Genomic DNA, 72,089 nt, shown 5'->3' with positions numbered 1-72,089 from the left:
TGCTTCTGGATGAGTGGCTGTGGTGAGCCAGGGTGGGATGGGGAGGGTTTCCCACACCAGGGTAGAGGGCTACTCACTAGCCACTGAGAGGTTCCAGACCCTCTTTCCCAGAGTGACTTGTTCACCCCCAGAGCCCTTCTATAGAAAGTTTGGAGTCATCACTGAATCGGCGGTAGTCCTTATGTGGTTAGTTAATAATCAGACATGGATATTGAGAGTTTAGAGAAAACGGCAACATTTTAGAAGAACTGTAAAGTATATTTCCCTCCCCACCACCCTAGCACGTGCTCATTTTGCAGGTGAGCTCCTTTTCTTATAAGCAGTGTGGTCAAGGGGAGGAAGAATGTCCCTCAGATTTCAGCCTTGAGGAGGAAGAGTCCAGACTGCTGGGACTGGAAGAGCACTTTTGAATTTCCCAGGATGCCAGACTTGGTGGCTTCCTTGGGAAGCTCTGAACGCACTCCACCCTGACCCCTCTCTTAACCACCCCACCACCACCCCTGGGCTGCCAGAATCCAGGGCCACCCAGAAGTGCAGCCCAAATCCTGTCTCTCTGAGTGGGAAGGGGGTTCTGGCGGGAGGTATTTGTAGCTTTGCAAGGGGAGGGGAGGCTTGGACCCCCATGATCCTGGGAAAGGGCTTGCCCAGGTGGTGCAGAGCCTATCTCAGCACTAGCCTAACAAAGGTGGTGCAAATAAACGTGTTATAAATAAAGGGTGGGGTGTAGGCGGGGAAGGGGTACGCAGCTGCTAAGGATGCATGAGTGTCAGGGAGCTGTTATAATGGTTCTGCTCTGGCTCAGGGTGCTGCACTGGTGCCCTACTGGCCTGGGCCACTGCACCCCGGAGCCTTTGCGTGCCCTGTCCTTGCTGCGCTTCTGGGCCCCATGGCTTCTCCTTATGTGGCAACCATTGTGGCTGCTGGCCCAGGCAGCTTAGCCTCTGGAGTGGGCCCTGGACCCTGTGCAGCTGCCTTCTGACACCCCAGGACCAACTGAGTCCTGGTCTTTGCATTCCTCTAATCTCCCTCCTGAACCACCCCATGCGCTTACTCCCCCAGCATTGCCTGGGGCCCTCTGCTTCAGCCCAGATGCTGGGGCCACATCAAGAACTGACCTGCACTCTGGTTCCTTTCCCGGACTCGGATTCAGCTGCAGAGCTGCGCCCAGGGCCAGATCAGTTCGCTGTTCCACACTGGGATCTGAAGGACGAGCTAACCCAGCATCAGGGTCTCCCAGAGGTGGTCCGGTCATTTGAAATACTTGTTTCACCTCTAGGGAGTCATAGTTCAAAACCAGCAAGGTTTACTTTTTCACTTCCAAACCTGAAGAAAGATCCAGCTCAGCATTGGCGGCTTACCAAAGTTCTTATTGAAACCCCAAGCCAATTTGCAAGAAAATGCCTAGAACAACAGTTGCAGGATGAGTATTTAGATCCCAATACGGGTATCTTCTATCCTGAGGAGAAGCTACCTATACAATTTCTGGGGGGCCCACATCAACCTCCAGAGGCCCCTGAGGAGGTTGAACATTTCTCCAAGAAAAGTGTCCCCACTCGTCATGGACAGAAAATCGAGGAGGCTGAACCTTCACCCAGGTGGATTCCCAGGATCAGCATCCAGAGCCCCTGAAGAGACAGACCCCCTCCCACGTCAGCAGGAGGCTTCATCTCACCTGCCCAAGCCCCCGAAGGAAGATGGCAATTCTGCAAACCCACAGGAGGCCCTGGCTGAGCCTTCAAAGACTCCTGAGGAGGCTGAGCCTCCAGACCAGGAGGAGGCCCCAGCTCAGCCTGCAGAGTCACCTAAGGGGGCTGCAGTGCCACCGTTAGCACAACATGAGGTACACATTCCATCTCCAAGTCAAAATGAAGCTCGGCTGTCAAACTTGCACCCTGTCACTGTGCAACCTGTGGAGCTGGCAGTTACCCTATCTCCAGAGGTCACTGATGAAGTTGGACCTTCTCCAGCCCAGCAAGAGGCCCTGGCTCAGCCTCTAAAGAGCCCTGGAGAGACCGAGCCTCCTCCAACCCAGCAGGAGGCCCCCGCTCAGCCTGCACAGCCCCCTGAGGAAGTCGAACCTTTCCCAGTTCAGCTTGCAGCCCCAACTCAAACTCCAGAGTTCCCTGCTGGGGACATAACTCCAATTCCAGCGAGCGATGAGCCGGGAGCTGGACTGGTGGATTGGTGTCGAGCTCATTCAGACCAGCCCAGTGTTACATTTCACCCTGTGGATGCAGAGCGTCCCGTAACTCCAGAGACTGCCGTTGAATCTCCAACATCCCGCAGGAGGCCCCACCTCCTGAGGAGGCAGAACAGCCTCTGACTCAGCAAGAGACCTCAGCCTAGCCTCCAGAGCCTCTTGCAGAGGCTGAGCCTTCTCCAAGTGAACAGGAACCACCAGTTCAGCCTTCTGGGCCTAACGGGAAAGCTGAACCTCCAGCCCAGGAGGCAGCCTCAGCTCAGCCTCCAGGGCCCCTTAATGAGACAGAATCTTCATCCCAGCAGGAGACCCCAGCTTATTCTCCAGGGGAGGTAGGACCACCTGCGATCCTGCAGGAGCAACCAGTTGAGCCTCCAGGGCTTTTCTCTGGGGAGACGGAACCTTTTCCAACACAGCAGGAACACCCAGCTCAACTCCAGGTTCACCTCCGGATGCCCGTCCTGCTCAGCATGTAGAGACCTCTCCATGCCACTTGCAAGAAAGACATGGCAGAGGAGCTACACAAGGATTCTTCTGATGAGGATGAGATTTTCAACAAGAATGGAGGGTAAAAGATTAGGAACAATTTAAAATTTTTATCTAATTATTTTCTAATATTGGCTTCTCAGCATTGCTTGTAAAATACTTTTCTCTTATTACAATGAATAAATTCATAACCAATTCTAGCCATCTGGTAAGGAGAGTATAATCATTAAAATATTTATATACAAATAACAAGTGCCATAGGCACGGAAAGCAAGGCTGAGGCCAGAAACCCTCACGGCAGCCTCTCCTGCCCCAGAGGTAAAGTAGGCAAAGAAGGACGAATGAGGTTTCCCTCCCTCATTTTCCCAGTATCACCAGTCCCTGGAAACTGGAAACCATACCATCCTCAAGGAGTATTATTAAATCAAATAACAGTTTATTCTAGGGCTCTCCCCCCCCCTGGTTCATCGCGTACCAGTTATTTACGACCTGCTGACGTCCTGTCCGCAGAGGATCACCCGCTTCTGGCCCCTCTCACGGGGTCTTTGTTGTTGCCAGGATATTGGGATCTTTGAGCCTGACTCTGCTGGGGGCCAAGGCCTGTTTTCCCAGGCTTTCAAACCCGCAGTGCATGTGCGCTAGCTTGGTAGTAGGAGGTTCTTCACCCTCATGAGCTAGTGGAAGATTCACATTGGTCTTTTCTTTCTTTCTTTTAAAAAATCCCAGCTCTTGAATAGCTAGCTTGCAGGGAGGTGTTGGAGGAATAGGGTAAAGGCAGTAATTGCCTAAGACTGCCCCCTGCAGGCCTTCTTTCAGAAACCGTATTGGCGGAGCCACTTCCCCATTCACCTGTACTGCCCTGGACTCTCCTGACCCCACCGAGGGTCAGGTGCCTGCTGCTCTGCCCCCTCCAGTTCAGCCCAGCTCCAAACCTACCCACTTCCTTCCTTGTCCAGCACAGATCCCTGGCTGCATGATTCCAAGCGGTAACACAGTGCAATCTGTAAAAGATACAAAGGTTCCTCCATTCTTTCTGGAAAGAAAGTCATTAATAAATTACTTTTAGTTAAGTCGTTAAGTTAGATATGTTACTGAGTGAAAGAAACTGAGTGAACAAGCTTTGATAATCTACCTAAATGGCCACAAATAAATGCTGGTGGTTTAGTGATACGAGATGGAAAGTGGTGCCAACCATGGACCCACAGCTCAGAGCTCCCCAGCGTAGCTGTGTGAGGGGGAAACAGCCCAGCACGTTCTGCTGGTGAGGTGGCATTCCAAGCAGAGCAAACAGCCTGCCGTTCCTCATCTGGTCTGCGTGCTGGTGCTGGGTGAGAGACCCCTGTGCCCTTGGTGCCTGCCCAAGTTACCTCCCAAGCTTCTTACTAAGAATGACAAGTATTTTTCTCTGTGTGGTGACTTCAGTGTGCCAACAAATATTTACTGTACTTAAAGCACAAGACTAAATATTAGTAATAATAGGCAGCAGCAGCTAACATTTACTGTTTGCTTACTTGGTGCCAAGCCCCAGGTTAGGCATTTTACAGTTTCCTTTAACCCAACAATCCATGGAAGCATATTTTGTTATCCCCACTTGAAAATAGGGCTTACAGAAGGTAGGTGACCTGCTCAGGGGCTCAAGGCCACACATCCAAAACTCTGAGTTAAGCCTTAAACTCAGGACTATTAGACTCCAAAGCCTGCGAACCATTACACTGCCCTGTTGGACGGTAGAGGGATACAGAGAAGCGTAAGCCATGGTCATCATCAAAGCATCGAAACAATAGTAATAATCTGGGTGATGAGGATGAATGGCAGCTATGCCGACTGAGCCCCTTCTGTGGGCCAGGTATCGTCCCAGGCACTTCAGTTACACTGTTAGGTCACAAGGGCAGAAAGGCCCCAGACTAGCTCAGACTCTGTAATGGGTATGGGGTTGATTCTAATAAGAGAGGTGGATACAAAGAAATGGAGCTGAAAAAAAAAACAAGATTAGAGAGTCTTGTACCACTGGGCTTCCCAGTGTGTGGGCCGGGACTGCTGGGTCAGGAGAGTCCAGGGCAGTACAGGTTCCAGTTCTGGGAGATTTCCCTTATTTCAAAGTCGGTATATAAAGTGAGGCTTAGATACTATTTTTTTTATATAACACTGCCTCAAATTCACACAGTACTTAGCCTCAAATGCTACCATACTATATTTCTAAATTTAAATTCCCAAGCATAAGACTCTGCTTTGCCCAGGTTGACCTAGTGGTTTTGCCAGAGCCTAGAGCTTCACCTGGCCAGCCTGTGGATGAACCGTCTGTTCCCAGGTTGGGAACATAGCCCTGGCTGTGGCCTGGAAGGAGGGAGAGGTGCCCAGGGTCAGCTGGTATGCACATGGCTGCACAGGGCTGCTCCTTCTCCTTATTGATGGGCACATTAGCTCAGCCCAGCTCCTCATGGAGATCTGAGTGATGGGAGACAGGGGCATAGAGCACCACCAACTACTAAATGAATGAAAAGTCTCCTGAAACCTGTCAGAGAATTAGCCATTTTTTAAAAGATAATGAAATGAGACTGTATGATTAGGGCAAAAGTGATACAGAAAAGAAATGTTATAGGGATTCAGAAGAGTTATGGTTAGGCAAACTAGGGAGAGTCCGTGGAACTTGAGCTGGCCTGGATTATGTGGCAGACACTGTAGCTGGTGCTGGGGACAGACTGACTAGGACAAAGTCCCCACCCGCTCAAGGTGCCCCTAAGACTGGGAGGAGGGACAGACCCCTGCAGATATATGTAGAAGACAGGTGTTGGGCATGACAAGGGCAGGGTGTCAAGGAGTGTTCCAGCTCTCGGTTGGCTGGGAAGGAGCAGGTGAGAGGGGTGGCTCGGGGTGGGGGACGTGGAAGAAAGCCAAACACATTCAGGCTGACAAGGGGAAGGTAAGGCATCCTAGTCAGAGGACAGCACAGAGGCAGAGACGCAGGAAACCTCGCGTGTCCTTGAACCGCGTGCAGTCTGGTGTTCGGAGCACAGAAAAGGCAGCCTATGAGGCTGCGCAGGCGAGCAGGGAGCTGGTCCCAGAGGGCCTGGTGAAGGTGCACGGACCCGACCAAACAAAGCATGAACTACTGATGTTCTGGGAAGAGAAGAGGCATGAGCAAGCTGGAGTTGTAGGAGGAGTAATTTGATGGTGGCCTAGAAGCAGAGAGGCCACTTGGGGGTTTAGACTAAGTAGAAACTGGGGGAAAATGGGGCACCAGATAGGAGGTTCCGAGGCAGGTAAAGAACTTGGACAGTGGATCCACGTGAGTGAGAACTGGAAGGATGAGCTTCTGTGCAGAGAGTGAAAGATCGGACTTTGGTTATCTTTCTGGCAATTTGCAGATGATGATAAGGTTCAGGCATCACCAAGGAATGGGGATCAGTGAAGTGTCAGGGATCTAGGAGGTGAAGCCAGTTCCACAGTCTGGGAGATTCATTTCCTTTCCCCTTTCAGCAGCTACCAACAAGCTCACTGGAAAAAGAGACTCCACCTGTCTAATGAGGTCATTTCTTCATCAAGCAGTTTCCACTGTTAGGGGTATAGATGTTCCCTACCTTGCCATCCCATAAACTTGATACATTCCAGGCAGGAGCCCTCCCTACAGGACCCCTAGCCAATGGACACATGGTCCAGCTAAGTCTGGCCTAGTCCCCTTCTCTGAAAGCTTAGGGAGTTGAGTGCCCTCTGTTACTGTTCTGCTTGTAAGTTTCCCCAAGAAACAATAAAACCCTACTTTATATTTGCACATTTGGTACTACTGTCCTCTTTACACAACAGGGGGTCAAGGAATTTAGTGCCCACGAAAGTCTGTGGGTTGTTGGCATGGCAAATATTATGGTAGAGAAGAGCTAGAGCTTTGAGCCAAAGTCCCAACCATTCGAGGGCGTCATTTATTAACACACCAGCTCAGAGAGTCTCAAGTCTTATCTGGCTCAACCCCTGTATCAGACAGTGTATTGATTATCTGGTGCTATGTAAGAGATTACACCAAAATAGTGGCTTAAAACAACAATAAACATTTATTCCTCACAACTTCTGTGAGTGAAGAACTCAGGAGTATGGGCAGCTCTGGCTCTGGGTCTTCCCTGAGTCTCCTGAACATTTGAGTGAGCCTAGAGCCTCTACCTGTCCCCTGGAGAGAAAACGGGTAAGAAGGTCACCACAGCTAAGGTGGTCATGAGGTGGGGCCTGCTGACGTCAAAGGCAAATTTCAGAGAGATGGTAATAGCATTATCAACTTAGTGAACACCTACTATGTGCTGGGCACTGAGCTAAGCACTTCACATCACATTTTCTCATAGCAGCCTGGGAGATGAGGTATTATCCCCATTTAAGAATTTAAAAATATCACAAAGTGTGGGGACAATGGAAGTTCCTATGGCCAAGATCTTCACCTGACCCTAAACTGCTTGATGATGTAATTGACCTATTGCTAGCCCCTGCTTCCACACCTGTTAGCAATGAGCTATTATTGACAGAGTCACTATATAAAGAGCTCTGCCCCATGCTCTGGGCAGAGGCAGAGACTGATTGTGGGCCTGTAGACTGCTGGACGTGGACGTGATCCTAGTGCTCCACCGCTGCCATGAGACAAGCCAGGTATAAACCCTTTAACCCCAGGAACATTCGTTGTACTTTCTTGGTCTCATCAAATCCATAGTGAACCAGCCTGGGGCCGAAACCCTCAGGCAAGACACACAGGAAGAATAACAACAAACGAGGCTCTTACTTCTTTAAGTTTTCCCCCTCCAGTTAAAGGCTGAGGCAGGACATACTATTTATTAATAGTTCTAAAATGCCATTTAAAAAAAATTGTTTCCCCAACTAGGACTTATAAAACCTCCTAAGGCCTGCTGGTCATTCCCAAGTCCTACTGTCAGTTTCTAAGGCCTGCCTTTATGTGACGCTACTCTCCCAGGAAGGCCACTTGCTGCAGCCAGCTGACCTCTTTCCCTCTCTTAGCTCCTCTACTCTGCCTCCTCCTCTACCTTCTCACCCCCACAACCTCAACCCATCTCGTTCCTCCCTTCTGCTGGGCACTCCTTCTCCTGCCCATTCAAATGATTCCTAACCCTCCGAGACCCAAGTCGGGCTCACTGCTTCCCTACAGCTGTCTGGCAGTCAGAGGTCTCTGCGCTGATTAGCTGATTAGCGATGGCCACAATTTAGTCTCCTTAATGCAGTTGTTGAAGATACCAGCGCTAGAGAAGACCCTGTAACTTGTAGTAGAGTGTAATCACCTGAGAGCATTCAGTGTTTGGCATCCTCTAAAAGCTCTCCTTGGCTACTAGGGCTTTTAAGGTAGAATGTGCGTAGGTTGAATCCTGATGGTGCAACTTCTGACTTGTACCACTAGGTGGCACAATTACAGAGGGATGCTTCCAACGGGATGCTAACGTGTGATCATCACACAGCGTGACCCAGAGAATTAGAAGCAAACTGATTGCCAGCCTGGGCTGGAAGGAACCTTCAGAAGTCACTTAGACCATCTCTGTGCCTTCAGGCAAACAGAGATTTTATTCACCTTCAAAGTCTCAAAACTGTTAGCTTGCTTCGGTACCTCCACGTAGGTTTTGCAATGTGGGGTCCAAAAGAGGACAGTGTTCTGGACATGTGGAGACCTGGCATCTTAGTCTAATTCTGCTCCTGAGTCACATGTGCGCTCAGCTTCAGTTCCACAGGCTGCAAAATGAGGGAGTTGATTAGATCATCTTTAAGCCCTTCCAGGTCTCTGATACGGATCATTTGGAACGGGACTAAATTCTTACTATATTCAGCTTTAGTCCATTTGTTTTGTTTTCACCCTTACTGTGTGTATGTGTTTATAACCTTAAATGGTAGAAAGGATCCATTCAAAATAACTATGGAGTGCACAGTAGTACACGTTAGGACACAAAAAACAAAGTCACCCATGGTTTTTCACTCTGTGAGTTTAAACTCTACTGGAGGAAAAGTGATCTATCTACATGTGAAAAGCTAAACCATGACAAAGAAAAAGGTCGGAAGAAAGCTCAAGTTCGAACCCTCCTGTAATGGCCCTGTAAAATGACTGCCCAGTGCACACTTGGGGCTCTCTACCTTCCGAGGCAGCCGTTCCATCTGGGGAAAACTCTAATGGATATTCTTCCGGGTGGTAATCTGACACCTACATCCCTGAGATTTCCATTCCCTGGGTTTGCCTTCTGAAGCTCCAGGAAGGATGTAAGTCTATCTCACATGAAAGATGGTGTTTCTCTTTCCTCAGCTAAGTACCTCCCCCAAGTGCTTGTTCTAGACCAAGATTCTGGAATCCATTTAAGGTGGCCGGTTGCTATCTAACTTGTTCTATCCTAGGACTCAGTTTCTTCTTGGCAGGGTAGCTTCACACTTCAGAGTCTGGAAATTAATCTTGAGAGAAGAGATGGAACTGAGGTCAACATGGAGTTTGGGGAATGATGCTGACGTCACACGGCCAGCACAAAGGACCGTGCCCTTCCTGTTCTTGCTCTGATTGTAAGTGCAGCATATTTTTGTTAATTTTAGTATTTAAAAAATTTCACCTCATTTGGAGCTTCTGCCTTCTTGGCCTTGTTCTCACTGTCATGTGCCACAACTTTATGTTCCTAATTAGCTCTTGGCTGCCCCTCCTTCCATCTATCATGGATGAGAACCCTACAGGCAGTCTTTTTTTTTTTCCTCAGTTCCTTCAGCCTCTTCAGAGCTCCTTCCCCATCTGTTTCCTTATTTAGTTTGCAATACACTTTTTTTTTGGTTTAATTAATCTACAACTACATGAGGAACATTGTTTACTAGGCTCCTCCCTTCACCAAGTCCCCCACACAAACCCCATTACAGTCACTGTCCATCAGCGCAGTGAGATGCTGTAGAATCACTACTTGTCTTCTCTGTGTTGCACAGCCCTCCCCGTGCCCCCCCACCACACTATACATACTAATCATAATGCCCCCTTTCTTTTTCCCCACCCTTATCCCTCCCTTCCCACCTGTCCTCCCCAGTCCCTTTCCCTTTGGTAACTGTTAGTCCATTCTTGGGTTCTGTGCAATACACTTTTGAGTACCATCCATTCCTCTGGGGATAGGAACAGAGATTCTCAACCGTAAAAGCCTGTTGTGGGCACATGTATGCTCTCTTTTCCAAGAAGAGAATTTGTACTTTTCATCATATTTTCAAAGGGGTCAGAGACCCAAAAATGTTAAGAACCACTGTTTGAAAGCCTTTGTGGGATTCTGTTTATCTTTCCCCTGAATGTTTTGACACTGCATGCGGTGGGCCAGCCTTCCTTCCGGGCTACCATGCGCTCCGAGACAGCAGTCTCCCTGTCCCGGTACTGTCTTTACTCCAACCCTTCTCCTAGCCATACCTTGGGTCACACTTAGGTGTAGAGATGCAATCCCCCTTTTACTTTTACTTCCTCTGTGGCCCTGCTTTTAGCTGAATGAGCATTCCTACCAAGTTCCAGAGCAAGACTTACTCTGGACTGTGCTGGTTATGCGTGAGTGGACACACAGCCCAGGGCCCACAGGCTTATCACGCCCCTGCAGTCACTTCTGCTCCTCTCTTCCTTTCCCAGGTGCCAACAGCCTCCACTCACTGGGCTTCCTTTCTAAGATGGAGGCGGGGGGGTTCCCTGCAGATCTGAATCTTCCTGATGGGCCGTACTCACATGCTCACATGTCCACTTGCCTACCAGTTTTATTTTTCATAGAACAGAGTCTATTGTCAATGGAGATGGTTTCCATCTCAGAAATTCTTGGTCATACCCAAGAGCATGTGCACTTTAAAAAAAAAATGTTAAGTCATTTTGCATTTGTGTGAATCTTACATGATGTTAGTTGTTAAGGACAGACATGTCACTTAACAACTGGTGTAGGGATGGGGAGCTGAGGGTATCTGTGTATCAGTTTTCTCTGTGGTGTGTCAGACTTTGGTTTCAGCACCTGAGGACTTGAAACAGCACATCTGACATTGGTGTCCCAGGGCTTCCTCAACTTCCTGGCCCTTGGGCATCAAAGGAGATTCAAAGACATGGTCACCCTGGCCCCACCCCTTCTCCTATTCTGTTCCCACCCATGCTGCAGCTCTCAACTCAGTCCTCTGTGCCCTACATGTTAAGAAGCTGGAGGTCAATGATCTAGTGTTAAAAAGCTTGGTTACCAGTTGGAATGTGGAGGGTTTCACAATCATTTACTTAATGTGTTTTATTGCTGGTACTGCAAATTTTCGTTCTGATGTAGAATTTAGTTTTTGCAATATTTGTCTAGTATTTAGTTTCTTATAATGGCAGCCAGCATTTTGCTGGCCTTTGGGGTTTATAAAACTGAATAGGATCTGGTCCTTTTCCTCAAGGCATATCAGAACTGATAGGTAAACTAAGACATGTATTGGGCACAAACTATCAAGTAGAAGACAAAGGCTGTAGGTAGATACTAACAAAGAAGTGGGAGGATTTTAAAGGGAAAAGCAGGATTATTTCTGGATAGGAGATAGAACAGGCTCTTTGGAGGAGAAGGAGCTGGCATTGGAAGCATAGAGGATGGGGTGATTCTGACACACACAGCTGCAGTAGAAAGCAGTGGTTGAGAGTGTAGTCTCAGGATCAGTCTCACAGGCTGTGTGACCTTGGGCAAGTTGCTCAACCTCTCCAGGTCTCAATTTCCTAATCTGTAAAGTGGGGATAATAGTAGTACTGACTTTATTTGGTTACTACAAGAATCAGATTAATACATGCAAAGCACTTGAAACAGTATCGGTAACAGTGTAAGGACTCAGGGGAGAAGGGTATTCTTTTTTAAAAAATTGATATATAGTTTATATACACCATTACATTGGTTTCAGATGAACAACTTAGTGATTCATCAGTACATACATTTCTAAACACTCACCATAAGGGCAGTTAGCATCTGTCACCATGCAATGATAGTAATATATTACGAGCTATACGCCCTACGCTACATGGAGAATGGTATTCTAGGCAGAAGGAACAGCTCTGGCAAGAGCAGGAAAATGAAAGGACTATTATTCTTTTGGGAAGCCCACAGGAATGAATAGACATCCTGGGAAACGAATGGAGAAAGAATGCTCATCGCGAAGTGCCTCCACGTCATACACGCCCTGAATGCTAGACCTCTGCCCGCACTGCTCTTCCATTTTTTTTTTTATTATTAAAGTGTCATTGACATAGTCTTATGTTGGTTTAAAATTCACAACACAGTGGTTCAACATTTACCCATATTATCAAGTCCTCTGCCCTCCAGTGCGTTATTGTCCATCAATGTGGGAAGACGTTACAGAATTATTGACCGTCTTCTCCGTGCTGTACTACCGCCCCTATATTATTATATTGTGATTGTGGATTGCTGCGCCCCTTAATCACCTCCCCCTCCCCTCCCCACCCTTCCCACCTCCTCCCCTTTGGCGACCATGAGTCCCTTCTCAGTGTCTATGAGTCTACTGCTGTTTTGTTCCTTCTGTTTTGCTTTGTTTTTGTACTCCACAAACAAGTGAAATCATCTGGTACCTGTCTTTCTCTGCCTGGCTTATTTCGCTGAGCATAATACCCTCTAGATCCATCCATGTTGATGTAAATGAGAGGCTTTCTTTTCTTTTTATCCCCATTGTCCTTTTACTCTTCCCAGTGACTCCTTCCGTATTCTACAAATAAGAAGCTGAGGTCGATAAAGGCTACATTATTCTCACAAGGGCACCAGTGAGGGGTGGAGGCTTCAGGAATCAGACCCACGCAGCTTGCTGCCTGCGTCTGGGTCCATAAGTACCAGTTGTAGCGGACGGACACCCCCCCACCCCCCACCCCCAGCCCCTCTGCCTCTGGCCTGTAGTTGGCAAGGCACTTTCTCACTCTGGGCTTCAGTTTTCCTTTGGACATAAAGGCACCAAGGATGCCCTGAAAGTCCCCTCCAGCTCTAAGGTAGCTAATCTTCTCACCCCTGCCCTCAGAGCTGGTCTTCACTGGGCTGTTGAGTATCATTCTGGCCGCCAAACGTCCTGATGACAGTGCACAAGGAAGGAGAGAGCAAAGCACCAGGGTCTTTGATAAAAACCTGCCAGTAGGTTAAACAAACAAAAAAATCAAACCAGGTAACAAATATCAGAGCAGCAACACCACGGTGATTTGGAGTAAGGAAGTCAGCAGGGGTGAGAGGAGAGTCAGAGACCCTTTCTGGCAGACTGCAGGGGGATGGGGAGTGCCGCTCTGGGCTCCACTGGGGAGGGTGCACTACGGGGGCATGGCCCTGCTGACCCGTCCCTCCGGTCCTTGCTTCAAAACATCTGGGGCATCTGGTTGAGCTGAACCTTTAGGGTTGTTGGGGAGAGAGATAGGGCAGGAAGAGTGAGTGTATTCAAGGGCAGAGAGGGGAGGCCGTGGGGTCACTTGAGTGATGTGATTAACAGCTTAGGGAGTCATGTTGCTGAATTTCTTTTTTTCTGAGGACTTGGACTCATTAGGAGTAGTCATGCTGCATAATCACTCTAATGTTTTTTATTTGATTTGTTTTCTATCTTGATTTTAAAAATACAATAAAAAATACTGTCATGGATAAACAGGGCTGGGCCTTATGTCTTGTAACCTATGGGGTTCATTTCATCTATCTTTGGCTAGTGTCGTGTGTCTCTCCTCCATCTTCTGCCATGCTATAATTAGTTTTTGAGGGACTTTGAGAGTTCTGTCCCCCTACTTAAAAGGGTACCATGGTCACCTGCCTCAGTGTCTCAATTGTACATTGCTAATCACCTTTTTGGAGGTAGGCATTCAAGGCTCCTAGATCTGACTTGTTTATTGGTGTTTGGGCTCTGAAGCCAGAATGCCCGGGTTTGAAACTGAGGACTACAGTTTACCAGTGAGTGACCTTGGGCAAGTAACTGTCCCTTTCTGAACCCCAGTGTCCTCATCTGAAAAATGGGGATAAAAACAATGCTCAAGCTCATTAAGGAGTGTTGCGAGGATTTTACAAGGCAATATGCATGAAGCATGTAGCACAGTACCTTGCACATAATAAGCTCTCGATAAATGTATGAAGTTGTCAACACTTTGTCATTTTAGCTTAAATCTTAGTGGATTGCCCGGTAGAATTCTGACCGAGTAGGAAACAAGTTCGATTTTGTGACCTGGGCAAAGGAAAGCTCTATAAACAGGGCGTTTGTTAATCAGGATGGTCCCAGCGGAAGGTCTCGCCACACAGGATGCCCTCTGAGCATTAAGGGGGTGGGCGGGAGGGTGCAGAGTTCCTAGGGAATTACCGAAGAAACAGGGTCAGGAAAACAGATGAGAGGCAGTTGTGAGTAATCACAGGGCTGGGGACACAGCCCTTGGGGCCGTCGCAGGTGTCTGAGCCCCTGAGCGGGAGGAGAATAAGCGGAGGGGTGGAGAGGCGAAAGGGAGGAGGGCTGAAGAGGCCGAGCTGCTGTCCGGCCAGGGGTCCTGGTAGAGCGAAGGCGGTATGGGAGCTTCCCGGCCACATCTTCCTCAGGCCTCTTGCTTCTGGGCTGGAGACAGCCAGTGTCGTGGGGAAGTGAGGCGTCCTGCCGATCACACTCCCAGCCCACAGTCATACCCCTCTTTGTCATCCTTTCAGGGAAAAGCTGAACCCAAGGGGCCCTCTGTTTGGCCCAGACCTTGGTCTAATGCCCAGGTTTTTCCCGTGTGGCCGTCGTATCTCACGAGTCAGTCGGGCCTGGCTGATAACTTCTTCTTATAGTCAAGAAAGGAAGTGGTCAGGACCTGGAACTAGAGCAGCCTTAGGAGGTGGGAGGGTAGGGAAAAGGCTTTTTCTGAGGGAAAAGGCCTTGCGTGCCTTGGGCTAGAACTCTTACACACAATTTCTGGACATGGCCTGGGCTGCAGGAACTTTAGGGACAACTTTAGGGACTTCCCAATTTTATCTAAGAAATGGGAGATCAGGGTGTTTTATTCCAACAGGAATTTCCCCCATCAACATAGCAACATCTGGGAGAGTCTGCCATCCTCTACCCAGACTTGTAATAAGGGAGACAATGGGTTGTAGAGTCAGACAGACCTGTTTTTTGATCCAGCTTTGCCACTTCCTACCTAGGTACTCTAAAGCTAATTATGCCATCAATCCCGGTCTCCATTTTTTCACTTGTAAATTCCTATTCCCATGTCTATCTTGTGCTGACTGAATAAAACATGAAAAAATTCTTAGCATAGTATTTTGCACCTAATTACCACAAAATAAATGGCTAAAACATAATGATAATGATAACAATAATTGTCCTCTTACCCCTCTAAGCATCAGTTTCTACCTCTGTAAAATGAGCTGTTATGAGGATTAAGGGAGATGATGAATATTTGTGAAGAAGGTGGTGTATTAAAGAAGAGGGCATATAAATGATATACTATACATTATATATATGTATACATAATGGGCCAGGGACCTGACCTGGGGGCTGTCAGAGGATGGTCAGTTGACCAACTTGGACCCTGCCCATAGCCTCTAATGTTCTCCGGTCTTAATTTGGACACCAGTGCCCAGGAGGCTAATGACAGGCAGCAATAATGAAGCAGTGGGTGTCTTGACTTGTAGACAGAATTTGGGGATAGACTGGGAATCGAGCATAGATACATGAGTTGGTCTGAAGATGGAAAAACTAGCTCCCATTTATTAAATACTTACTACATGACAGTTACTGTGCTACATGGCATATATTAATTTTTTTCCATTGAACCCCATTATACCACTGGGGACACTAAGGCTCAGCGCAGTTAAGTAATTTGCCCAGGGTCACTGAGGTAACAAATGGTGGATCTACTTTCAAATCCTGACCGCCTGACTATGGAGTGGTCAAACTTACATTACTCTGTCTCTCCAGAAGGTTAGGAGGACCTGAGAGGTCTAAATACATGTCTAGAGTCCAGCTAAAAATTTGGATTCCCTGGAGCAGGGCCAAAAGTAGGATGAGTGGAGGTTTAGAAAGATACCAGTACAGGAATTAGGGGCCAGAAGCCAAGCAACAGTTCCATTATCCGAAGGAGGCATCACCCTGGCTTGAGGGCTGGGTGGGGAAGGGGCCTGAATTGGTCAGAGAAACAGTGTGAGCAGTCATGTGATGCCCTCTGGGGGCACAGAGCTTGAATCCAGGCTTGGCTACCTGCTTCTTTGCAGCTAAGCTGGAATGGGCTCTCACTTTTTCTGCTCAGCACAGGAAGGTCTGGTTCACGTGAAGATGCACTCCAAGACAGAAGTGGATTGTCTCAGACCTAGCTGGGCTCAAGCCCTGGGAGGGCAGGGCATAGTGTTCCTCACTACTGCACCCTCAGTATCCTGAGAAGCACTCGGAACACAGCAGGCCCCTGATACGTGCCTGTGGATGAATGTTAAATGCCAAGGCTGAGCTCATCTCTTCACAACTACTTTGATAAAAATCTAGGAGTACCTTCTCAGATAACTCCCCAGAGCCCAGAAATTCCAAGCTAACCATTTTTAGTCAGTGTAGACTTGGAAAAGCCCATTTCCTTCCAGCCAAAGAAACACCTGGGTCACCTCTCTCTCCATGAACAGAAGAGCCTTTGCCAAATGTAAAGGAGGAGAAGATTCTGAGACAATATGCTAATATGCTATTCCACACCAAGTCTCATTAACTAGAGGAGAAGATTTGCACTGGAAGATCTACAGTCTCTTCACAAATAAGAACAATAATACGCACACATTCCTCTGTGCTTTTCAGATTCCAAAGGGCTTTCATATCCAAGGTCTCATAGAATCTCATAATCGTGAGTGTGTGTGTGTGTGTGTGTGTGTTGGGAGGGGGTAGAGTGGGATTGGGGTGCAGAAAGGGGCAGGGAACGGATAGTTGTATTTTTACAGATAAGGGAAATGAATATAGAGAGGATTTGGATCATCTTACTAGTAGGAGTTGGGGCAAGGACCTGAATCCAGAGACCTCTGACCCTTACTACAAGGGAGAATTAAGGATGGCCTTGTAGGCAAGAGGTTCAGGAAATAACCACAGATGTGGGTCCCTCAACTTATAGTGGTGACAAATGAGGAACTGAAATAGAAGTGGGCTTCCCAAGGGAGCAGACTATTGGTGAGAACCCAGGGAAAAGATCCCAATTTTGCCTCTGACATGGGTCCTGGGGAGGATCTTCTACCTGTCCTGAGTTGGCTACTCCTCAGGTCCCCCAACATCTTTGCTTGATTAATATTTTATTAAACTTAATTTTCAAGGGATGCCAAGAAGGTCAAAAAATAAAAGAAATTATTTCATTTACTAAGGGCCTACTGGGGAATACAAAGGTAATAAATTACAGTCCCTGCTTTCAGCAATCTCACCGTCCGGTAGTGGCAGAAGAGGCGTAAGTAAATCACTCATGAATCACAGAAATTCTACTTCTGACTGTGACAGAGTGACTGGCACAGGATTTGCTCCCACAGTAAACAACAAATTCAGACGAAATATTTGAGGAGATGCTCTAGACACCGAACACAGGCAACAGAATATAACCCTCAAGGGAAGGGAAACGCATGAGCTGATATCGGCACGGCTTTCTGCCAGGGAACTTTCTGGACGGCAGCGCAAGAAGGGGAACCTAGGAAGTGCGAGATGGTCTCACTGAGCTTAGGAGCACAGACTAGAGTTCAGGGCTGCTGAGGAAGCTGTAATGTGTGGGGAAGACTTTTAGAGAGGAAGGAGCTGAACGGAGAGATGCCCCTTAAGTCAGCAGAGTTGTTCTCCAGGGTCTTTGGATGAGGGATGGGCTGCACATGCAGGTGGTGGTGCTGGGTAAGGCTTAGCAGAGCAGCAGAGAGCTGAACAGAGCAGAAAAGGCTGTGCATGGCTTGGAGATTTTGGAGTTTCATTCTATTCAGAGTGGCGAGATCTCACTGAACAACGCTGGTACTCAGATGATACAGAACGTCCACATCTTATGAGTAAGGACTGTGTTCTATCTAGATAAAGATAATCTGCCAGTAATTTAACTGCCTAATAGAATAAAACTCAATACTCTTCAAGGGAAGACAACATGAACTCTAAAATGAATAATTCACAATGTTGAGTATGCAATCTGATATTAATACACACGTGAAAAACAGTAAATTGGGATCCACAATTTTTAAAAAAGTGAAATTGACTGTGGGATGAGTTGGAATTAGCAGACTGGAATTTTAAAACAGTGGTTGTAAACACATTTAAGGACTTAAAGGAAAATATAGACATAATGCTTGGGATATGGGGAATATCAGCAGATAAATCGAAACTGTAAGAAAAATAAAGGGCAATTCTAGAACTTAAAAACAATGTCTGAAAAATTCCCTGGATAAGTTAACAGTATATTAGAGACTGCAAAAGAAGGGACTGGGAAACTTAAATAGAGATCAATAGACTATTTAATCTGAAAACAAACAGAAAAAGGATTTAAAATAAATGGAGCCTCAGTAGACTGTGGGATAATAATCCAAACATTAAATTATATTAAGTATTAATATAATTTATTTATATTAAAATACATTTATAAAATTATAAATACTTTTATTTAAAATATTTAAGATGTTAAATTATAAATATTTAAATAATATCCAAAATATGTATAATGGAGCTTCACAAAGTAAGAAGAGAGAGAATGAGCAGAAAAAATACTTGAAGAAATAAGCGCTACAAACTTCCTATATTTGGTGAAAAAGTAAATCATTTATATATCCAAGAGTCTTACCAACCCCAAGCAGGATAAATATAAGGAAAACCACACCTATTCACCTTCACCAGCCTGTTAAAAAACCAAAGAAAAACAGAAAACTTAAAGGTAGTCAGAGACAAACCTCAGATAATTTGAGCAACATAATGATAGCATTGGATTATAACTCACTGAATAAATAAATATCCATAAATTCATACTGATACACATAAGCAATTGTGCTTCCTTCCTGTGGGATACCAAGCAGTAGCTGTAGAAGGAAAAAGGCAACAGAAAATCACTATTACTCAAACACCACAGAAACTAATTGCAGTCAAGAACCACCGATGGATGCTAAAAAAGGTATGAAGAGAACAGGATACTTGCACAAAGTTGAAGTATCTTTCCATAAAACATTTATTAATTACAAAGAGAAAAATGCTAACTTTATAGTGAAGAAACCTGACAAACACCACCCTAATCATTGCGATCAAAGTTAACATCATAAGTAGTAAGATATATGGTTATCATGTACCCCCTGAAATGACATTTTAATGAAGCACATCTTTTTTTTTTTTTGGTATTCTTGTCTCCAATACCTCAATACAATCATGAGAAAACATCGAACTCAAGCTGAGGGACATACTACAAAATAACTGGCCTAATAACTGAGGCCAAAGTGTCAAGGTGATGAGAAAAGAAAGGCTGAGAAAATGTCATAGATTGAAGGAGAATAAGAAGACATGATGACAGTACAGTATGGGATCCTGGGTTGGAGTCTGGACCAGAAAAAGGACATTAGTGGGAAGCCTGGCAATATTCAACTACTGTATCCTGATTAGTTAATAGTATTGTATCAATGTTAATTTCCTGTGTTTGATAATTATGATATTGTAAGATGTCAACATTAGGAGAAATTGGGTGAAGGATACAAGGGAACTCTCTTTAGTATTTTGCAACATTTGAATAAGTATAAATGATTTCAAACTAAATTTTTAAAAAGCCAGAGGGAATAGACAGGGAAACAAGAATGTAAATGATGGTTGATGTCTCATCAAAACAAAACAGTGGAGCCCAGAAAACAGTGGAACAACATCTTTAAAGTACTGGAAGAAAAAAAACCTGTGAACCTAGAAATCTGTATCTAAGAACTATCATTAAAAATGAGGAGAAACAAATGAAAGTTGAGCATATTTGTTGCCAGGAGACCTTAATGACAAGATTTGCAGGAGAAAGTTCTTCAGGCTGAAGGGGTAGCATGTTTGTCGGGCCAGCGTCCACCCCAAGCAGTCAGTGGCAGCAGACCCAGGCTGAGGACACATCTAGGTGACTGGGAGATTGGCTCTACATATGGGAATTGAGCAAATAAATGAATTTCTAGGCTGACATGTAATCAGGCTGCATGACCTGGGTTTTTGTGCCAGGGCAGTGACAGTGCTATTAAAATGGCTTCTGGCCTCCAGGCCCTCCACCAGCTGGGGGAGGTGTATGGAGCTGGAGTCTCAAAACCCGGTCAGGACGCCCAGCTCCCTTGTGTGGTCGCTCCTCCCCTGCCCCCTTACAGACTGCAAGTGACTCTTCTGATTTGTGTGCTACTCTTTTGGCTTATTCCAGTGTTTGTGAGGTCAGAGGTGCGGTGCCCACCTCTGCAGAGTGTGGGGCTGGAGAAATGGAGAAATCAGACAAGCCTAGTGGAAGAGATTACATCTGAGATGTTTTGAAAGATATGTGGAATTTTTCAGGTGGAAAAAGGAAGGAAGATCAGTCAGGCAGTCAGAATATTGAGGAATGCTAAGTATCTTCCCACGCTAGGGTAGGAGATGAAGCGGGAAAACTGAGTCAAGACGAGTTTTCAGGCATCTAGGGTGTCTCAGGAGAGGGTTTCGGGAAGCCCAGGGGCAGCTTGACAGCCCTCTGGGGTGCCCAGGAGCTGCAGAGACCTCTAGATTCTCTCTGGCGCATGGGCGTTGCTTTTAATCATCATTAGAACCACTATTGTGGCAGCCTGCACCAGCCCCAGACACACATGGCCTCTTCCTCACAGTCCTAGCACTTTGGCCCTTCGAGAGTTCTGAGGTTTCTAGACACCTAGAAGAAGGACTGGGGGGAAGGCGGGAGGCCTCTGAGGAAAATACAATAAAACTCCAAAGCCTGCGAGTTTGAGTTTGGAGGCAGTATATTGACTGTGTCTTGAAACGTGTAGCAGATACTGTGCTCCGTGGAAGCATCTGTAGAGAAAGTCCTTTATGGACATCACCTACACAAGCTTGAGATGTGGTCTTGTCCTCAACAGGCTTACAGTCTACCAGAAAACCGAACCCAAGAAAAAGATTAGTGAATAATGAAGGGCTAAAGCAGTGCCCGACAGAGCGTAAGCATACAATAGGTGTGTCAGTTAAATGGATGAAACTCAAGATGCAGAGGCAGAGAACCCCAGGAATTCAGGTGGCAGAGCAAGCCTTGTGGGGGTCCCCTAGGCGGTGGGGCTACGTCGAGAGAGGGGCCGGAGGCTCCTGGCCTTTCTACGCTACAAACGCTGGGCGCGAACCCCAGGGGCCAGGATGTCTGCGGAGGATGCGCCCACCACCCATTCGTGTCCCTGGCCCGCCCGGCCTGCGGATCGAGGCGGCCCCTCGCCCGCGGGGAGAGAGGCACCGCGGTCTCCCGCCGGCCCCTCGCCGGCGCGGGGTCCGGAGAAGGGCCCCGGGGAGGAGGTGCGCGACCGCGGCCCGCCCCGTTCCGTCCCAGCCCCCGCGGGCCCCCCCTCCGGCTGCGGGAAAGTGGCCGCGGGCGCCGCTGCTCACAGGGGGGCGGGCGGGCGCTCTGGGCCGCGGCGCTGGTGCCCGCGGCGCTGGCGGGCGAGGCCGTCGGAGGTGAGCGAGGCTCTCGCACCGCGCCGCGCATCCTGCGGCAGCCAGTTTGCAGACGTGGGGCGGCGAGGGCGGCCGGGCCCGTCCCGCGCGTCTGCGCTCGGAGTGTGCGGGCCAGGCGGGGGCCGTCGGAGCCCGGAGCTGGGGACCCTCCGGCCCCGCGGTGGCGGGGCTGACCGGCTGCCTAGGGGCGGGTCCTCCCGGGCGCCGAGGTCCTTAGTCGGGCGATCAGCCGGGGCAGCGCGCGGCGCGGAGGAGGGCGCCCGGGGGCCAAGGCGGGCGGGGGCACAGGGACGTGGTTGTAGCCCCTCGGGTGAGGGTGTGCGCGTGCGCGCGCGCGCGCGGGTTTGTCAGCTACTCGACATTCCTCATTTTGTTTTGTTTTTTCTTTCCTTCTTTCCTTTTTTTAATTTTAAACTTGGTGGTTCCCTGCCGAAGCGATTCGGAGGGGAATGAGGGCTCTGTCTCCTACAGGGTCCCCGGGAGGCAGAGGTTTCCGGGATCCCACATCCGAAAAATGTCCAGTGTACGTGAGGAACCACGCCACCAAGGGTCCCGGAGCCGGCGTGGGTCCCTGGTTCTGTCTTTATTGCTGCCGCACGGCACTGTCAGCTGCCGAGGCCGTTGGCATTAGGCTTCATTGGTGCCGGGGAGCGGGTGAGTGCAGAGCGGGGCACAGCCCGGAGGCGCTGCCCGTGCCCTTCCGGAGCCCCGGGACCCTCCCCGGGGGAACCGGCTCATAGTCCGCTGGGGGCGTTCCTCGGCAGAGGAAACGTGTGCGTGTGCGTACTTTCAATGAAAAGAGAAGTGCTCATTGAAAGACAGTTTAGGTAACTGCAGAAGGTATTTTTTTAAAGTAAGATTTATTGGTAAAAAGCAGTTCAGAAATATTTTGATGACTGCTTTCTAGACTTGTGCATATCTGTATCTAAGAGGTACAGGACTGAGCAACAAAAATCTTTTTTAAAAATCGCTTTATTGAGATATGATTGACATACAAAAAAGTGTATATGTTTAATGTGTATGACTTCTTGAATTTGGAGATAAGTATACACCCATGAAACCATCACCACCGTCTATTCCATATCTTGATAGAAGAGTTAAGAGAATATATAAGGGGCTGTTTAAGTTGTTATTGCTGACGCTTCCCATGTGGTAGATGCTCCAACAGGCCGGCTGATGTCCTTAGTCTGTAGCAAGCAGCCTGATGACCACGCTGTTGGTGATGCCGGTGACACAGAGACACGAATCTTCAGCATTCTGCGCTGGGAGGTGTTGGAGCCTTGGTTGGGAGGCTGCCTGCTGTTGATGGGGGCAGTGGAGAAATCTGAAAGGGCAACTCAGCTCTCTCCTGTGGGGATGCCTGCTTCTACGAACTTCATTTTTGCTTTCTTTTCACATCTTCAAATTTGTGAGTTCTGAATGATTTCCGAGTCTAATCATTATATTTTCTTGCAGTTTTAAAAGTAAGTAAGGTAGCATAAGGCAGAACCTAGCATGGTGCTTGGTTCAGTATTAGCTAAGATGAAGAGTGTTATTTTGATGTCTCTCCCTCCACCCCTCACTCCTAGTGTATCTTTTGTTGATCTGGTTTGCACAGTTGTGATGATCCATATGGGATTCCACTGCATGGACATACCTAAGTTTGCATTAAATATCCTCTAGGAGATCTGTTCATAGATTGGTCTCTGTGATTGGGGCGATTCCAGCAGTGGGGATGGGTTGTGAGATAGCCCCAGACCCTCTGTGAGAGGCAGGTTAGAGGAGTTTAAGAGCTTAGGCTCCAGAGTCAGACTTCCGGAGTAACAAGCCCTCAGTAAAAGCAGTTTCGATTATATTTGAATCCCCCACCTGCTTGGCTGGGTTGCAGGTGTTATCAGATCCCTGGAGAAGCAATTGGTAGGATGAGAGTAAGGGAGTTGTGCTGGGACACAGGGTTGAAGGGACACAGAAAGAGCTGGACGGGAGAGTCTGGTATGCCAGACTAGGGGTTGTTTGAGGGTAGAATTGAGTTTTGAAATTTATGTACAGAGATCTTTTTAGCTTCACCCAAGAACTATTGGGTTTTGTGGCTTCCGCATACATAGGCCTTTATTTTAACCTGGGACCTAATGGATGACATGTTTTGTTTGCTTTTATTATCTCAGTTGTTAGTTCTGAGCTCAGGTGCTACTTTCTCTTCCTGAGTTTTTTTAATGGAAGCTTTCCGACTGAAGCTCTCTGAAGGAACCCTCAGGGCCTGGAGACACATGGGAGAAAGGCTTGTTGACTGGGGCAAGGGGTAGCTATGGTTTAAAGCCAGTCAGATGTGGGTTTAATTCTTGATTTTTCCTCTTATTGGTTGTGTGACCTTGGGCAAATTACTTAATCTCTCACGACCACGGTTTCCTCATATGTAAAGTGGACAAAGCAATCTTTCTATGATTATGCCAAGTGGATGAGATAAAAGCACAAAATAAATATTCAATAAATGGCAAGTACTACTGTCGTCATGCTTCCTGTCCATGGTATCTGTTGTGTACTGGAGGCAAGAGCTGTTACTGCTTTGTACATGAGTGCAGGCCAGGCTAGAACGAGACTGATGTCCCACATCTGTAGGACGGGGCCCCATCTTGTTTCAATTCACTCCCATTGGGGCTTGGAGTATCTCAGCCACTCCCACCCAGCAAGAACCCACAGAAGGGCCAAGGAGGATAGACGCTCAGACATTTACTTTATCTGTGAGAAAACCTTAAGTTCTGGCTCTGGGAAAAGAGGAAAGTAAAGGACATTCACAAGATTTCAGGTTGCCTGAGGAGAAGAACATGTCTGTTTTGTTACACTCTATGCCCAGCGCCTGGCACATTGGGAGCCCAAATAAATATCTACAGAGTGCTCTGGAAAGGGATCTAGAAGTGATGTGCCTCACTTTAAGAAACCCAGTATTTGAATATCTGCATTCATTTACAGAGGATCTCTTATGCCCCATCTGGGCATTCATCCAGAATTGAGTTTTGGAGTTTATGTACATTGTACATTTATGTAATTGTAGTGATCCATATAGGATTCCACTGCATTGACATACCTAAGTTTGCATTAAATATCCTCTAGGAGATCTGTTCATAGATTGGTCTCTGTGATTGGGGTGATTCCATCAGTGGGGATGGGTTGTGAGATAGCCCCAGACCCTCTGTGAGAAGCAGGTTAGAGGAGTTTAAGAGCATAGGCTCTAGAGTCAGACTTCCAGAGTAACAAGCCCTCAGTAAAAGCAGTTCTGATTATATTTGAATCCCCCACCTGCTTGGCTGGGTTGCAGGTGTGAAGTGTAAAGTGGACAAAATAATGTTAGAATGCAACCGAGACCATGAATTCTTTGGGCATTTGGGTCTCTGCACTATTGTGCCATTTAGATCTCTGATCTGAGGGTGCTGGAAACTCAGAGGAATCTCTGTGAATTGTCTTCCCTTTTCCCCCTCCTGGGAGGAGACACATGGAAGGGCAGCATTCTCCCTTTACCCTCCTCAACATGGTGAGTGTGGGTGGCAGAGGTCTCCTGGGGTCAGCATAAGATGGGGCGAGGAGGCAACAGGGGAAAGGGGGTGTCTGGATATGACTCTGGAAATTCCTAGTAGAAATTCCTCCTCTGCAACTCCCCACCACATTGGGGATCTCTGGTTATCATCCCTTCCCAGCCCTAAGAATCCTTTAAGTGTGAAACTCCAGCAAAAAGCTTACAAAATCTTCCTTTCTCTCCATCCACACAGCATCTCCAGGAACAGTCTTCTTTAAAGTTAGGTTTATGGACGTATGATTTATGTGCAATAAAATTCATCCTTTTTAGGTGTACAGTTCTTTGAATTTTGGCATGTCTACTGTCAAGTAACCATCACCATAGTCAAGATAATGAATATTTCCATCACCCTAAAAAGTTCCCTTGAGCTCCTTTGTCATCAATTCCCTATCTGCACCTTTAGTTCCTGGAAACCACTGATTTGTTTCCTGTCCCTAGAGTTCTAACTTCTACAGAATGTTGTATAAATAAAGTCATATGATATGTGTAGACTTTCAAGTCTGGCTTCTTTCACTTCACCTAACACATTTGAGATTCATCCATGTTGCATGCATGTAGCAGAATGCTCAGAGGTTACCTGGGGCTACCTACTCATCTTCTGCTGGTGTTGAGACAGTGACACTGAAAGCAGGGGGTGATGTGTGTTAAACCCAGATCCAACTGAATTTCTAAATTATCTAATTGGGTAGATGCATTTGGGCCACGTATAAGCCGTTAGATTTCCCAAATGCTAAGTAGTAATATCTTTGGGATATTGGAGAGGATTTTGCAACAACCAGCCATTTTATTATTCTTGGTCCTAAAATTTTGTGGCCAAATATGGTGTGTCATAATCCTTGGAGCCAGAAACCATTAAGTAAGCCTGGGGCTTTCCTACCTTTAAACATTTTGGGGAACATCTCTCAGAAAAACAGCCTGCTGTTAAGTCTCCCCTCTGTTTTTCTGTCACGTGTGCACATAAAGACTATTCCCCTTCCCCCCAGCATTTCTTAGTTCACCTAGTGAGACATCCAAACATTTGAGGAGAGAATGGGGCGATATATGCTCATTTCAAGAAAGCCAAACATTGCAGAGTAAAACAGCTGACTCCCTTCTAATTCTATCCTCCCTTAACGTACACTGTTAATTAGGTGGAGTGTTCTAGTCAGGTTGTTTTCCCTTACACATACAGTAATTCTCATGTGTACATATTCCTTTATATACATTTGTGTTATGTTTTTTAAACTTGCAAAAGCCACTTCCTTTCATACAGAAAAAAACCCAAACTTCCATGTGAACTGTGGATCTGGAATTGAGAAAGCTCTGTTGATTCACACCTCTGCAGGCCTTCTCATCAATCTGCTGGGTGACTTTGAACAAGTCATCTCACCTCTGGACCTCAGGCTCTTGGTGTCTCCAGGCCGCAAAGTGGGTGAAGGAGATGAAGGGAGAGACTTCAGTTTGCTCCTGCCCTCCCCACTGTCAGCTGGAGAAGTTTTTCCTTTAACCGACTAATAACATGGAATTTCATGTAAGGATTTCCTTGGGAGAAAAATAGGGAGGTCTGCAGTTAAAAACAGGCCCAAAAGTCTTTACACTAGAAGAAAGTTCCAGAAGTTTGGCAAAGGGCACATTTGGTACCACATTAAAGGTTCCCATAGCCAACCCTGAATTCCTTTGCTATTAGGATTCTTAGATAGAGAAAACCTGGGCCTAAGAGACTCTTGTATGGTCCCAAGCCCCTACTTTAGCCCCTATACACGGTAAACACCCCCAGGTCAAACCTTTGCCAGAGCTGTCTGCAAGGGGTAGGTTTGACCAATGCCCCAGAAGTGGAGCGGTGTGTGGTGTTGATGCCGGGGTTCTTGTTCGCGGAGTCGAAGAATGAACTTCACACACACTCAAGGTAGGAGAGCAAGGCAGAGACCTTTATTTAGAGGGAAAGGGAGAGGACAGAGCTCCTGGCTCAGGCCAGGAGGGACAAGAGAGCCCCGGGGTGGTGCATTGTCTAGGGGTTTTGTAAGCAGTTAAGAGACAAAGGGCTAGGGATGTATACCTGCTAAGGGGTCCCAAAATGTTTGTCTTTGAAGAGACATTAAGTTTCTTATTAGTCTTCCTGGTTATTTACAAGAATTTTACTGCTCTGATTTCCTCCCAGGATAGAAGCTTGCTGGTCCGGGAGCAGATCACTCAAGACTGCCTGCTTTGCTCCCAAGGTGGGCTGAGTTATTGTCTGTTTGTTAAAGAGTAACACTCTTTTTAACAAATTGGGTTTTAAAATGCAATCTAATTTTCAAGATGGCATCTCATGTTTTTACTACATTGTTTTGGGCTTGCTTGCTACATTGCCCAGGTTGCAAATCATTTGTTTAGGGCTGGGGGAAGAAAAGCAGCACCTGGGTAAAGTCAGAAAAACAAGCTGGGCCCCCCAGCAGGCCAAAGCAAATCCCCAATGGATTATCTTGCTTTTTTTTTTATTCCTGGAGGCGCTCACCCTACTCTGTCTAATCCCGTGGTCCCTGCCTCAGCTTCTCTGTTCTGGGACTTCACCAAAGTGAGAAGAGACCGTGCTCTCTCCTGGGCCCCTCCTGAAGACTGTGGGAGTGGATCAGGCAACATTTATTCTTGAGCTTTGGGGTTCCAAGAGACTATGTTTTTTTTTTTTTTAATTACCTGTTGTGTGTATTTTTTTAAAAATATCATTGTTTCTTATGTTGGTTTCAAATATACAACACAATGGTTCAGCAGGCTGTAGGGTTTTGATGCTGAAGTTGCTCGGGTTTGTAGAAAGCCTGGCCTGCTCTGGGAAGCCTACATTAAAATGTATGCAAGTGCAGAAAGCAGAACAGAGGACATTTCAAATTAGCTTTCATTTTCTTTTAAGTTATAAAAGTAATTCAGATTGTAAAAAATAACAAAGCCAAGCAGTATGGAAATTGAATAATGTAGAAAATACAAGTTTCTTGTAGTCTTGTTCTTGAAGGTAACTGCTGTTGAGTTACTCCATAGCTTTTTTTCTTAATACATGTCATCATTTGTAATTATTTATAATTATTGTTATTTCTCAAATAGGATTATCCACAATAGGATAGGATCATTGTCAACTAATAATATGTCCTAAGCATCTTTTTATGTCAATTTATGTCTTTCCTTTATTTATTCCAAGACCTATAATTCTAGCCAAAAGGCATGCTTTTATATGGATATATCAGAATTTACTTAACCGGTTCCCTGTTGACATACATTAGGATCCTTCCCAATTATTCACTACTAAAAATAAAGCTTCAGGGGATATCTTGCTCATTATTATGCACCTTTTATTCAAGTGTTTCTGCAGGCTAAATTTCTTGAACTAAAGCTTCTGGGTCAAAAGATATGAATATTTTAAATTGAGATTTTACTAGGTTTTGCCAAATTGTCCTCCAAGATGGTAGGATCAATTTGCGTTTCTACCAAGAGAGGCTGGCAGTGAGGACTGTGTCCATGTCCATCAGACCTGAGCTGGAGGAGGAAAGTCATAGGGCTGACAGCTGGATGCCGAGGAGGTCACCTTCAGGGTGCTGCTGGGCTGGGCCTCAGACAGAGCTTGGTACGGGCTTGTCTCTGCTCTGTATTGAATGAGTCAGATGGGAGGTGGGGCCCATGCTGGTAAAATTTTCCAGGATTTGAAATGCAGCATTGAATCAAATATTAAGCCATTAGGAAGAAATGGACTTGGGTCCTGGGTCTTGGACACACTTGTGCATTGTTGAAGGGGTCTTGGGTCCTGGGAAGGTAGGCCTCCTAGAGTTTTAGTCTCCCTGTTTATGCCTTCTTGCTGGCATCTATACTTCCAGGGGTGGCAGCACCCTGCAGGGTAGCTAAGCCAATACCCTTTGTTTTACAGAGAAGCCAAAAGGGAAGCCCTGAGAGGTGAAGTGACTTGCCCAAGATCACATCAGTGTAGTAGCATTGGTGGGGTCTAGCCCTGGGGGCTCCTGTCTTCTGGCCAGGGATTCAGTCACTATATCCTGTTAGAGACAAAGGACCCTCTTGAGTCTGACCCCAAGGTGGAGGGAAGGAGGATGGTTATTCTTAGTACAGGAAGAGATTGGAGTGTAGGTAACGAGGAAAGAAGCCAACATTTATTGATCATCCACTATAGATGGTTCTTTTGCATATGTATCTCATTTAATGCTAACAACTCGTGAGGTAAGTATACCCACGTTTGGGAACATGGGGGAAAGGAAGTAGCTGTTTCAGGTCTCCAGTCTTGGCTGATGTGGCTGGGTTAGACCCGTTAGATACAGGGGAGCAACAATAAGTTCTTGAATAAGGATCTGACAGAGAATCAAAGAGTCACTGGACCTCGGAGAGAGCACCAGAGAGAAGGGACCTGCCTGAGGTCACACAGCCAGTGGAGTGGCAGAGGTGGCTTTGGACCTGAGGTCTCCCGCCTGCTGCGGCGTGTGCCTTCCCAACCATGCCTGCTGTTACACAATAATGTGTTCATTGTTTTACTACCCCTGCCTTCACGGTGTTTCTCAGGGGCTGGGTGTTAATTTTAGATTACAACCGTACAGAAGACAAGACTGTCCGAGGATGGGCTTTATGCAGTGTTCCTGCACATGGCTACATAATTAACTCAGTTGGAGATGATAACCAGACATATCCTGGCTTCACTTACAAGGACAGGGCCTGCTGGCTGAAGGGTCAGTGGAAGGATTGGTCAGTGGCCAAAACATCTGAACTTTGTCTAAGGGGATCTACTTGCTCAGGGCAAAATCCTTCCTGTCTTTTCATCAAGCCCCACAGGCCATCCATCGGCAGGTCCTCAGAATGTATCCACAGCCTGACCACAGTAGTAACACCACTACCATCCGAATCCAAACCCCTGCCGTCTGTGGCCTGGACTATTGTAATTCTTCCTCATTGGTCTCTTTCTCATCTTGCTTCCCTACAATAGCCAGAATGATCTTTTATCTGCTCACCTTGACTCACATTGCTCTAGTGGCTTCTTGCCCCGTGGAGAAGGGAAGCCACACTCCCCACCACGGCTGCGGTTCCCGAGTGCTGTGCCTCCTGGTGTTCTGACTGCTTCTCCAGCCCTCTCTCCCTCTTCCTGCAACTTCCTTAAGAGGCTGACGTCCATCTAGCTTTTGTCTGGGAGTTTTTTTTTCTGCAGTGCTCATCCCTTAGATCTTTCCATGACTCATGCCTTCATAACATTTTGACATATCAGCCCAGGAGGCCTTTTTTGACCACCTTCTCTAAAGGCCTCCTCCCCTCATTCATGCGACTCCTTTATCCTGCTTTATTTTTTTCTCAGCATTTGCCACTTTTTCAAATTGTACATTTTTGTTGTGTATGTTTTTCTTTTCATCTTCCCACTAAAATTTAAGTTCCACACGAGTAGGGGGTTTGTTTAGTACATCAGTGTGGCTCCAGTACTTAGGAGAGTGCTGGGCACAGGGAGGTGCTTAATGAGTATTTGTTGAGTGTATGCTGAATGAATGCTGAGATCATTGATATATGTTAGCAGAAAAATGTAAAGCTAAAGCAACCCCTTGCCGTTACCTATAGGCAGATTAACCATAGCAAAGTTTTCATTCCAGGCTGGATTTTCTCAATCGTGCTAGTATTTCAGGGCCATGTTCCTCAAAGTCACGTCCTATGTTATGGAAATAGAAATATATTCTGTACTAGCTTCTTAGGGCTACTGTAACTGGGTGGTTTAAAACAACAGAATTTATTCTCTCTGGAGGTTAGATCTGAAATCAAGGTGTCACAGGGTCGGGCTCCCTCTGAGACTCCGGATGGAAGCCTCCCAGCTTCTGGGGGCGGCTGGCACTCTGTGGCGTTCCTCGCCTTCAGTTACATCACTCCAGACCCTGCCTCTGTCCTCACGTGGCATTCTCCCTGTGTGTCTGTCTTCCCGTGGTGTTTTCCTCTGGTAAGGACATCGGTCATATTGGATCAGGGCCCATCCTCACGGCCTTATCTTGATTACATCTGTAAAGACCTATGTAAAGGTACCGGGGGTTAGGACTTATCTTGTGGGAGGACACAATTCAACCCATAACACATTGTACTGTTGGTAGATGCAAATTACACACAAATACCTTCTGATGTTACATACCATATTTAATGGGCTTTTTAATTTTTAGCATTTTAAAATCTCTGAAATCAGGATGCATCCTACATCCATAGTCCTAGATTTGCTGAAATATGGTAGTTTGGAGTTCCTACCGCTCTGGGTGATGCTTCCTGGAGCTTTTTGCTTAGAGCACAGAGGTACATGCTACCTGGAACTGCACCCTCATGTCTCCTTCCCCTTCCTTAGAGTACTGAGCTGCTTCTACCTGTAAAAAAGGCAGAAAAATAAAAGAAACTTTTTTAGCAACCTGCCCCTGAGAAGCTACTGGCGCAGCCGCAGGGCGGTGAGCACGGGATCTTTTGTTCTTGGATGACTCACTCAGCTAGGTGACTGCAATGGAAGACCAGGCACCACCTGGGTCACCTTGTGTCCCCGTGGACCGAATCAGGAAGTGACCAGTCAAAGGTCAGTGGTGGAGCTGGGGATCCGGGCCAGAACTCCTTTCTGGCAGGTAATAAGAGAGATGTCCATAGTTCTTGCAGTAGGACTGTCCTCCCTTCTGGCGAACACCTCCCTCTGTGACTTAGCCTGAGGTCCCCTGGCCTCACTGGGGTGGCCTGTCCCTGCATCCTGACATCCTGTTTCATTGGACAACATGTCCTCAAAATAGCTCTCGTTGACGCATTACGACTTCCACTGTTGCAATTCCCTTCCCTGTTCCCCTTTTTTTCTCCGTTTTTCCCACCCTTTGTCTCTGGTTCTGTGAATTGAGCTGATGTGCCAAACCACAGCCTTCTACTTCTACTTTCCAGGCAAACTTCCTGGCCCGTCTTATCTATCTTTTCTAACTGGCCTCTCTTCCTGGCTCTGTCTCTTTGATTGGGTTTTTGAACACTAGTATTCCTAATTCTGTTTAACGTTAGATCTGACAGCGGATCGTTTCACCCTAGTTGATGCTTTCTGGCTCCACACTCCACACTCTGGGTGTACTCAGCTGTGTGTATAGTCCTGTAGAGTGGTGGCTTCAGGGGGAAAAAGAAAGTAAAACATTTGCCTGCTGTAAATAGCTTGGGATTTGGGATAAAAACAGAAACAGCAAAACAGTAGCCCCTGTAGCAGCTGCAGTTATTGAGTACTGTCTGTATGCAGCTGTTGTATTCAGCGTTTGACTGAGATTGGTTCGTTTAACCTTTACAGCCAGCCTGTGAGCACCAGGGCCAGTCTTCCTTGCTGTACTGTCAGAGGAAGTGGGTGGTAAGGGTTAATTCTTTTTAATGACAAAATTCTGATGACATCCCCACGTCTCCAGAAGGGCTGGGTCTGGGGAGCATAAGCCTTCTGAACCACAGGGAACAGAGGCCCAAACTGCCTCCACATGTTCGGGAGGCGGGGGTGGCCTCAGAGCAGCAGTTCATGGAATCAGCCTGGCCTGGCCACAGAGACTCCTGTGGAGTCAGCCACTTTTAGCCGCCGCATTCCGGGGAACTTGCCCTGGTGGCAGGTCTTGGTGGGGGGTGTTGTGGGGGATCGTTGGTTCTCACTGACTCAACCTATAATTCATTAAAAAGAGGAGGTATGGGGAAGGGCGTAACCATGACTCCCAGGCATGATTTCCCACAGGAAAAATCCAAGCAGCGTCTCTCATCCTCTGGGGCTGAGGACCGCCCAGTCACTATGTCAGGCCATAGTCATTTATTTCACATCTGGAAAGGCTTCCTTTTGTGGCTACAAGTCAGGGACTCACAGGGATAGACTGGGAAATGCTCTCAAAAATAATTTGACAGCACCCACACTCCTGAATCTGGCAGCTCTGGGAAGACTGGCCACCTTTCTTCCAGTATGGACAGTGCATGGCTGAGGGCTGCCCCAACTCAGACGTGGCCTGCCTTAGGGCTGGGCCTGGAAACACTGCCATAATTCCTATCTCATGTCCTCATCTCACAGGGTAAGGCTGTAGTCAGGTTGAAAGATGGAGTCTCAGAGATTACTCATGGGCTTACAGTGGTCTTCCACGTACAGAAATTTAGAGTTGGGAAATTTTAGACAGACTCAAGCCTGAGGAAACCTGGGACTTCCAGAGGTATTTCAAGGATTCCACATATAATCAAGTGTTTTTAGGAGAGCAGTGAAAGTTTGAATTGTCTGAGGCACTGTTTCAACCCATTTGCATGTTTTATATTGAAATTATATGCATAATTTGCAGATGGGAGCTTAGTTGCTTAAAAAATAAAATACTTTTATTTTTAGTCCAATACTTCTCAGTTTGCTTCAATGTATATTTATTGAGCATCTCCTTTGAGCTAGGGCTGAAGCAGGCCTGGGCTGGGCAGGGCAGGCCTCATGGGGCTTAAAATCTATTTTAAGTGTGTCAGTGTTGTTAAGGCAGATACATGAATAATTACAATACATTGGGAATACTGAAGTTGAAGAAACTGAGGCTGAGAGGACTTAAATGACTTACCCAAGGCCCCATTATTATTTGTGGGTAACTAAATTAGGACCACAGTGTATTGTTGCGTGTGTACCCTTTCTGTTAGATCCCCCAACCCCATTGTGAGGCCCTAAGATGGAGATTGTTAAAGTCTAATTTTCAAAGAGTTGAAAGTATGACCCTCAATACAAATGTAAAGTGAACACTTGTCAGAGATTGTTATTCAACTTAATTAATGAGGGAACCCATAAGATGTTAAGACTAATTCAAAAGAGAATTCAAGGGAGATTTCTAGTTGGCCAGTCAAAGGAATGCTGAAATCAGTTATCTAATATATTCAAAATTGGTTAATGTTTTCCAAGGCAGTAAACCCTAACCTTTCGGGGTTATCTTTTCTACCAGACAGAAATCAGTTGTGTTGCTGTTGAGTAAGAATCATACACACCGCTCTCACTGAGAATCATGTCCATTGTTATTGGTTTTCTACAAGTTGTAGAAACTCCTAGAGTTGTAAAATATCCTAATCACCAGAAGTCAAAAGAAGTATACACCCTGGAAAATCAGGTTATCCCTAAGCATGGTGAGTCTACTAATCTGCACCCTGTATAACAGTGAAAAGACACCCAGTATTTCATTGGCCCACTTCCAAATTTTGGATAATTTTTCCTAACAATAGTGTGTGCGTGTGTGTGTGTGTGTGTGTGTGTGTGTGTGTGTACGCACAACACATTTTCTGGGTATGTTTTTGTTCAGGTATTGGAGGGGAGTTCAGTCACACAATAATAAAATGAACTGTGACAGCTCTATGAGAAGTTTTGGGGACACTGGGAGAACACCCAATGATCAGGATAATTTCACCAAAACAGATGTAGTGGTCTTACTAGATGAGGGCAAAGGGATCACTTTAGAAATCCGATAAAGGAACTGTCAGGATCACTGGCTCACAGGCAGGAATGGGTCTTCCCCATTCTCCCTCTTGTGTTGGCAAGGGCCTTCTGGGAGCACTGCAGGAAGAGGAGGTTGACCTGGTGGGGGCCAGGAAGGCTGAGATGGGGCAGCAGGGAGGGTGTGGGCCTCTGTCCGAGCAAACACCTGGGTTTTGCTTCCTGGCTGGGCTTTGCCAGGCCATTCGGGTCTTGCTGGTTGTGCTCCTCCACCCAGGCTTTTCTCTGTTCTCTGGCGATATGAAGACTGTTCACGTTTGGATGGTGTGTTGTAATGTACCAAGTCCTCATTCTCCTGCCTCCCCCAGACAGTCCATGTTTGGTAAATGTCTGTGTTATGGTTAGGGTGTGTTTGTGTGCACCTGAGGGTGATACACACGGGCATTTGGGAATGTTAGGAAGGATCGGGCAGGCAGCGGCCTTGTCAGGCCAAATCTGGTGCTAATACCTTTGTCTCTCTGTTCCAGGGCCCAACATCTGTGCCCCAGTGTCTGGCTGTGAGTCCTGTGTGTGCCTGGTGCTCAGATGAGGTAGGAACAGACATCTGACCTTGCTTCTTCCTCTGACTTGGCTGCCCTTCTGCAGGAACGGACCAAAGGGAAGTCTCCTCCCTCCTAAGTACACAAGCCCCTTGTCCCTTCTGAGCAAAACTAGGGTGAAGCCTTCTCACTGACGGCTGCCAAGGTGAGCTGTCATGAGACTGTTGCTGGGAATGCCGTTAGTCTACCGTGTGGCCCTGGCTCTAGCCACTTTGGCCTTCTGGTTTCCCTGTAGCCATTGCCATGCTTTACCACACTTTGCTTGCTGTTTGTTGGGGTGGAACAGACTCATATCTTCAAAACAGAGGCAGGAAAGGCAGGAGAGGGTCATAGGTACAGAGCGGATGCTGGCTTACAAACATCCGAGAAGTTTTCAAAGACAAATAAAAGAGAAATCTTGCCCTTGAGTGGGGATGTGTAGTCGGAGCATCTTCTCCCTTTCCTCTGATCGGGCCCCACGGCCTTGCCTTCTCCTCTCCTCTCTCTCCTTTCCCTCCTTCCTTCCCTCTCCTAGGAGTCCACGAGGGAAGCTACTGAGCCCATCTGGTGAGGATGGGAGAGCGACAGGTGAGCTGTGTCTAGGCAAGGGTTTGTTGTGTCTGGGGCCCTGGGGAGTGAGTGTGTCTGAGGGGATGGCTGTGTTTGTGGCTGGGATGGGAATTTGGAGCTGGCAAGACTTGGGTGGCGGGGGAAGGTGAGTGTGGCTGGAAACTTCCAGTGACTGCAGAGGCCGCGGCCGAGTCATTCGCGGGGCCTCCAGCAGGTGCTCACCTGAACTCCTGGCCTGGCCGTATCTCAGCCGCCTGAAGCGTCCCCTCTGTCACGACAGCATGTCCTTGTCCTCTGCAGTTGTGTAATAGCTCGAACCCAGTCCCTCATTCTCAGTGTCTCTTCCTGATCTGCTGAGTTTCCTAAAAAGACAACCTCCCTGGCAGCCTTGGGGAGGGGCGTGTGTATGTGTGGGAGTGGGAGGCTGTGTTTATCCCTAGACAGGAGAACTGCCAAGACTGCAGGGACCAGCCCAACACTCTGCTTGGCCTCGGTGCAGTTAAACACGGCAAGTGCCCAACATCTGAGCCACACTGACCTCATTAGCAAATGAAACACTCCCCGGGGCTAGGAGTGGGGAGGCAGAGGGAGGCAGAGGGGTGGGCCCCGCCGGGTGGGCTCGGGTGGGCGGAGGGGGGGCGCTGGGGGGCCTGCACCCGCCCCTCCACCCCTCCACCCCCCAGGTTCTCCACCCTCTAGGCTGAGCTGGCCGCTCAAGTGTGATGCGGCCTCCTCCCTTCTCATTTGCCATATCCTCCTTCCCGGGTTGCTATCATAGTATTATTAAGCTTCTCTTATAAGGGAGCTGCAATTCTGAAACCGAGTTTTGAAGAAGGGAGAGCCATGGAGAGGGGGCCTCATTGGGTTGGCAGGTCTGAAGCTGGCTGGGGCAGAACGGAAGCCAGGGGGAAGGCCTGGTGCCACTCACAGGACGCTCCCCGCTCCTCCTCCGTCCTTTTCAACCTAAAGCAAGAGAAAAATGCAGGCAGGCACCTGTGGCCCAGAGGAGTCTGGGGGTGGAGGGGATGGGGGGGGAAGAAAACACCTTCTTGGAGTGTCTGTCACACGTCTCCCTCTGTGCAGAGACAAGCCATGTAGCTGAGGTCTGCTGAGGCCTGACCGGATAAGGCTCTTAGGTCCATGACTGTATTTTAGAGATGCAATTGTAGAATATTTATGCACGACTGGGGTGAATTTTGTCCCCTGGGGCAGACCAGGGTTGGGCAGGGGAGAAGGTGCAGGGGAGGAGCAAAGCCTAAGGTGGGACCAACCTCGGAGCAGGCGGTGGAGTCAGAGGGGAAATGCAGGCATTTAGGCTCAAAGGAAACCGGTGAGGGGAGGTAGCGGGTCCAAGAAGATGCTCTCTGGAGAATGGAGTATCAACAGGGAAGTAGGCGAGGCCAAGGATTTAGTGAATGGCAACTATCTCTGAGCCAGAGGGAGGCGGGGAGGCAGGGAGGAGGCCCCGCGAGGAGCCCAGTGTGGGGCAGAAGGTGTCAACCGGAAACAACAACAGGACGTAGGAATCTCCGGCTACAGCCTGAACACTACTGCTACTTTTTTCTCTGAGGGCTTCCCCTGCACAGGTCGAGTTTAGCTGCTGAAAGCGTCTTGGCAGTTGACTTAAAAAACCAAAAATGAATCGTCTGGGACTTTTTGTATGTGATTTGTTGAATACTTGATCCTGGAGAGCCGACTGCCTCCCGGCCCTTGACTGGTGCGGGCAGGGGTGGCAGTGCCTGGAGAAACAACTGGTTGGGCTCAGCTTTCTCTTGGGGCTAGAGGACAGCAGTCCTGGGTGTGGATAGCAAGCACTTGGCCTGGTAATAGGAAAACATAGCCCACATGGATGAGTGCAGAGTTTTGTTGCATCAGCAAAGGGTGTGTTCTTGGGGGGCTGGATACTGATACGGGTGGTGTGCTGTCGTCTCTGGACTGTGAATCTAGCAAAGAGGACAGCCTCACACAGAAATTCAACTTGTGGTCTTGGCCTCAGTGGTGATATGTTGGGCTCTAGAATCTCCCAGACTTGCCTGGTGAGAATCCTTTGGGGTGCTTATTAAATATAAAAGTTCTCAGGATGGACCCTGGACCTCCTGCATCAGAATGGGTTGTTATGATAGTATGTTTGGCAAATACTGTTAATCAAAGGGGCTGATCGTTGGGGTCATGGTGGCTAGAGGTGGAGTTAATGTGGCCAGATAAAATACAGGACACCCAGTTAAATTTGAATTCAATAGCAATTAATTTTTAGTATAAGTATGTCCTAAATATTTGCTGAATTTGGCAACCCTAAGATAGAGGGAAATACTAGGAATTCTCTAATACATCAGAAGGTATACTATCTCACACTCAGCCTGACATCCAATTGGTTTCAGGTATACAATATAGTGATTCAACAATTATATACATTATGAAATGCTCCCCACTGTAAGTGTAGTTACCATCTGTCACCATACAAAGTTAATACAAAATTATTGACTATTCTCCCTATGCTGTATTTTTCATCTCTGTGATTTATATATTTTATAATTGGAGATTTGTACCAGTTTATCCCCTTTACCCATTTTGCCTGTACCCCCACTTACTCCCCATGGCAACCACCAGTTTGTTCTCCGTATTTATGAGTCTATTTCTGTTCCTTTTTAAAGTTTCCACATATAAGTGAAATCATATGGTATTTTTTATGACTTATTTCACTTGGTATAATACCCTCTAGGTCTGTCCATGTTGTCACAAATGGCAAAAATTTCATTCTTTTGTATAGCTGAGTAATATTCCATTCACACACACACACACACACACACACACACACACACACACATCTTTATCCATTCATTTCTGTTGACTTCAGACCACTAGTTAATTCCTATTTAGTCTCTAACATAATTTTCTTCTTACCTCTCTGCTGCCTTTTCTTTTCTTTTTTAAATATGGAGGATGAATGTTCATCTTGAGCGTTTTGCTCCAACTTGTCATTGTAAAAAAAAGTATAATATTAAGTGTTCCACCCCCTGTAAACAATGGATATGAATACCAAGAACCACAAATTAAAATGCTTTCCCTTTGCTCTCCTTTCTGTCCCCTCCACACTTCTGTCTCTGTATGTCCAAGTGAATTCTTGTTCTCATTGGATGCCAATCAAGAGAACAACGTTAATTTATTTGGATTGGAGGCATTTGGTGGCTCTCTGGGGAAAATGAAATACCAGGGCATATTGTCCCTTGTCCTTTAAGGAAAGAGTATAAAATAATAGTAGTAGTTATAATGGTACTAGTAGGAGAGAGTCACTTTCTATTTGCATGTATTTATTTATGTCATATCAAAAAGATTTAAATATATTTTACTTACAGTGAGATTTTTATATTTTGAAAGCATTTCATGTTCATGGTCTTATTTTATCCCCTGACCAACTGTGTGAGTTAGGTAAGATAATGACAGTTATTCTTGCTATACTTTCCCAACTTCAAAATGGGATTAAAGGAGGATGGGACTAATAGCATGTGTCACTCTCCCAGGGGAGGGAGAGAATTCAGCTCACACAGCACGTGGGCTGGAACCTCCCACCTCTGTGCTCAGAATCTTCCCCTGGGTCTTGCTTATTTTTGCCCTTTCTGTGTAACATCCCGTTTCACTGGAAACTGAAACTTTAATATTCCTCCTCCCTCCTTCCAGTTTTCTCTATGAGTAACCTGCAGACATTCCTTCTACCTTCTCAGCCTGGGCTATTACCATAGGGCATGTTGCCCAAGTGTGTGAGGTCATTGCCGTGGTAACCTGCTGGGCCAGGAGGCTCTCAGGGAGCGCAGGGCTGAGCAGCAGGCCTGTTGTGTTCCTGACCTCTGATGTCAGTGACCACAAAAGGAGGGAGGGAGACAGTTGTTTCTTAAGTGTTTATATTTTTAGGAAATTCATAACAAACCATAAGGACTGTCATCGAGGCTTAGCACTTCAAACCTTCTTCTAATAAGCATTGTCATGTTAGAAAATGGGGGTCAGGAAAGCCCCAGCCAAAACATCCTCTCCTTTTGCTGGTGCAGCTTGAATATGCACGACAGCTTGCTGTTCTCACTCGGTCTCAGGGTACCCCCTGCTTCTCTCCATCAGCACGCGGCTCAGTCCTGGAAGAGATGAGCTCCTCCACACTGCGCCACAGCTTGCTCTGTCCAGTCATTGCCTTTTTTGGAAGGCTTTCTCCTTGGGGCTTTTGTGGGCAGCTGGAGTCAGAGAGAAGGTAGGGAGTGTTCTGAGCAAGAAAGAAACTGCTTCCTGGGGGAAAGGTGGAGAGATGGGCAGAGGCAGCAAGAGGAGTTTGGGCACAAAACAGCCAAGGGCTCACAGCACTTCTGTCCTCAGCCAGAGCTGGGCGTGGGAGGGGATTCGCTCTCTCGGACTTGGAGGACTTATTGTGTCCCTGTTGGAATCCGTTGAGCCAGGAAGATTAAGTCTTATGCACTGTGTCCCATTACTGATCTACTTCATACCTGTGAAGCTGAGAGACAAGAGAAGGAGGCTGCTGGCTTCTAGATACTTTCTACTTTCCACCTGGGCCAAGTGGTCCTCATGCTGTTTGTCACAGTCCATTCAGGCTGCTATAACAAAAGCACCCTAGACTGGGTGGCTTAACGACTAACGATTATTTCTCATAGTTCTGGAGGCTGGGAAGTCCAAGATCAAGGTATCAGCAAATTCTGTCGTAGATGGCCATCTTCTCATTGTGGCCTCACATGGCAGAAGGGCCAGGGAGCTCTCTGGGGCCTCTTTTATAAGGGGGCTCCACCCCATAACCTAATCACCTCCTAGGCCTGCCTCTTGAGACCACCACTTTGGTGGGGTAGGGTTTAACATATAAATTCTGGGGGGATACAGACATTCAGTCCATAACCCTGCTCATGTTCTCATCCATGTGGGGAAGCCCTTCAGCCTCTCAGAGGAGGGCTAGGTGGGAGAGGGGCAGAGGCTTCAAGTACCAGGAGCCTCATTCAGACTACAGAGTTCGGATCCTTTGAGTATCGATGGTCCCTTGTGACCCAGTCCTTCTCCTGGAGCTATGGTGACCAGGCACCTGCGGGAGCCGGGGAGGCGCGGTGTTCTCCCTCCTCCCCACGCCTCCCCATCTCACCTCCTGTTCCCTGCAGGGGCGTTTTCAGCTGTGGCTCTTCCTGGGACCATCGCTTCTACACACTTGGTTCCCACTTTGGGTCTCACTATACAGAAGGTAATAAACTTATCATCTTATGAGGATAATTACAGTCAGACAATCTAGTTAGCGTCTCACTTTGGTCACTTCCTAGCACTGTAACTCAGGGCGAGTTGCTTCAATTCTCCAAGCCTTTGATTTCTTACCCTTAAGACTGGGTTCCTTATTTGTGAGGCCTCCAAGCTTCAGGTTCCTCACTGACAAAGCAATAGCAGTTCCAGCGTTATAGAGCCGTGTCAGGAGGATTACAATAATCCATGTGAAGTGTTTTGTCACAGTGCGGATATGCTGTCAGTGCTCAATAAAGGTTCGCACTAGTTGTTCCGGGATCTTGGTATGGATTTTTCCGCTGACTTCTGGAAGTGGTTGTGAGACGGAGTGGGCAGGGATGTGGGGGACTGAGGGCTTGAAAGCCTAGATATTATGAAGTAGGTCCAGGGAGGGGTTTTCCAGCTTTCCAGCCAGTCCCTGCAGCCTGGCACGGAGCCTCATGGGCTTGTGCCCACACAACACTGGATAAATTTGCCGCATGTCAGAGCAGGAAGGGACTGAAAGCACCATGTCATCTAACCCCCTTATTGGGCAGGTGAGGAAACTGAGGCTCAAAGGAGTGAAATGACTCATCAGAGGTCACATGACTAGTTGGTGGATGACCTAGAATTGAACCTGTTTCCTGATTTCCAGTGTTCTTTCCAGTACATCTGTCTTGCCAATGGGTTTCAGTCCCAGGCAAGTTTGCTATGGATTCAGTGTGACCAAAGAAAATGACAGCAAAACATTCTTGGGGTGAAAGTGTTATACCCAACTTTATTTCCAGGTGGCAGGTCAGTCACTAAAATCCCGTTCACTCAGAGCAAGTCTGCATGCAGCAAGCTGGTCTCTGTCTCTGGGCCCCTCTGCCCCACACAGCCATCCTCCAGGCCTCTCTGCACAGTCGTCCTGCACAGCCGTCCTCTGGGCCTCTGTCCTCGGTGCTGCCACCACTCCAGCCTCTGCTCTGCTCTCCTGCAGCTTTGCAGCCCTGCCACCATGTCGTGCCCAGAGCACTGGGCAGAGCTCTTTATATAGAGTCAACAGCCATGTATTGCCCACAGGTGTGCAGTGAGCTAGTCAACAACAGCCAGGTGAGAATCCTGGCCACAGGAACTCTCATTTTATCCACAACATTGTGTCCCCCACTGAGTACCTAGGTATGAACACACACAGAGCACCAGAGGACAGTGGGATATATGCCAGGGTTTTGGGAAGAGTACTGAATTTGCCCAGGGTGAGGAGGAAACTTAAAGTGACAGGACAGGCTCTGGTCAGTGGCCTGGCATCATGGGATTAGCCCAAGCTTGTTATTCATAATTCATTTATCTAGGAATGATTTATAAAGCATCCCATAATAATTGCTAACATTTACTGAGCACTTACCCTGTGGCAGGCACGTGCTATGTGTTTGACGTGCTTTGTCTCATTTAGTCCTGCTTAACATCCCTGAGGGTGGGGCTGTTATTATCTTCATGTTACAGGTGAGGAAGCAGGTGTGGAGCGTATGGATGACTCACCATAGTAACGAGCTAGTCAGAGACGATGCTGAGAGTCATCTCGGCCAATGTGTGCCTGTACCCTCAGCCCCTTCTCTCGGCTGCCTCTCCAGCCTCCTTCCCCCATCACCTGTGTGGGAAGTCCTGGTTGGGTGCTGCAAATAGGGAGGAAACAGTCCCTGCCATCATGGGTCTCATACACTAACCAGGTTCTTAACACAGTGGCTTGCAAACTGTTTTGATCCTGACCTGCAGAAAGAAATACATTGTATATCATTATTTGTTGTACATATTATCTGCAATCTGTAAACAGTTTCACAAAACATTTACTTCTACTATTATATACATTGATATTTTCTATTCTATTCGATTGCATTTCATTTAATAAATTGACGGTTAGACCCACATCATTGACTTTGGGATTCATGAGTGTGTTGCATTTCACGGTGTGAAGAATGCTGGTCTAACAGGCATCTTACTGTACTGACCCTCTTCCTAGCTACCAATCTGTGAGCAGGCACTCACCCAACCCTTCCGATGCCTCAGTTTCCCCCTTCTGTACAAAGGGCCTAGGGATTATTTTAGGAGGGCCAACTTGAGTTCACTGGTGCTCGTTTAGCTCCGAAGCACTGGACAAGCTCCAGGCCCCCGGCAGGAGGCAGAGAACCACCGCGGCCCCTCCAATCACAGGGCTCCCCCTTGGGCTCCTGTCTTGCAGGCCCTGCCTGTGGGCTCGCCCTGCTGTGACCTGAAGGGGAGTTTGCTGAAGGATAACTGTCCCCTGGAGTCCATCGAGTTCCCCATCAGTGAGGCCAGCATCCTGGAGGCCAGGCCCCTCAGCGACAAGGGCTCTGGAGACGGCTCCCAGTTTACTCAAGTCAGTCCCCAGAGGATGGCGCTCCGGCGCCGGCCAGGTAGGGATGGGGTTCGTCACAGGGAGAGGCCTCGGACAGATGGGCACGGGGCACAAGGTGGGGGTCTAAGCAGGAAGCCTTGGGGGAAGAAGCTCACAATGGAGATGGGTGGGAGAAGGTTGTTGGGGGAGGTGTGGGCAGGAGAATGGGAGAAAATGGAAGGTGTTGGGACTTGAAGTCAGAAGACCTGAGTTTAAATCTTGACTCTCCCGTGTTAGCTATTTGACCTTGGGCAAGCTACTTAACCCTTCGACCAGAGGAGGTACTCAAAAATGTTTGTTTCTTCTCCGCCACCCCCTAACGCCTGTTTTACCTAGCTCATAGCTTTTTTGTTGAGACTCAAATGAGATATAAGATGAGAAAGCAATCTGTAAGCCCCCTTCCCATGGGAGATTAGGGCAGTGGCATGGGGGCAGAGGAAATAGGGGCAGAGACCTTCAGAAGGAGGAAGTATTAGGCTAAGAGACAGGCTTTTTGAAGCATTAGTTTTGGCTTTCCAATTAAATCCAGAATTTAAGGAATTTCCTTCTACATGCAAGGCGTGTGTTAGGAGCTAGGGATTCAGAGAGGGGTGGACACAGTTCCTGCCTTTCACAGGAGCTGAAATGTTGTGCCTGCCCAAACCTCTGTGACCCAGGGTGGTAGACCTTGGTACTCAGAGGGTTAGACAGATGGACATTTAGAGAGGGTGGAGGATTTTAGAATGGAAAAGAAGAGGTTAAAAATAGGACGGTCCAGAGGCTGGAAGAGGAATAGAATTGTAAGGGGAGTGGAGAAGGGAGCAGGGCTTTCAAAGTTGGTTTGATCAACAAGTTGCTTAATCCCAGCTGCGCCCAAATCCACTTTCGAAGTTTTAGAGGGAGAAGAGGAGAAAAACTAACATCCTTCCACCTTCCAGATGATTCGAAGAATTTCTCCATCCAAGTCCGGCAGGTAGAGGACTAGCATATCTGCCTCCCCCCAGAGCACCGGGCTGAGCTCTCTATATAGCGCAATAATAGTTCATTGCCTATGGGTGCAGAAGCAGTAGCCTGGCCACAGGCCAGTCACATCATCACGTGGTTTAAGTTCAGTGAGGATTCTGACCATAGGAACCCCAACTTCCGCACACCCACATAAACAACGACCTATGTCATGACTGTAAATCACGTCTCTGCACCCGGCCAGGTATGTCACAACTGCACAACTAGCCCTGGGCTCTTATTTTTGCTTCGCAGGCCTTGGTAATGGGAAGGCTGAGGATGAGACATCCAGTGGGGATATTCATGGGCAGGGAAGGAAACGGCTTCTTTCCCCCAGGGCTGGAGAGTAACAGAGCCCACCTGTGTCTGACTGTGGTCTTACTTTCCATCCAGGTGAGCTTCAGCATTGAGGCCAAGGTGCGCGGCTGCCCCCCAGGAGAAGTCCTTCACCATCAAGCCTGTGGGCTTCAAAGACAGCCTTACCATCCAGGTCACGTTCGACTGCGACTGTGCCTGCCAGGCCCAGGCCCAGCCGTACAGCCACTGCTGCAACAACGGCAACGGGACGTTTGAGTGTGGGGTGTGCCACTGCACACCCGGCTGGCTGGGGTCCCAGTGCGAGTGCTCGGAGGAGGACTACCGCCCCTCCCAGCAGGATGAGTGCAGCCCCCAGGAGGACCAGCCCATCTGCAGCCAGCAGGGCGAGTGCCTCTGTGGCCAGTGCGTCTGCCACACCAGTGACTTTGGCAAGATCACAGGCAAGTACTGTGAGGGTGACGACTTCTCCTGTGTCAGATGCAAGGGGGAGATGTGCTCAGGTGAGTGAACTGCACACCCCTTCCGCCCCATCCCCAACTACACACTCACGCATCATTGACCCCTGGAAATGGGACAGGGCTTGAGGTGGGCGCCAGAGGGCCCAGAGGGTGGAGCTGAGTAGATGGCTTTCTGCTCCAACGGCAGAAAAGAGAAGCAAGGGTCTGTTTAATTCCTCTTGGCTCCTTGTGTCCTTGTTTGTGGGGTACAAGGAAGCAGAAATGAGCTTCTGCTCACAGGGGCTTCTCTCCTAGAATAGTGTAGGAAGGAGCAGGGAAACTTGAATGTGAAGACAGTCATTTTCTTTTCTTTCACCTGACCTTCTGTAATATTTTAAGTTACTGGTTCCTATGATTTTTGAAGATATGGACCAACCCCTTTCTAAGGTAAAAAAAATCACTCACTGATGGTAATTAAATTTTTAGTAGTTACAGATTTGGAAAATACATGATTTCAGGATATATAATAAAATTAGTAATAGGTACTTGAACTTATCTTTTATCACAAAAGACTTGGAAAATATAGCATATATGCAAGACATTGGAGTACATTTAATGAACTAATATACTTGGAACAATGACTGGAAAATAGTAAGCTGTTATTAAACGTTGGCATTATTTTGTTATCACTGTTGGTACACTATTTTTGGATTCTAGATCTGAGCTGACCAATATGGTTGCCACTTCACCTGTGGCTATTTAAATTTAAATTAATTAAATTCAATTAACATTTAAATATGTTTAAATTAAATTAAATGATATTTAAAATAAAAAATGTGGTTCCTCTTTTGCTCAGGAGGCACGTGTGGCCTGTGACTGCCACGTTGGACAGCACAGATTTACAGAGGGGAGCATGGCCACAGAGTCCCAGCCTACAGACTGGGGATTAGGATTTTGAGTCCTTCTACCTGCCAAGATACTGATTTGGTGTCTTTCTCATTATGAAATTCAGTAAAATCTTGAGACCCACTAATAATCTCAAGTAGGTTTTACATTGCTCCAAACACCACTTCCCCAGCTAGGAAAGTCGAACTAATGTTGATGTAGTCTTTGTCTGCAGACCCTGACAGTACTCTCAATGGCAAGCAGGCAGGCTGAATTGTTCCTGGGGCCCTGGGGACAGGTCTGAGCTGGGCTGTCATCACTGTGGCTTAATTCCCCTTGGGAAAGACAGACTGAAGACATTTGTGAATTGGTTGGGACTGGTTTATGGGTGTATTGTATGGCCAGTGGAACAGAGATTATTATAATTGGCTTCTATAGTGATCGAATCCATAATACCGATTGGCTTCATTTGCGTTGGGGTTCTGACCAGGTGAGCTGATCCACCCAGATGTTCACTTTGACATCAGTCTTTGAAAACCTTCATTAGAAATGTGTTATTCTAGAGCCTTCCCAAGTAATATAAAAATGGCTCCTTTTGATTATGTGCAACATTGTTCGCTTTACTCTGACCAACAAAATTTGAGGGCTTAGAGAAAAACATTATCAGACAGATTAGGGGAAAGAGAGATCAGGTACCCACAGATGTACACATACAAACAGCAGTTTTAGAAGGTGAAGCAGGAATTTCAGTTCATTTTATAAGTTAATAGCATTTGCATCATGTTCAGATTTCCAAAGGGCACAAGTAAGTTTGAGGCAGGAGACCTATGGGCACAAGGGGGACTGGGGGGGGCAAGGTTGCCCTAGGAGAGGCCTACAGACAGCCTACTGGGGACACTAAGGATGGAGGCCCACTGCTCCCCCACGGCCTGGTTGTTCCTGGTCTGGTGTGAAGCGGTGTGGGAGGGATTCCAGCCAGAGTGTGTTTCCTTTGGCTGCTGGCCCCTTTGAAGTCACAAAACGAAGCTGCCTGGGTCAGCAGCACCGGTTCCTGCTGCGCACTGGTGCAAGAACAGCTCGCCCTCAGTGGGCTGCAGTCTAATCCACCGGGGACCCCAGGCAGCCCCTGTGGCCTCTCAGGCTGCGCCCCCCACTTCCTGCCAGGGTGTTGGGTGCCCACAGCCCTCAGGTCTGGATCGTGTGGTGCCATCATTTATATGTTCTCCAGTGACAGGTTCTCAGGAACACACACCCACTGAAGACCTGCTCTGTGCCAGGCACGCGGTCCTTGTGGGTGAACTGGGGTCATGCGGGATCCCTGACCTCTCAGAGCTTGGAGCCCAGCTGGCCATTGTCTCTCTCTAGAGCTGCTGGTCTGTGGTCTGGTCTTTGCTACCACCTGGCACTCGGGAGGCAGGAGCACCATGATTGCCCATTTCCTCTGCCCCTGGCTTCCCCCTCCTTCCTCCCTGCCAGAGCATGCCTTATTGCCAGCATCCCCACCTCCACCATCAGAGAGTGTGCCCTGTCCTCAAGGGATTCTTTCACCTGCAACATCCATGAACAAGACTGATGAGGCAGCCCCCACACCAGGCTCTGTGTCTTAGCGTTGTGGTGTAGAGAGGCATGAACAAGACAGTTTTATCCTTCATTAACTTACCTGAGGATAATTCACAACACGGGGCAGAACCTGCCAGATCCCGGAAGTAAGGTATCCATCCCCAGGACGTGTTATAGGAGTCACTGGAGATAGACCTAACTATGGATGGGGGAGGCCTGGGTGGCTTCATGGAGGAGGGGGGATGTCAGATGAAGGGCTGGCTCACCCAGGAGAGGAGCAGAGTGATGCATCAGCCCAGGAGGCCAAGCTATATAGGGAGAGTGGTTGCATTCCCTCTGACCTGAAATACATATTCTTCTCTTTCCTCTCCTCCTCCCCCATGCCCGCCCCTTGCTGCCCTCTTCCCTGCCTCCTCCTCTTTCTTACACTTTCTCTTCCTGTCTCACGCCGCTCCCCTAACTTTCCTATGAACCCAGGCTCAGCCAGCCTTTTGCTGGAGGGGTGCCAGTCCTGTGACATTACCACACTGTGGCTTCCTCTTAAGGGCTGACCTGCCAGGGCTTAGCCTGCCTCTGTCCTCCCAGCCAGACTGCTGGCCTGGCAGACTGTCTTCTCAAAGATCGCTTTGGCCTCACAAAGGAAACACTATAGGACAAGAGTTTCTGAGGAAGATCAGGCCTCTGTGGTGCCGGCCTTTCCCTGTCTGAGAGCTTTGGCAAAAAGCTGGGGATAGTGGACACTGTGGGGTCCCGCTCTGCTGGTCGGCATAACCATCCCCCAGCTGCTGTTAGGGCTGCTGATAACGGCTTACATCTGCCCCTTCTCTGGAGAATTACGTTCAGCTCACAGGAGCTGTCCTGCCCTCAGACTTTGGTCAGTGACTTCTGGACAAGGGCCTACACAAGACCTCAGGGTGGGGCTAGCTCTGTGGTGCCATTCATGCCCTGGAGCCCACCGTGGGATCAGGCTCCAGGGAGTCTCTGCTGAGACTACATTCCTGCTGGCTTTTGCCTCCTGCCCTGTCCTGCCTCCCCCAGGCCCTTCCACTTCCCCAGTAAGTTACCTGAACAAGAACCCGTGCCACAAGCCATACTTCTAGGGAGCTTACCCTCAAAACGCTGTCTTTCCTGTCTCCATTTTCTGCCAGCCCAGTATTGTTACTCTTCAGATACACTTGGCAGCTGGGGCAGATGTGAAGTGTCCCATCCTTCCTGGGAAATAGACATTTCTCTCGAGCCAGAGAAGGTGTGTCTGAGCCTTTAATACCACGCAGTCACTAGTGAATGGTACTGGGGTCACTGGTGTACAGGCCCATCGTGACCAAGAGCCACCGGTCACGCCCACGGATGCCACTGGGGAGCAGTGGGTGCCCGCTCGCTGCAGTTTGAGCCTTGTCACGTGCCTGCCTCCTTCTCGTCTATCATCTTAAAGACCGTCTGCTCACACAGTAGCATGGTTTTCAGACTTTGGGTTATTTCCCCTTGCTCCCTGCCTTTCCTCTGATTAACAATCAGATTCTTATTATTTATCCTCTTCTTGCTGATTCGGAATCCTGGAGAATGAGTCACCTTTCTGAGGAGTTAGAAGCCATATTTTCACGCCTTGTTAAGTGAATAATAGGGGTTTATAGCCTTGAGACTGTAAACAGTCTAACCCCCAACCCAAGTCTCGCTCTTGCGATCCTATACTTATGAAGTAAAGTGAATAGGTCTTTCCTACCTGGGCTGGTGGCTTTATGTAATTCTATAATAATACAACACAGGGCACGCGCTGGTGAATGTACGTGTGTATTGCAGGAATTTAACTGGGATTTAAGCTCCATGATAGTAGGAACCTTGCTGTCTTGTTCACTGCTGGTTCTCCAGTGCCCACCATGTGGTGTGAACTCAATAAATATTTGTTGAATGAATGGACATAAGCAAACATTAAGATGTTATGCTAATCACTAGTGATGGAAAAGTTAATTATGATATGCGATTCCCCCATTAAGAAGCTCACAATCTAGAAAGAGAAGCTAGATAGGCAAGCAGATGGGTTGAACATGAGGGTTGAAATAGAGACATTTGAACACGCCGGGAGAGCACAGGGGCAGACAGTTGATTGGGCCTGGGGAGATCAGAAAAAGTTACAGAGAGGAAGGAACCTTCGAGCTGAGGCCAGAGGAAGCCCCTACTCACCCGTAAGAGCTTTGTAGTAGTCATAGGACAAAAGGGTACCGAGGCAGTGGTTACAGCGTGAATAGAAGCAGGATAGGAGGCTGGCAAGGAAGGCGGTGACCAGTTCCTGCTCATCATGCTCGTAGCCATCATTGGATGGTGGCTGATGGGTGGTGGTGGGAGGAGGGGGCTGAGAGGTGAAGCTGGAAAGCCGGGGGAGCTGCTGCCTCGCGGTGGGGCCCTCACCAGCTGTCTGCCCCTGGGGCTGTGTGCTTCCAGGCCACGGCCAGTGCGGCTGTGGGGACTGCCTGTGTGATTTCGACTGGACCGGCTACTACTGCAGCTCTACCACGCACACGGACACCTGCATGCCCAGCAACGGGCGGCTGTGCAACGGCCGTGGCAACTGTGAATGCGGCAGCTGTGTCTGCACCCAGCCAGGCTCCTACGGGGACACCTCACCTGCCCTGATGCCTGCACCTTTAAGAAGTGAGTGGGCAGAGAAGTGAGCTGGGGAGAGTTGGGTGTCCGGGATTGGGGAAAGGGTCTCCCAGATTAGAATCCCGAACTCTCCAGGTTCTGCCTCTCATACGTCAAACCTTTTGGGCGAGGAGTCAGTGCCAGCCAAATGGTCAGCTTTCCTCTTTCCCCGGAATGCTTGGAGGAAAGCTGGGAGCAGAGCCAGCTGTTACAGGGCCACAGCAGTAAGTCAGACTCCTGCTGGAGAAGCCCCTCCCCTAGGGTGAGATCCTGAATCCCCGGGTTCAGAGGAAGGCTAAACTGGACAGCTTTGGGGGAATGTTCAGTACTGATCTGATTCTGTGGGCAACGTAGATAGAGCTGAAGTTGTGAAGGACACTATATGAAATAGAATTTCACTAATACAAGCTTCACTCCACGGGGGTCAGAGGAAGCCCCTCAGCCCAAGTCTGTGGCACGGTCACTTTGCTTACCACAGTAAGCAGGGCCAGATCCACAGGCACACAACCTGTGCATATGCACAGGGCCCTGCACAGAGGCCCCACACTTGGTTTAATGATCTTACTATCTTGAAATTCTCAGTAATTTTTGAACAACAGATCCAACAGTTTCATTTTGCCCTGGGCCCCCAAATTACATGATGGGGTCTGACTCTAAGGATTCACCCTCCCCTCACAGTCTTGGATGGGATATGAAGAAGTTTAAAGAGGTTATATGGGGGCCTCTACCTGCCAGCCCCTTCCTGTAGGTGGGGAGGGCACTCCCACCCATGCCCTCCAGACCTTCCTATCTGGGCCACCAGGATTGTCTTAGAGATGCTTCCTGTGGTGGAGCAGCTTCCTGGGTACAGGGAGGTCAGAGCTGGACTGAAACAGTGCTGCATCTCCCTTGCCTGAATCCCTGTGTCCTCTCTCCTTTAGGGAGTGTGTGGAGTGTAAGAAATTTGACCAGGGAGCCCTCTTCAAGGAAAATACCTGCAACCATCACTGTCATGATGAGATTGAGTCTGTGAAGGAACTTAGTAAGTCAGCATGTCTTAGTGTTGCACACACCCAGCTTCTAAGTTTTTCCAGTTTAATTCCAGAAGCCATCCCTCTCTCATTTCTAAAAGTGGAAGGGTAATTCTTACTTCAGAGACATGTTGTGCAGGCCCAATGCCCAGGAAGCACTTAATAAGAGAGCCCTCCTGCCCCTCTACTCATTTGTTCTGCAGTCCCACCCACTTCTGCTTCCCAGAGCCCACGGACTCAGCAAGATCCTGCAAGTTACTTTCAAATCAGGCAACCCTAACTCTACTCCACAAGGAAAGCAAGATAATGCACCCCATTTTACAGATGAAGAAACTGAGGCACAGAATGGGGAAGCAGTTGCCCGCAACAGTCTGCACTTAGTAGGCTAGTAAACATTTACTAAGTTTACTTAACTGAGAGTGTTAAGCAATGCCCAGGAATCAGCTTTACGGGTTTGGAGGGAAAGCTTCATTCACCCTTAGGGGTTTGTAACCAAAACCATTATCCTGAATCCCTTTGGCTCTCTGGGACCCCTTCTGGAATAAGATAGACAGAAATACAGTGGTCTTGTGGAGGAGACTGGGTTTACTATGACCAGCCTGGGGGAGACAGGCTGTGGAGATGTGAGGTGCTTTTATTATCTAGCTCAGAAGGGTATTACGAGTTAGTTGATAAGTATTTCTCCCCATCCCCCTCCTCATGCCATGATAATCATAAAAAGGAAGGCATATTTGTACAGAATTTTGTAAGTAATGAAAGTATCTTTTCATATGCATTATCTTATTCTTTTCCCAACAACCTAGTGAAGTAGAACTATAGTATTATTGTTATCTTCATTTTGCAGATGAGGAAATTGAATCCCAGGAAAGTTAAATAACTTGCTGAAGCAAATCAGCAATAAGTTAGATTAGAGCTAAATCGAGAAATCCTTACTCTTTCTGCTGTACTCCAACACCACCGTTTCCTGAAGGTTTATTGGGTTCAAGTCTGTAGGATATGCTTTGGGACTCACCGTCTCATCCTGCTCCATCACTTCTTTCCTGTGTGACCTTAGGATATTTGCTCTATCTCACTGTGAGTCAGTTTTATCCATCAAATCTCATCAGTGTAGGAGGGTATCCCATAGTTTCCCAGTCAGAATAACAGGTTTTAGAATTAGAAAGGATGAGGTCTACAAAAAATGATGGTCATAAGAGAAGAGAGGACGGCCCTGACTCTAGAGAGGAACAGTGGCTCAGATGCAGAAATGGAAGAAATATAAGGGCTGAGTAAACAAACCATTGAGAATCTTTGAGCAAAGAGAGGGGTGAGAACACCCACTCTGTGTTAGGCATTGTTTCCTTTGCACCATTTAATTCTCTACCTGCTTTGTGAGATGGAGGTACCATTTTCCTTTTATAGATGAAGAAAGGGAGATTCAGTGAAGTCAAGTAACTTACCCAAGATCACACAGCTGGTAGGTGGTGGAGCCAGCTTGGTTCAGATTGTGTAATATGTTATATCATGTGCCTTGCAGAGGAAGGATAAGAACCAGGAAGGGCCTATGAGGGACAATATATGTCTGGAGGCAATTGCCGGGTAGGACAACTACGTCAAGAGCAGCCACCTTGCCTAATGTCAGCATTTCCTGTTGCATACTTTCTCAGAAGTCCATGGCGGGTCTTTGGCAGTGGCTCCGTCTTCCAGGAACTGACTTGTTCTTCATTTTCCTACCTCTTCCCTCTCCCCCAGGGGACACTGGCAAGAATGCGGTCAATTGTACCTATAAGAATGAGGAAGACTGTGTCGTCAGATTCCAGGACTATGAAGACTCCAGTGGGAAGTCCGTTCTCTGCGTGGTAGAAGGGCCAGGTGGGTGAACCCGGAGAGCCTCCGGCTCTGCATCGCAGGCAGCAACTTCCACCCATCGCCCCTCTTAAACAGAATAGCCAGGCTAAGCCTCACTTTACAAGTGATCAGTTAGGGCCTATCATCTGGGTGTGGGCGATATCTAAGCACAGTATCAGCAAGGAATTAGAAAGTAAAGAGATAGAAAAATAAGGGGAGTGAGGAGAGGAAGCAGGTAGATATGGATCCCATCAAGGAACAAAACATACTAATCATGGCATTTTTCAAGGTGATAATGTTACAAAAACATTTAAATTCTAGGACTTTCCAACACAAGACATTTGCTTTACTAAAAGTTAAAGGGTTGCCAAGAGCAGTTGCTTCCTGCCTCAGAGGAAGGCCTGATAGTTCAAGGTACTGTCCTTACCAGGTTCACCATGAGACATGGTGAGGGGCTGGAGGCGCCAACCCAAGGTGCCTGACGCCGAAACAATAGCGCTTGCTCTCAGGGCCCTCTGGGAGCAGCAAGAGCTCAGCGCATCCTACACAGGCCACCCACAGGTTTGCCCCATCCAGCACAGGACACTGGCTTGCTTCCCCTACCACCTTCGTCTCCTCCTTTTCTCTTAAACAATAGATTAAGATACGAATCATTGGAAAATGTTTTTAATACTTATTGTATATCAGGCAGTGGGCTCGGTGCTGGACTGTAACAGTAAAAAGGCAGATGTGGCACTCACAAGGCCATGGGGGAGAGACATGTAGATCAATAATGACACTGCACAGGGATAAGGGCTTTGGTATGGAGGCGGGTGAAACAAGAATGTTGGGAGTAAAGGAACAACTTCTGAAAGGCAGAGGCTGAATCCGTTGGTTGCTTGACACATTTTATAGCTGTAGGAATTTCTTCAAATCCTCCTTCAGACCAGGGGCCAGCAAACTTTCTGTAAAGGGTCAGATGTTAAATATTTTAGTTTTTGTGGGCTATATTTAGTTTTAGTTTTGCTGTGACTATTCAACTCTGCCACTGTAGCAGGAAAGCAGCCAGGGACTGTTTTTATTGAACGGACCTGGCTGTATTTTCGAAAATAGGTGGCAAGCTTCATTTGGCTCCTGGGCCATGGTTTGTTGGTCCCTGCTTTAGGGCACTGGTTGTCAAAGTGTTGTATGTTCATCTGTTAAATTCTCCAGAGTCCTGAGCCCTGTCCTCCCTCCACAAGCCTCTGCCTCTGGTTCCTTGCTAGCACTGCTGGTAATTGTCATACACCCCAATATTTGAGTGCCACTGCTTTAGACACACCACTTGCCATGAAGAGCCTTCATAGACCGCCTCCATCCTCCATTTCACTGACAAGGTTTGGTGCTCCTGTTGATTCCCACCAAACTGCTCTGCTTCCCTTAGAAGGGCCTTCATCTATTATTAAATTGCTGTTTAATCCCTCATGTCTCTGCTGTTTAATCAGTAGAACATAAGCTCCATGAACACAGGAATGGTGTCTGTCTTATCTGTGTTACATCCCCAGCTTGGCTCAATCATCTACAGAGAAGATACTTAATAAATGGTTTTTGAATGAATTAATAGGACTAAATATTATAGACTTTTAGTGGGAAGAGAGCTCCTGCATCTATGTCACCAGGTGTTGCTGTCTCTGTGGATTGGGACAGCACGGCGCCCCTGTCTGTGATCCTGTTCATCAGCCTTTGCCGGGGCCCTCACCCTTTATAAGGGAGAAGGAAAGTAAAAAAGGGGCAATGCTTGAGCTTTACTTAGGGACCCAAAGGAAAGCCAACATGGGAAGGGAGGCCAGGAGGCCAAGCGCGTCTCTGTGGCGAGCAGATGCTGGCTGCCTGGCTATGGCTTCCTCACACTTCCCCGTTCACCAGTGTCAACACATTTTGTGGACTTGTCTACACACCCCTGTCCATACCTTTGTCCTTCCTCATTTCAGAAGGCTGGTGCATCTTGCTTTTGGGTTTAGCATTACTTCATCTCTTTGCTACGACAGTCCTTGCTGGATTCTTCGGCTGGGTGCTGAGCCCGGAATCTACTGCCTGGAGCTGTGGGGAACAAGGACAATGGCAGCCTGGGGCGGTGTGAATACTCCCATGGTAGGGCTCACGCTTACGGCCATGGACCTCTTGCTTCACGCTGGGAGGGGAGACCCAGGTCCGTATTTCCCATCTCATTGCCCTGGAATTCCAAGTTTTCCCTCTCTTCTTACCCCAGGCCCCCAACTATTTTCAGGGGTGGTGGATTTGAGTAGAATGTACCATATGGGGCTCCAGAGTACAGCAGGAGATTATTCTCTTTCTTTTCCCCAACACATGCACTTGCAGATGCTCTTTTTGGAGGGCTGAGCCACTGCAGGGCAGTAAAGAGAGCGCTGCCAAAGGGTTGGGCATTGCCTAAGTGGGGTTCAGCCCACAAGGACTGGGTTCCCCTGAGCTGGCCCCTTATCATTCCTGATAGGGCTGCCTGAAAAAATACAATATGTCCCATGCAATCTTTAGTACATACTTAATGTTAGAAAGTTATTCGTTGTTTATCTGGACTTCCTGTGCTTTTCTTTGTCAAATCTGCTAACCCTACACAGTGTCCCCTGACCTTGGGTCACCTTCCACGGGTCCTCATCACTGTAGCTGGGAAGGCTCTCTAGGGACCACCTGATCCTATCCTTCACTTCCAGGAAGGCTGCCATCCACCCCTTTCAATTTTTACCCCCTGAAGACCTCCTGGCATTCTAACTGTCCTGCCCATACTGATGTGCAAAACTGAAGAGATTGCACTTTGACGCCTGAGGGTGGGCCTACCTCAGTCTTCCAGACAATTCATTACTGCTTTTCCCAGAGGAACTGGGGCTCTTCACTCTTTGGAATTCAGACACTGAAACCTCACAGCCTTGGGAAGTAGCCAGCTTGGGTTTGTGGTGGTTGGTTGTTTTGGGGGAGTGTGTGGTAAGCATAGGGTGTATGTTTAGAGAAGAAGGTAGGAGACAGTGTGGAAAGCAGATATGACCTCCTCTCCAGACTCATCAGTACGCACATATACAAACACCTGATTACATGACACTTGAGAAGGTACTGGAGTGAGGTCACCCATCAGGCCCCTGTGGTTCATGGGAAGCAGAGCTCTGCACAGCAAATTCAGCTTGACCCTCAGAGGGGTGATGCACCTGTGTGTGTGTTGGTTGTTGACTGGAGTTGAACAGGAAGTTGGCTCTCATAGGGTTAGGATTTTAGATGACTAAATATTTTGGGGAGGAACCCAAAATACTGTCTTGTTTGGCAGACCTCTTGGTCTCTAAGGATGCTAAAAAGATGAGTAGGTTCCCAGTCCTTAGGGATATAAATATCTGAACCGGGGTAACAAATTAAAATGCCTATTGGAGCTAGGTAGATAAATTAGTGAAAATAGGGAGTAGAATAAGAATATTAGTAATAATGGTAGCTGATATTTATTGAGCACTGACTCTGCGCTGGGCACTGAGATCTTTAAACTTATTTCACCTATTTCTCCTAACAAGTTTTTTTTTTTTAAGTCAGTGCTATTACTTTCTCCATTTTAAAGATGGAGAAGCAGGAAACAGACACCCAGAAAAGTTGAGTAATTTGTCACATAGCAAAGGAAGTGGTAAGCCGGGATTCAAACGTAGGCAGTCTGGCTCTAGAGCCCCGAGTAACACAGACTCAATGACAAGCCACACTTGGCCTCTGTTTAGTGGAGAGAAGAGAGTGGCGAGAATTTAGGAAATTAGAAACACATCCCATCTGTAAGGGGCAGCTGCTCCTCACCACGAGCCAGGTGCTGCCCTGTAGAAATATGGGCATAGATCTTTTTTTGTTTTTGAGACAAGAAGAATCTGAAATTTTAGGGCGGAGAATCCCCTTATTCAATGTTTCCAAAAAATCAAATTTTTAGTAAACCCTGGTGTGAACTCACACCGAGTAGGCTAGATTCTGCTGTGGGAGACCAGCTCACAACCAGTGATTTAAACTATTCAGGACAGATTATCGCTGTCCTAAAAATTGGTCTCCCCTTCTTTTAAATTTTAATTGATTTATTTTCCAAGTTCTGTTTCCATCAGAGAACTTTCTAGACCTTGATTACTTTGTCCAGAGATCTTATTCGTAGCCAGTTCAAGTGAGTCCTACTCCATTCACAAGCACCCTGCCCTGTGCTCTCTCCTGACAGAGTGTCCCAAGGGCCCTGGTATCTTGGTGGTCCTGCTTTTGGTGATGGGGGCCATTCTGCTCATTGGCCTTGCTACCCTGCTCATCTGGAAGCTCCTGATCACCATCCATGACCGGAAGGAGTTTGCTAAATTTGAGGAGGAGTGAGCCAGAGCAAAGTGGGACACAGTAAGAGGCTTGGCCAGGCAGGGCTGGGTGTTTTCTTAAGACATTGTTTCAAGACCCCGAAACGGAAACAGATCCTTAGGGTGGCCAGGTTCAGCCAGTACCATAGTTTCCCAATTAGCCTCTGTTTTGGAAGTTGGGAGATAGTCTAACAATTCCACTGTCCTTATGCTTGCTGGAAACCACCCGATTCTCTCTACCACATGGTGAGCACAGGCCACATCAGTGAGTACTGCTAGACCACAGAGGGGGCCCAGCTTTGCTCTGGACACTGTGAAGAGGTGAAAAGGAAACTGAGGGAGTTTCCAATTGAGGGAGACAGGACAAACGTGGAAATCCTACACTGAGTGCATGGAATTCACGATATACTAATGAAGTCCAAAGCATTAAACACACAGAAAAAATAATAATAGTGAGCTAACATTTACTGAGAATTTACCAAGTGCCAAGAACTGTTCTAAATGCCTTTTATGTATTAACTTATTTCATCCCTCTACCAATGCTATGTGGTAGGTAACATTTTTATTTCCATTTTATAGATAAAGGAACTGAGCCCAGAGAAGTTAAGCAGCTTGTCTGAGGGTGAGAGAGAATAAGGTTATGGTAGGTCAGCTTCTTAAAAATATGCTCCTTGCAGTTTATTCTGATTAACTTCAATCAAATAATCATTTTTTGAGACACTTCCATATACTTAATTTTGCTCTATTCTCTTTCGGCTCATCTTTTACATTTTAACACTTTTTTCTGGACCCCCCCCAAATGACTGTTTTACTCTATGAATGTCCAGGGGTAGGCTGAAAAGTTGTTCCCATTTGATGGTGACCTCAGCCTTTGTACCCAAGGGTCCCAAGAAACTGAGATGTTTCTGTTAATACAATGTAGAAATCCTGAACCTCTGCTGTTTATGAGAATGTGTTGTATTTCTTGAAACTACCGCTGAGGACTACCAGATCTTATGGGATTTGTCACTTTTTGTTAGGAAATGATGTGGGAAACAATGAGGGTCTTGCTTTTTCCTAATACCATCACAGTTAATGGTAGTGCTTAAAGGGAAGAGATGAAAACAAATTAAGAATTTTTTGAGCAAAAGTTGTCCTATATGTTCCAACTACCACCTACCACACTCCTCTTCCCTGTCCACACCCCTCCGCATGGGAAATGGGGAGAAGAGCAAAAGAGAGCATTCAGGAGAGGGAGAAAATAGGAGATATTGGCTAAAAGGTACTCTGAAATGTTTTGGAATCACCGGAAAGTTGACAGGCTGAATTTAACCCCTTAGAAACAGTGGCAGGGTGGCATTCCACCTTATCTGCCCTCTTACTTCATATCTCTTCCCATACTGAAAGCGAGTGTGTGAGTACAGTGGGCATTAGATGGTTCACTGATGATCTCTCCCGGGGAAGGGTGTCTTGGGTAAACTTCTTAGATGAAATGTAGGCCTTGTGGGGGAGGCAAGAATGAGGGACTTCACTGTAAGACCCTTTTCCATTCTCTCCACAGGCCAACAACCCACTGTATAAAGGGGCCACATCCACCTTCACCAACATCACCTACCGGGGCACTCAAGGATGAGCAGGCACCCGCAGATCACTGTCAGACTGTCCCAGGACCGTGGGTGTCTCTGCAGTTGTGTTTACAGGGAATGATACCTGTGGGGCAGGCTGGGGGCTGGGAGTGGGGTGGGTTGGAAGAATGTCAGTATGTGGAAGTGTGGGTCGCTGTGCACATGGTGTGTGTGTGTGTGTGTGTGTGTGCTGTGTGGCGGGGAATGTGTCCCAGATAAGCAGAGTTCCTCAGCCTTTGTCCTCAATATGCCTCCTTCAGAGATCTTTCCTGCTTAACCCAAGGGTGGCCTGCATAGCTGAGCAGGTGTTCTTCAGAACCTCAGTGGGCAGCTGGCCTTCCTTCTCAGGCTGTCCTCCCTGGAGCAAAGGGTAGGGACCATGACCCTGCCCTGAGTCTGTGGTTCTTGGGCCTGGCTCTCGGCCGCTGTGGCAGGAACTGCAGCCTGGTTGTGCCTTCTGGGCCTCATCTCCTCTCCCCTCCCTCAGGCGGAAGGGGAAATCAGGGGCGAGCTGGGCCATCAGTGCTGCCTGGGCCTTTTGCCATCACCTTAGCCCAACATGATTCTCTCAGGAGGGGAGGACCTGCCACTTAATTCTTGGGTCTGTTGGGAGGGAAGATGTCACGGCCACCCAGCGGTCTTGCATGGCCTGGAGGAATGTGCCAGGATCACCAATTCATAATCATAACCCTTCAGATTTGCTTCTTTGGCAGCTTCTCCCTAGAGGTTCATTTAGAAGAAGTGTGTCACCCTTAGGCCACCACTTCTTTACCTCCTACTTCCACGCTCTCCCTGCTGTAGGTACTTGCTACATACTGGGAATTTCCCCAATGACCAAAGGCTTTTCCTCCCAGGGAGTGTTGTGGTTAGAGCCAGAGGTCTGGCCCCACCCTCCAGACCTTCCCTGCCCTTGTCCAAGGCACCTCCACACTCCCATCCCTGTGCTTCTGGGTACTATTCTATCCATGGGGCTGATTGCATTTATCCACCTCGTGGGTGTTTCGTGAAGGAGTCACTCCCATGGGTCTCTGAGTGGCTCGGTGGAATGACGGGCCAGCCGTAACTGTACGGGCAGCGTGTTCTCCTGTGGGCCGTGCAAGCTCATTTTAACTCAGTCTTTAATCTGAGAGGCCACAAGTGCAATTTTATTTTATTTTTCTCATAGGGGCTACTGAAACTGTTTTTGCGGCTTGCTTAATCTAAAGAACATGTATATAAACACATTGGCATTATATTTGTAATTTTATTTGATGATGAAGAAGGACAGTGTAAAAAAAAACCACACTGACTCAGGCTGAATAGAGACACCCCGACTTGGCACCATTCATAGCAAGTTACTGCTGAGTTGTGGGGTCTGCAAGGGCTGCCTCGTCCTGAAATCCCATGGGGATGGACCCCTGGGCCTGCTGAGCCTTTTCTGAGAAGGAGGGAAAGGGCTGTCTTTTTCTTAGCCATAACAGTTACTCCACTGGTGTTTACATTAGTCCAATATTAATAACCGCTTCCCATCCCCCAAGAAAAAGGGAAGGACCTATAGACAATGGTCGGATGACCAGAAAATCTAAGTCCCGGCCTCAGTGTTGCAAGCTAAGGAAACTTTAACCTTAACTGAGGCAAGTCACTTTCTTTTCCCTGGGACTTAATTTTCTAGTCTGAAAAATGATGGACCAGTCAGTCTAGAAGGTCTCTCTTAATATCAACATTCTAAGTAACTGGGACGTCCTTTGGCATCACACGTGAAGTCAGGGTCCTGTGGGATGCTGGTACTATTTACTTTTTCAGTTGGGAACGCTGAGAATCCTGGCTTTGGCAGGAGAAAATGTCATTCCCCATCACGTTTCTCAATGAAAAGGCCTCATTTGGTCCTCTCTCAGAATCCCTTCTCCAACTTTTGTGAGCAGTTACATCTTCTGATGTAGGACTTAAGCTCCACTGAGTCATTATTTCTTTGTTCATTCTACACATATTTGCATCCATGTATTAGGGAAGGGGAGTCAATCCATAGAAGTAGCTGAAATGTGTGTTCTGAACTCATGTGTTAACACTGAGAATAAGCCTTAGAATTAGGGATGGAGACTAATGAATGACTAAGCCCTGTCTCAGCCATGGATTGCCCTTTACTGTAGCGGATGATGATATCATAGAGGGATAAATGGGAGAAGGAAGAGGGAGGGATGATAATGAATCCAAGAAGTTTAGACCCTAACCATAACCTTCACATAATGAGACAAGGATCCATTATAGTAGTAGATGGATATTTTCCTGAAATAAGATGGTTTATATGATGAAACTGTATCAAAGGAGGAAGAACCTGAATCCAAAGAATGAAACAATCAGTGAGAATCTTGTCTGAACTTCTGGAATGTGGTTCCTAGGCCTTGAAGACCAGTACTGTTTGTCTACATGTGGGGAGAACCTGGAATTGTGTTCATGAGATAGCAAATGACAGTCAGTTTTGGCATCAGGGAGGGTGGACATCTAAATAGTGTTTTGGCATTAAGACAACACAGCCCAGAGAGGTTATTTGGGTTCAGTTCTTTTGGACATATTTTATGTTCAATCTCAGGGTCTGTGGACAATAATGAGAAACTCTGAACATCGTTGACAAGTTGTCGATAAGGAGTCTGTTCTTTACCTCTCAGATATGCCTAGACTGTCCATGATTTCAAGATACTTCTTGGTTAAATATTCCTGGGTGAAATCACTTAAGTGCCTTTTTACTTCCTAACCACCTCCTCTGTTGGACTTGTGCAACCCGTGAATTAAATATGCTTTCCAAAAAGACTTGGCCTAAGGCTGCCCAGTGCTTCCTGTGTTGTTATTTCTGTTTCCTTTGGGTGAAAAGAGTAAGTGTCATTGCCTCACAAATGATTATTTTAGAATTCCAAATGTAACAGAATGCTGACCGCTTTGGGAACTGAAGTTACCTCCTGAACCTGGCTGGGGCTTTTCTTTAGACTCTAATCACATTCTAAAATGAGGAGGTTATGACTGTTCTAAGAATTAGAGGGTTTTTTTTTGTTTTTTTGAATTGGGGTAATCTCGACAGAACAGACTGTTGATTTCACTGAGGGTTTGTTTGCAGGAAGCATAAATCGGAACAATAAAGGCCCAAAGGCAAGTTATTTACAGGACCATTTCAATGCCCAACTTTTATTTAAGTCATTGGATCTCAGAACTGTGTTCCCAGGACAAACAGCGTCAGTATCACAGAGAAACTTGTTAGGAATGAAAATCCATAGGCCTTACTCCAGAACTACTGAATCAGGAAATCTGGGAGTGGTGCCTGGTTTCCTGCTTTAATAAGCCCTCCTGGCAGTTCTGTGGCATGCTCAAGTTTGAGAACAACCAATTTACAGTCACACACCCATCCTTCTGGCCTAGAAAGAAGTTTTACAGTAAGCCAGCTCAATTATTAAAAAGATTAAGAACATTAAGAGAAATTAAAGAGGACACGAATAAATGGAAATTCACCCCATGCTCTCGGCTAGGAAGGATTAATATTGTCAAAATGAGGTGGAGAAAGACAAATACCAAATGATTTCACTCATATGTGGAGTATAAGAACAAAGGAAACCTGAAGGAACAAAACAGCAGCAGAAGCACAGAACCCAAGAATGGACTAATAGTTACCAAAGGGAAAGGGACTGGGGAGGACAGGTGGGAAGGGGAGGGATAAGGGTGGGAAGAAAAGAAAGGGGGCATTACGATTAGCATGTATAGTGCGTGGGGGGTACGGGGAGGGCTGTGCAACACAGAGAAGACAGGTAGTGATTCTACAGCATCTTACTACGCTGATGGACAGTGACTGTGAAGGGGTATGTGGGGGGGACTTGGTGAAGGGGGGAGCCTAGTAATCATAATGTTCTTCATGTAATTGTAGATTAATGATACCAAAATATATATATATACACATAGTCAAAATGGCCATCCTGCCTAAAGCCATTTACAGATTCAATGCAGTCCCTATCAAAATACTTACAGCATTCTTCAATGAACTAGAGCAAATAGTTCTAAAATTCATATGGAATGACAAAAGACCCCGAATAGCCAAAGCAATCCAGAGGAGGAAGAATAAAGCAGGCAGAATTATGCTCCCTGACTTCAAGCTCTACTACAAAGCCACAGTAATCAAGACAATTTTGTACTGGCACAAGAACAAACCCATAGGCCAGTGGAACAGAATAGAGAGTCCAGATATAAACTCAAGCATATATGGTCAATTAATATACAATAAAGGAGCCATGGATATACAATGGGGAAACGACAGCCTCTTCAACAGCTGGTGTTGGCAAACTGGACAGCTACATGTAAGAGAATGAAACTGGATCACTGTCTAACCCCATATACAAAAGTAAACTCAAAATGGACCAAAGACCTGAATGTAAGTCATGAAACCATAAAACTCTTAGAAAAAAACATAGGCAAAAATCTCTTGGACATAAACATGAGCAACTTCTTTATGAACATATCTCCCTGGGCAAGGGAAACAAAAGCAAAAATGAACAAGTAGGACTATATCAAACTAAAAGACTCTGAACAGCAAAGGACACCATCAGTAGAACAAAAAGACATCCTACAGTATGGGAGAATATATGCATAAATGACAGATCTGATAAGGGGTTGACATCCAAATTATATAAAGAGCTCACACACCTCAACAACCAAAAAGCAAATAAGCCAATTAAAAAATGGGCAGAGGAGCTGAACAGACACTTCTCCAAAGAAGAATTTCAGATGGCCAACAGACACATGAAAAGATGCTCCACCTCTCTAATCATCAGAGAAATGAAAATTAAAACCACAATGAGATATCATCTCAAACCAGTAAGGATGGCAACCATCCAAAAGACAAACAACAACAAATGTTGGCGAGGACGTGGTGAAAGGGGATCCCTCCTACACTGCTGGTGGGAATGTAAACTAGTTCAACCATTGTGGAAATCAGTATGGAGGTTCCTCAAAAAACTAAAATTAGAAATACCATTTGACCCAGGAATTCCACTCCTAGGAATTTACCCTAAGAATGCAGCACGCCAGTTTGAAAAAAACATATGCACTCCTATGTTTATCACAGCACCATTTACAATAGCCAAGAAATGGAAGCAACCTAAGTGTCCAATCAGTAGATGAATGGATAAAGAAGATGTGGTACATATACACAATGGAATATTATTCAGCCATAAGAAGAAAACAGATCCTACCATTTGCAACAATATGGATGGGGCTAGAGGGTATTATGCTCAGTGAAATAAGCCAGGCAGACAAAGACAAGTATCAAATGATTTCACTTATCTGTGGAGTATAAGAACAAAGAAAAAACTGAAGGAGCAAAACAGCAGTAGACTCACAGAACCCAAGAATGGAATAACAGTTCCCAAGGGAAAGGGACTGGGGAGGTTGGGTGGAAAGGGAGGGATAAGCAGGAAAATGGGGCATTACGATTAGCACACATAATGTAGTGGGGGGTCACAGGAAAGGCAGCATAGCACAGAGAAGACAAGTAATGATATCTATGGCATCTTACTACCTGAGGGACAGTGACTATAATGGGGTATGTGGTGGGGACTTGATAATGGGGGGAGTCTAGTAACCATAATGTTGTTCAAGTAATTGTACATTAATGATATCAAAAAAAGTGATCATTTACCCTAGACAGTAAACTAAAAAATGGCATGCTTTACTGTTAGCAATTCCTTCTCTCTCAAATAAAATAAGGCACAGATCTTAAAATACTATGATTTGAATGCTTTTGTGTCCCCATAATTCATATGTTGGAATTCTAATCTCCAAGGTGATGGCATTGGGAGGTGAGAACTCTTAGAGATGATTGTTAGGTCATGAAGCGATGACCCCACAGGATTGGAATTGTAGGCTTATAAAGGAGGTTTCAAAGAGCTCCCTAGCCCATTCTGCCAGGTGGCAACAGAGCAAGTAGCAGGGAATCTGCAACCCAGAAGAGGATCCTCATCAGACCTTTACCATGCTGGCACCCTACCTGAGCTTAAGCTTTCAGCCTCCAGAACTGTAAGAAATAAATTTCTGTTGTTTTGGGAAAAAAAAAAAGATTAAGAACATACCTTGACTAGTAGATTAAGAAAACCAAACATCTACCCACAAACAAATTGAAAATCTACTTTTGATCCATTTTCCATGTAAAGTGATCACAGGCTTCTTGGGTTCACTCACAGCCACAAATACCAATGAAAAACTAAAAGAAGCAGGTGAGAATCACAGGGAGAAAAACAACTAACATGACACTTGGCAGGTATTTAATATAACCTTTTATGTGTACCAAGCTGAAGCAAGACAATATTCTTAGAATATTATTCATGGGAGGTGGGATTGAAATCTTTAATTATTAACATTATCATCTTACAGGATGCCAGAATAAGATTTGAAAATTTTTCACTTCGCTTTTTGCTATTTAAGATTTTTTGAGCACTGACAGTAAGGATTGAAGTACTTTATAGAACACACATAGCTTTGCCTTTGAGTCTTACATTCCTTACATAATGTACATTTTTTTAACACAGTGCGGTGCATGACATCATAAGATATGTGAACACTGAGTCCTTTTATGGTAAAATTTTGTAACATTCACTGTTTTATTTACATCATGGTAACTGACGACTAAATGGAGCACTTATGGGAAAATGAAAAGCTGTATGCCATATTATTTTTGTAATCCTTTAACTCTCAGCCTCCATAGCCTGAACTCTTCAGTAACAGGCATCTAATGACCACTGGGAACAATTATAAGCAGATTTTCTTGCAATTCCAGTGCACTCATTTTTCACACTGATGTAAGGAAGCATTATGCTTTGCAAACAAGCTATTTAATACTTCTTGAAAAAAAATTTCTTTGGTTTTGTAATATATTTCTGGAAATATATATTTAAGGAGGTAGTTAAAGAGCTTGTGGTCAGAGTTAACCATATTGTTAAGTAAAATTTTAATAATTCATTTAATGTGACTACCCAAGAATGAAAATTATAGGTCAAGAACATGATTGTATTCTTTGCAACTGTTGTCATAGTAATGTCTCTGCAACCTCTCACATGGGGGAAACATGTCATAAGTTGTGTGTTTTCTGAAAACCCACCAATGTACACAGACTATAAGTACCTAGATAGCAACATTTAGAAAATTTAAGACAAAACCTCCATTGTAAATGACTCTTTATCAAGAAGAACTTTGCAAGGAAAAAATTTCACAATTCATTGTGTTTTACCTAGTATATCAGCCAGGTTTTCTCCTGAGTCATATACAATTGTCATGATTCTTAGGAGAGGTCAGAAAGATGGGTGTGTAAATACCATTTGCTGGCACATGGAAATACTTTGTTAAGAGAAAGGGAAAACATTGATGGATGTATGCTAGACTTTGCCCTTCCCGGCCTCTATAATCACTCACTGTGACAGAGATTGCTAACTGAGCCCCCATATCTGCTTTCCCCTTCTCACATAGTATTAGAGCTTCTCATTTTTAGTTGAGCACATGGCTGTCCAGAATAAATACTGTTTTCTAGCCTCTCTTGAACTAGGTGTGCCATGGCCATCTCATAGACGGTGAGATGTAAATGAAGGAGGTGCTGACAACTTCCAGCAAGTGTCACTTAAGGGAGGGAGCACGCCTCCTCCCCTTTTAAGCAGACATCATGGATCAAGACGTGACCTATCTATTACTGCTAACAAATTACCCAACACTTTAGCAGCTTAACACAACCAACATTATCTTGCAGGTTCTGTGGCATGGCAGCTGGCTCCTCCCCAAGTGAGTTCTCCAAGAGAGAGCAAGGAGGAAGCTGCAGGGTCCTTCACGGCACAGCATCACCCCTGCCACACTCTATTCATTGTAAGTAGCTCACTAAATCCAGCCCACATCCAAGAGGAGGGGGCTAGATGTCACTTCTTGAACGGAGGCGTAGTGTGGTAGACAAATCATTGCCTGCCCTTCCCTGCAACCCAAAGATATCCATGTCCTGATCCCCAGAACCAGTCATAGAACCATGTCACCTTACATGGAATAGAAGACTTTGCTAATGTAATCAAATTTCTTGAGATAGGGAAATTATGGTTTATCTGGGTAGTCTTAATGTTATCATAAGGGTCCTTATAAGAGGAAGGCTAGACGGTCAGAGTGAGAGTAGTAAATGTAATGATGGGAAAGGTCAAAGTAGTGTGGCCATGAGTCAAGGAACGCATACAGCCTCTAGAAGCTAGAAAAGGTGAGGAATAGATTTTCCTCTAGAGCCTCCAGGAACGCAGCCTTTGATTCTAGCCCTCTAAGATCCATTTTGGACTTCTGACCTCCAAAAATGTGTTGGTTAAGCCACTAAATTTGTAGTAATTTGTTACAGTAGCGATAGGAAACTAATACAAGCATCAAAGTATTTGTGGACATACTTTAAAACCATCACAGTCCAGCTTCTGTTCAAAAAAATAACTTATAGTCCTTCCACAGGCAAAATACACTTACTCCTCCTAAGGTCCACAAAGTCTTATCTGATTATAGCATCAGTTCAAAGTTCAGAGTCTTCTAAATAGGTCCAGAGGTAGATGAGTCTTGTTGCATTATTTGCTCAGATAGTCAAGTACAGTACCTCTCAATCTGAAGTCCTGTGAACTAAAAAGGAAAATACTACATATTCCCTTCCTACAACCACCAATGTAAAATGGTGTGACAGGATAACTACAATAGACACTCCTGTTGCAAGAGGCAGAAAATAGGAGATGCACAGAAGTCCCTAGTGCATAGCATTCCTAAAATTCATGGGTACAGTTTTGTGGTTCCACATTCAACGCCTGGGAATAATTCTCCATGGCTTTTGGTTCTACCTCTAGGCTCTTGGTTTTCACCCTCTAAATCATCCTTTTTTCATGACAGGTAGCATGTGTTTGCATCTAATAGTTTTCTTGGCCTGCTTCCTGCTTACAGAACTTGAGGGTCCAAAGGCCTCTTTCCTTTTCGGGCTCTTTAAGCCCAAGCTGGTAGTGTTTCTCACAATACAACTCTCTTTAAAAATTGTGAATTTCCTGTAAATCTTACTGGGCTTCACTCCATGAGATAAAAGTCATACCTATAAATATCTGAGATAAATCTTTATCTTGGGCATCTGCTGAAGGACTATCTCGGAGTGACTATCTGAACCTCTTGAATGTAAGAAAGAAATACAACTTTATCATGCTTAGGCCACTATTACTTAGGGATTTTCTGTTACTGGCAAAAGAATCTAAAATCCTAACTAATATACCTTTGATGCTATTGGGGGTTCAGTAAAACTAATAGAGTTACCAGCTAACTCATCAATAGATTCAGTACTAAAAAGCTACAAGTGTTCACAAACTTGATCAGCACACGGATTGAACCCATTACAATCCTTACACATTAGAAATTGATGCTTTGTGAATAGGTGCAAAATGGCCTGAGTCTATTAACATAGGTGACTGCAAACAGGGATGGGGTGGGGAAGTAGGGAAAGGGGGGCTGGAGGGTATTTACAAAAATAAAAGGGCCTCAGCGCTTAGATCACTTATAAAGAGATAAACAGTATACATTTTAAAAGTACTGAGGAATACCTACAGAGCAGTGTTTAAGATACAAATGAGCACAAGATTAGGTAGCACTGAAGAAATTAACTATTGTTAAAATTCTATGCACATTTTTGAATTATCACAATCCTGGAAGAATGAGAAAACGGAGGTTTAGAGAGCATAAGTCATTTGCCCCACTGCATACAGCAAATCGTTAGAATTTGAAATCAGACAGATCTGTCCCTAAAGCCCATGCTGTTTACCTGTATGGATGTTAAGTAATTTAGATTGGAGAGCTCAGGTTAGTTAGGTCAATTAGTGTGAACAAATGCATATGTTTGTAAAGAAAAGACGTTTTAAATCGTGGGCTTTGGGGGGAAAATATTTTCAAAATACTCCTTGCTTGACAGAGTATTTACAACTTTAGTTTGGCAAAGCTTAAGAATGATTAATTTCACCAGATTAGTTATATGCAACGTTTTAGAGACGTAGTACTGGGGAAAGCCAAGAAAAATCTGTCTTCTCTTTTACCAATATCATTTAATTTGCTGGACGCACGAAAAGAACAACTGGTTTTCAAAAAAAAAACACACCAAAAAACAGAAACAGCATCTCTTCCAGGTAAGCGCTAGTCCTTTGATGGGGGCAAGTTAGTGTCCTGACAAACGGCTTCCAGCAGCTGACCGTTACTGTGTAGTACAAACCAAGAAGGATGGAATGTTTCAGAAGGGAGGGCGGGTATTCAAAGGATGGAGAGAAGATAGAACTGAAATAGAATCAGACTAGGGCGGACAGGACAGTGCACCAGAGAGTGAACAGAGCAGGAGAGGAGTAGGCAGCGAGCAGGACGGAGGAGGCAATTGAGCCCGGCTGCTGGGGGGAAAACGCACGCGGAGGAGCCCCGCCGCTCGTGGCCAGGCGCCGAGCCCCGGCCCGGTGACGTCACAGTCTCCTGTGAGGCCGGCGGGGCCGCAGCGCCGTCCGGGGCGCGCGGAGGCGGCAGCGAGTTCCGGCGCTGTGCTGCCCCGATGGCCCTGAGCGGTAGCAGCCGTCGCGGAGTGCGTCGCGCCGCTCTCGGGGGCCGTCCCAGGCCTGGTGGGCGGAGCGGCCTGCTCGGTCAGGTGACCTGGGGGCGGAGCGAGGGCTTCGCGCTGCGCGAGGGGCTGAGTCAGGCTGACCCATTGAGGGGCTGAAGGGCAGGCGGCCCGTACCTGCGGGGCCCGTGGCAGGGAGGCTGGGGAGCTCAAGGGGCCGACGGGGGTTCCTCAGGGGACAGAGGCTGGGAGGTGAGACTTGCGGAAGAGATGGTCAGGAAGAGCCTCCGGGGCCTGAGGGAGCAGATGGAAAAAGCACTGTGCTTGGGACAAAGAAAGACACTTACGGGGATGGGCGGAGGTTCCAGAAAGGGCGGTGAGGTGCGGGAGCCGGACAGTGAGGGGGGACGGGCCGGCGGCCCCTCAGAAACGGTGGTAGCAGTAGAAGGGCGAAGGTCACGGAGCTTCGGAAGCGCCCCTGCCTCTCCCGCCTGCACTGGGATCCCTAAAGAGCACTTGTTTTCCATGGCAGGTAGTTTACGTGTTTACAGGACCACGTACATTCTTCCCAGAGACGATAAGTTTGGTTAGCGCGGGGCCTACTGCAGCCGCCCCGAGCACGGGGTCTCTGTGGGCAGAGACGCTGACGGGGGTGGTAGGTGTCGGCGTGAGCTTCCCCTGCCGGAGCTGCAGGTGGCGTGGCCGGGGAACGGTGGGCACGTACGGAAGGCCAGAGCAGGAGGTGCTCTGTGAAGGGAACTGGGCAGCAGCGAGTTACCCCGCGCAGGTGGCGATGATTCACCAAGTGAGAAAGTACAGCTGTGAAAGAAAGCACAGAGTAAATATTAAAGCTAAAAAAAAGATCAAGTGTAACGGTGAGCTTTTGGAGTCAGGTTCTCTCTGTCTCAGCTCCACCACTTGGTTTACTAAGTAGCTGTGGAATTGAGTGGAATTTAGCTCCTGGATTTAGGAGTCAGAGGCAGGAATGTTGCTACTATTTTGTGTACATTGTGTGAGCAAATCACAATCTCTCTGTGCAGTTTCCTCATATATAATGAAGGGATTAGACTAGAAAGATTTCTCAAATCATTCTAGCTCCGTTATGGATTCTGTGATTTCATGTAGCAATAAGCAAGGAATCCTCTTTCGCCCCTCCTCCCCCAACATTGTTCTGTTAAGTCACAAAATTTTGAAAACTCTACACTCCACCAAAGATTGGAAAAACCCTTTAGTAATAGTACAATAGATTGATCTACATAGGAAATGAATCAATCATGATACTTAAAAGATTACCTTTGGTATATCAGAGCTTTTTTATCAGAGGGTTTCCTCACTCCTTTTTGGTAGTTTTTGATGAATCAGATGATGACAACCAAGATATGAGAATGAGAAAGGATGTGTGTGGGGGAGTGTGATGGGCAGAGTAGAGTATGGCTACTGGTGGCTGTTTTCTCTCTCTCTCCCAGTGCCACTGGGACCAGAGTGGCAACAGATGCTCTTCTTCATTTTCATAGCTGCTTCCAGAGCTCTCTTTGCCCCTTTCTCAAAATGCTCAGTTTTACATCTCACATCATCAGAATATACTACCCACCACCACACCTTTTTGCAGTCCAATCTCAGCTCCTGGCTTCCTGCCATTCTAACACTGCTCCTGTCATAATTCTTGTGATTTTGGTGTTCATGCAGATGATCCTTCCAATACCCCGATGTCTCAGTTCCTACGCTCCTCTCCTACAATAATTTCACCTTTCTTCAGTCACTTGCTCCCTTTCTCATAGCCTCAATCTTGTATTATCAGTTACTGCAACTCCGTATCTCAGTATAGTAGTCTCTCCTTCTCCAAAGTTTTACTTTCCTCAACTTCAGTTACCTGTGGTTGACTGCAGTCCAGCAGCGTATAATCTTCCTTCTGACAATATATATGTCAGTAGTAGCTTAACGCTACGTCACAGTGCCTACATCAAACACCTCACCTCATCTCATGTAGGCATTTTATCATCTCATATCACAAGAACGGTGAGTACATATAATAAGATACCTTTGAGACAGACCACATTTACATAACTTATTATAGTATATTGTTATAATTGTATTTATTATTAGTTTTTAATCTCTTCCTGTGCCTAATTTATGAATTAAACTTTATCATAGGTATGTGCATATAGGAAAAAACAGTATATATAGGGTTCAGTATTATTTGCGTTTTCAGGAATCCATTGGGGTCTTGGCACATATCCACCGAGTATGTTCTACTCTGTAACCATCACACTGCTGTCTTTCAGATTCAGTCGTGCTCTAACAATCTTTGAACCCCACCAGGATCTTCAGTCTACCTTTTTTTTTTAATGACCCTTACCCTCTCTTATCCTTAGTTTCCACCCACCTACTAAGTTTGTTTCATGATCAATAATTAAAACCACTCCTTTGCATTTTCCCCAGTTCCCTTATTACCTTTTCAGTTCATTTTACATTCTTGGCTAAATCACAGCCTTAGATTAGATTTAAATCTCTGCCTCTGGATCAATTTCTGCATTGAACATGGCAGGAGAGAAACACACATAATGCTTACTGGTTTCATTCCAAATTCATGATCTCTTACATCAAGGGGCTCTGGATGCTGCCCAGCAATCGTGTTAATCAAAAGGGGCTTCTTGCACTCCCCTAGATGACTCTTTATAACAATACGTCTCTCCTCAAGCACCTCCTCTCACATCCTCATTCTCAATTGATTACCTTGTTTCCTTGCTTCCTGTTTCACTAAGAAAACTAAAGCTATCAGAGATGATTTTCACAAGGCTCCCACAACCACATCTACTCCCTCTATGTATAATGATGCCCAATTACTCTATCATGTCTCCTATTACTATGAATATACCCTTAACTAATGCCAGACCCTCCCCTGTGGCATTCCTATCTCCTTTCTCCCACTTGGGAATTCTTTCTCCTACTTGTAATTCTCCCCTCCTGTCTGATAAATTTTTGCTCCTCAACTAGATTATGCCTATCTACATGGGAACATGCCT

The 72,089-nt window shown here is 46.7% G+C and overlaps 1 protein-coding gene across 1 annotated transcript; it reads left to right on the top strand.

The window, feature by feature from the left end:
- Nucleotides 1-20,920: 20,920 nt before the first annotated feature.
- LOC118925018 (integrin beta-3-like) lies at nucleotides 20,921-59,283 on the top strand. Its single transcript, XM_057499544.1, is given in 12 exon segments — nucleotides 20,921-21,574; nucleotides 34,677-34,739; nucleotides 42,745-42,940; nucleotides 43,839-43,884; nucleotides 44,301-44,333; nucleotides 44,335-44,720; nucleotides 49,539-49,715; nucleotides 49,718-49,748; nucleotides 50,660-50,760; nucleotides 52,481-52,600; nucleotides 56,769-56,935; nucleotides 58,433-59,283. Coding segments are annotated over 12 exon segments (2,046 nt in total). The 3' UTR covers nucleotides 58,505-59,283.
- The last annotated feature ends 12,806 nt before the right edge of the window (nucleotides 59,284-72,089 follow it).

This window comes from Manis pentadactyla, chromosome 4, assembly GCF_030020395.1.
Source record: "Manis pentadactyla isolate mManPen7 chromosome 4, mManPen7.hap1, whole genome shotgun sequence".
In the NCBI taxonomy this organism is placed as follows: domain Eukaryota; kingdom Metazoa; phylum Chordata; class Mammalia; order Pholidota; family Manidae; genus Manis; species Manis pentadactyla.
This window is presented reverse-complemented; position numbering and strand designations above follow the sequence as displayed.